Source organism: Hordeum vulgare, chromosome 7H (genome assembly GCF_904849725.1).
Source record: "Hordeum vulgare subsp. vulgare chromosome 7H, MorexV3_pseudomolecules_assembly, whole genome shotgun sequence".
NCBI classification, from domain to species: Eukaryota; Viridiplantae; Streptophyta; class Magnoliopsida; order Poales; family Poaceae; genus Hordeum; species Hordeum vulgare.
In genome coordinates, this window is record NC_058524.1 from 108444949 (window position 1) to 108517037 (window position 72089).

A 72089-nucleotide genomic window follows, 5' to 3' on the forward strand; every position below is an offset into this window, starting at 1 on the left:
CCCAATGCTATGAAGGGCTTGTCAATCCCTTATAGATTTGTTTGCCAAGTGAGAACTGAAAGCAACAAAGTAACAAAGAAAAGTAAAAGCAAAACTGGAAACGATAGGTGTGAATAAACCCGGGGGCCGTAGTGTTCACTAGTGGCTTCTCTCATGAAAGCAAGTAGACGGTGGGTGAACGAATTACTGTCGAGCAATTGATAGAACCGCGCAAAGTCATGACGCTATCTATGGCAATGATTATATCTATAGGCATCATGTCCAAAACAAGTAGACCGATACTTTCTGCATCTACTACTATTACTCCACACGTCGACCGCTATCCAGCATGCATATAGTGTATTAAGTTCATGAGAACAGAGTAACGCCTTAAGCAAGATGATATGATGTAGATGGACAATCTCATATCTACGATAAAAGCCCATCTTGTTACCCTTGATGGCAACAACACGATGTGTGTCTTGCTGCCCTTTCTGTCACTGGGAAAGGTCACCACACGGTATGAACCCAAAACCAAGCACTTCTCCCATTGCAAGAATTATAGATCTAGTTGGCCAAACAAAACCCAAGACTCGGAGAGACATACAAGGATATCAAATCATGCATATAAGAAATCAGCAAAGACTCAAATATATATCATAGATAATCTGATCACAAATCCACAATTCATCGGATCTTGACAAACACACCGCCAAAGAGGATTACATCGGATAGATCTCCATGAAGATCATGGAGAACTTTGTATTGAAGATCCAAGAGAGAGAAGAAGCCATCTAGCTACTAATTACGGACCCGTAGGTCTGAAGTGAACTACTCACGAGTCATTGGAGGGGCGATGATGTTGAGGAAGAAGCCCTCCAACTCCAAAGTCCCCTCCGGCAGGGCACCGGGAAGGGTCTCCAGATGAGATCTCGCGGAAACGGAAGCTTGCGGCGGCGGAAAAGTGTTTTCGTGGACGCCCTGATATTTTCTGGATTTTTAGGGAATTTATAGGCCAAAGACCTAGGGAAGGAGAGCGTCGGGGGGGCCACAAGCTTGGTTGCCGCGGCCTCCCCCCTGACCGCGGCAATAGGGCTTGTGGGCCCCCTGTGGGCCCACTTGCTTGGCTCCCAAGCCTCCCGATCTTCTTCCGTTCTGGAAAAATTCATTTCGTGGATTTTATTCCGTTTGGACTCCGTTCCAAAATCAAATCTGAAAAGAGTCAAAAACGCAGAAAAAACAGGAACTGACACTTGGCACTGAGTTAATAAGTTAGTCCCAAAAAAATATATGAAAGGTAAACAAAACATCCAAAGTTGACAAGATAACAGCGTGAAACCATCAAAAATTATAGATACATTTGAGACGTATCAATCTCCAATGCCACCCATCCTTCTCTCGATCAGTGATGCTACCCCGTCCGACACCGTACGTCTCCTCCCGATGCTGCACGGAGCCACCCGCACACCTCCTCGCCCCAAGGAGCTCCGTTGTAAGTCCAACGCATCTCCCTCCCTCTCTCCCTCCCTCCTTCTCTCTCTCCCTCTCTCTCCCTCTCCCTTTCCCTCTCTCTTTCTCTCCCTCTATCCCTCTCCCTCCCTCTCTCCCCTCCTCCCTCCCTCCCTCCCTCCCCCCCTCTGTGTTGGTAGCCTCCCCCATTTTTCTTAGGGTTAGGATTAGGTAATTAACTGAAGTTTCAATTAGATGAGGATAAACATAATTTCTTGGTTAGGATTTATAAATAGGTAAATAATTTCTTGTGCATGAGGTTGATAGGCTTAAAAAAAATTCCCACATAATAAAGATGAAATGCCTAAATCTTTTAAATCAATTCAAGTGTTTATTGGTTATAATGCTAAGACATTTGTCATGCTAAAAGCTAGAGGCGAAAGATAACAAAAGAAGTTAAAATTCAAACCACTTCTAATGATGAGGTTTGAGGTTCTTAAAACTTTAGATGGTCAGCTATTGAACATTTATTTAATAAAGTTGAAATGTTCAATATGATGATAAGATATGATGAAAACTTTAGGATCTCAACTTTAGCTAGAGGGTGTCTCATAAGGTCGAGCCTCTCGGAAATATGATGATAAGAATACGATGATAAGGTTTTCCCACCTAATAAATATGATGATAAGAACATAGCTAGAATAATAATATGATGTTAAGAATATGATGATAAGAACATATCTAGAAATAATATGATGATAAGAATACGATGATAAGAATACATGTTCCATTACCTTCGATGATAATGATGTTAAACATGTGATATTGTGTAATTCTGAATGTTGGCACTTGCTCCCCAAAATTGTTCAATTTGTTACATCATGTCCTCTACCATCTGGATAGGCTCCTCTAGCCACTTATCGGGGTATTCCAATAATAAAGGTGAAGTGAGCACCAACCAGGTAATTAAGGCTATAAAAACATACATGACACAGCATTCCAAACATCCATATATCTAACCATTTATTATTGATGATTTTGAACCCTTGTCAGGATTACATAGGATGTTCGCCTTCTCCAGCACCCGTTGAGTAGCAACTGTGTGACGTGGAAGTGCTCAATCACGAGTTGATCGCGTCACATCAGAGTACCATCAAGGTCCTCCGGGAGTGGAATGACTCCCGGATAAAGGATATGGATAAGGTTATCGATGACAATGATATTGTGTATACAAAGATAGTCAGTCTAGAAGATCCGAAGGACACGTGAATCGTGAGATAAGTGAGCTCAAAAATGACATATCAGTCCTGAAGGCCGATAGGACTCAAGTGAGGATGGAGAAATCCCATTACATCAGGGAGGAGCAGAACCATAGGAATAAGCTTTGTGAGATGAAGTTAGTCCTTAGGAGGTAGTGTCGAGATATGGTGAAACTTTTAGTTTATGAAGTTGGTAGTGTCGAGAGGAGCAGATACATTGTGAAGTTGGTAGTTTATAACTACTACGTATCTTTTGTGAATTGGTGAAACGTTTAGTTTATGAACAAGGTAGTTCATTAGTACTAACATTTTGGTGAAACTTAGTATATATAAATGTTTATATTGCTACAGATATGGAATAAGTTTCCACTGTTGTGTATTCTTATTAGCTAAATATGACAATGTCGGTCTCCTATTCTATCCAACGTCATAGGTATTCAAAATACTCCTCGCATCGTCTCCAATGGCACCACTAAGTTCTAACAGTGACGCCATATTGGTGACACTGGATGTCCACGCCAGCAAGTCCATTTTTTCCACGTCATAGCTAGGCTTTTCTGCACTAGTGAAAAGAAGATAGAGTGCATGCAATAAATTCTCAAGATGATTCTAGTATTACTACGACATGGCATGAAGATAAACAAAGCATGTAATCAATATGTTTGTAAAGAGGATAAAGGTTAGTTAACTGTAACCAGCAAGTCATAAATAATCATACTGTCCCATAAGAAAATAAAATTCGGGTTTCAGGAGGTAGAACCGTCCCAAAAGAACCGAGGAGAAAAATGTAAAAGAATGCCATTGTTGGGTGTCTTCGCGATGCCATGCAAAGGGCTTCATTCTAAATAAACCAAAGGAAAGGTGCATTCTAGGAGGTAGGACTGTCTTGGGAACCCAAAATAAAATATTATACAAGCTAGTCGGGTGTTTGACGCGACGCCCCGGAAGGTCTTGAAAATAAATGCCATAGTCGGGTGTCTCAAGCTAGGCCTCATAAAAGTGCTTTTAAAGAAAATAAAAAACACATAACATCAAGGTATAATGAGTATTCGGGAGGTACAACCTTCCGAGGAGATACTCATCAACAGATATAAGAAAAAGAGGTTAGACCGTAACATCCTTAGTGATAATAATCAACCATCATAATTCATGATCAATTCATGGTTTAGTTACTTCCTCCAAAGACTCATACTAAGACACACACTTGACCCTTCCCAAACTGTATTCCTTAACCGCGGACACGGTTATTCGAATAGATTTAAAACTCTCCATAGCGTGTTTTTTACCCACAAGTAAATGATTTCTTTAGCCAACCCCAAAATAGTGACTAGTTTCGATTACCGTATTTGGGTTGTAAACACACCTGACCAGCACACACCAGTTTTTGCTTTATTGATGCCAGGAATCACCCAAAGCATCATTCAATAAAACTCTCAGTCGTGGAGGTCATAACCTCGAATAGCATGGGATAATGGTCATATTTAATAAAGTTGGAAAAGGCAGGAGGCGTAAGAGAGGATTTTGTCCTTCGCCTAGTGCATATGCATTTCTTAAGAGCCCTAGGTGTGACCTATGCGGTAATATAGTTTTTACTATCCGGGTGTATTTATAATTATTATGTATGTGTCGATATTATTTAGGGCATATAAATAATTGAGCTACCTTCTAGTGGCATTGAAATAGGGCATGTTAGGCATATGAGTTCAATATGGCATGTTTTCTCACTTGGGTACATAATATCTTCCTTGATGAGCCTAGACTTCCATTTAGTCCCTAGGTGAGGAATTTGGCCATTGCCTGGCGCCTAAGCATGCCTAAGCCCCTCCTAGGCACTACCTTTTCCAATACAGATATTTATAATGCATGCAAAAATGGGTGCTGCCCCTCTTTGGTCCAAACCAGAAACAACCATGCCCCCTGACCCGATGACCGACATTACCCAGGGTCATGGAACCATCATTTTGGCCCCTCTATATGGTGTGTACAAGGAAGGGGTTAACAACTTATTGAACCATACCCTACATGTGAAGGGACATGTGGTAGCATGAATAGAGTCTGGGGGTTACCAATAACAAGATTTGATATATGGTCGACTCATGAGGCTTATGCTTCTTGGAGTGGGTTAGCACAATATATAATTTAGCACTACTAGAGAGGGTCACAACCGGCATGTCCAAACATGACATCATCGATCATTCTCGTCACAACGAGATTCTTGTTTCACGGTCAATTCTACTTGTGACAGATTCTTCCCTGTTCCCGCAAGTTAGCTAAGCAAGCATAGGCATGTAAAACACATGACCAATACACATCTGGATATCTTTCGTGTTTAGTAGAGACCAAACACTAGCTTGTAATCACAGATGCATCATAATCAATGAGAAAATTCATTCAATGCAACATAACATGTTTGAAAAAAATATTATAGCAAGAAATAATCATATCAAGTGTTGAGGATGCTTGCCTTGGGCATGTAGAAAGCTTGGTTCACTCCACAACTTTTAAAAGAATATATCCCAAAAATTGTATCCCAAGTTTTTGCCAAATAATTTTTTGATAAAAATAAAAATTTCAACTATGTTAGGTCTTTTAATAAACCTTATATGTTCACGTTTTCAGAAATTCTTCCCTCCATATAGAAAATTTTGGAAAATATTGTGGCTTTTCAAAGTATTTCTTAATACATTCGTTTATCTTTTAAAATTTCTTAGGAAATATGTTGATAATAAAATTTACCCAAAATAATTCTCTTAATGGTATTTTTAAACTCACAATTGTTTGTGTTGCACTAGAAATATTTCAAATATTTTTTGAAATTTCCACAAAAATTATGTGAGAACCTCTCATGTTTATAGATCACTTTTATAAAAAAACAATCATTTTTTTGAAAAATTTGAGCAATTCATTACTTTTTCAGTTCTGCCCTATCTAGAGCATTGAACTACAACCCCATTCTACCTTGCTTGAAAAAATCTGGAAATTCCATATCATAGTCGTTTTGTATAAAACCTTCAATACATAAGCGCAGTCCCATTTCAGCATGTAAGTTTATCAAATAATTCCTCCAAAGTTTGGATCACAACTGGATTTTAATAAAACTTGCACTTAAAATGTATTTATTTTCCCAAACCAAGCCTATTCTCTCTTCTTGCATGCAATGAAGCATCATCCTGGCAATTCCCATGTTCAAGAAACATTCCTAGATCGCCTTTCCATTTCATCAAACACCGCATGTGCATAGCAGGTTCCGACAATCCTTCTGAACTTACATTCTGCACTGGCTCCTCCTTCTAAAGCAACATGTACATCTCCCCTTATATACAATGGATCACCAACACGCCAATTTCCATATGCAAGAAATTCCTCTAGGTTTCTCTAGCATTTTGTTGATCACCTTCGCCGCATGAGTAGAGTATGAGCCGAATACCCGTTTGGCAGGCGCTCGCACCGCTCTCGCACTTCGCCTCCATTGCCTCCCCTGCTATGCACTCCACATCCTCCTACTTTGAGAGCAAGCACCGCGTCTTGCCGACACTCTGATTTGGCCCCAAGTGCCAGTCAGCGCCGCCCCGCATCGTTGCCCGTCATTGTCATTACGGGTACGGTATCACCCTAGCCAACTGTCAACTCTCCGAGCCAACAAACATGCTTAGAGAATAACTGATGACCACCTACCTCTCCACCGGCCTCAACTACCTCGTCACCGACCATTGTTTCCATCATTGGCAGCCGCCGAATCGGTTGAGACAATCCCCTAACCAACCGCCCCTATGGGGCTATAAAAGCCACCTCAGTCTCTCCCCCATCCTCAGCACCACTCCTCTCGTCTGTGAAAAGCCACCCAAAATAGCCAATTGATTGACTATGGTATTCTTCTTCGACTCTGGCAACCACGACCGCCGCCACCTCTGGGATGATTCCGAGCCAACCGAAGCTCTCTTACCAAATTTCTTGCACCAATGGATCGACAAAACCACCTCACTTCGATTCCGCACTCTAATTCCACATGAAATCCATCATAGGCAAAGTCCCTCTTTTGATCAAGGCCGATTTTCAATGGCATCAGACCAACCAGAGCTCCGAGGCTCTCCGATGACCAAGCCCTACCTAAGGATGGTCGCGAGGAGTCCTTGAGCACGACAGTGTGCTCACTTTCCGAAGGCGTGCCTTCAATCGCCGGCGAGGATCATCGAAAGCCTCATATTCGCTCAGCCTAGCGAGGGAGACCACCAATTTGACTCGAGTCAAACCTCACAAGTGGGTCCCACCTCTCGAGATTTTAATCTTATTCGCTTTTTACGCTTTATACCGATTCTGAATATATCTTCTGTTTTGAGACACGTATTTCATCCGAAACGTTTCCTGTATTAACTGTCAAGGACCCAAAAGTAGTGATTTTTATTACAAAAGGTTCCTGATATTAAAACCTCAACAACTTCTTATTTCTAACTTCAAATGAAATTATTATTTTAAAATTCTTCAATTTTCATCTACTTTATTTTAGTATTTATCTCCAAAATTTCCAAACAACTTTTTGTACCGTTTTAAATTTAAGTGGTACTCGCATGTACGGATGTACCCTGTTTGGTTATTGCTTTGGGGCAAAAACATGTTTATGGCCTGTTCTGTCGATGGTCGCCCCACGATGGTCGCCGCACCGGAGTCGGCAGCCGGAAAGTGGGGACCCGCTTCATCAATTTCTAATCTCTCTTCCTACCGCCGAATTAACAACCGAACGTGCGGCGCGGGAGGGGGGCACGTCCAAATCATCTTGCTGTCGACCAGCACGTGTTCTTCGTGCGAGAGGCCAGAAAGAATCAAAGAAACACCCCACGTCCACACATTTGACGGCAACAGCCCACAGGAAACGTGCGATTGTTATATAAATCAATCCCATCTCACCATTCCACTCCATCAATTTCCTTCCTCCAAGTCTCCAGCCAACACCCGATCAACTAGGCAACTAGCAGAGGCAGAGCCTACAGGGGGTTCAACGGCATACAGCCGATCGAGCGAGCGGCAAGAATGGCGGCGTCACGGAGCGCTCAGAGCAGACGGTTTGCCGCAGCGTGCGGCGTTCTCAGCCGCTGCATCAAGGCGGCGGAGGCGCGGCCGACGGCCACGGTGGTCCTCCCCCTCATGCCCGGAGCGGAAGTGCCCGCGCAAGACGCGCACGCGGCGGGTCCTGCGCCGGCGAACGCGCAGATGACCATCTTCTACGGCGGCCGGGTGCTGGTACTCGACGAGGTCCCGGCTGACAAGGCGACCGAGCTGCTCCGTGTCGCTGCCGCAGCAGGTACCGCGCTAGGGGACGGCGACCTGCCCATGGCGAGGAAGGCCTCGCTGCAGCGGTTCATGGAGAAGCGCAAGGGGAGGCTCGCCGCGCGCGCCGTCCCCTACAGCCGGCCCGACGGCGACGCCTTCTCCTGTAGCCGTCTCACGCTTACGCTCTGATTCGTGTTCATGCGTAAAGGCTCGCCAGGTCTTCATGCTTAGCTGTTTTATTGGGCTCACCAATAAAACTTTATACTGCAAATACATATGACCATTGACATCAGCTACTTGTTACGATCCCACTACACACAGATCACAGGAACTACTCTGACAATGTGTCCAGGAACAGATTTCTCAATCTCCAGCAACAGATTTCTCTAGCAGCGTGCACGTCAGGCTTGGACTGCATTGTCTATGCTGCATAAGTGTCGCTTGGAACAGGTTCTGCATAAGTGTACAAGGAAGGGGTTAACAACTTACAGAACCATACCCGACACGGGAAAGGACATGTGGTAGCATGAATAGTTTGGGGGTTATCGATAACAAGGGACATGAGGCTTATGCTTCGTACAGTGGGTTAGCACAATATATAATTTAGCAGTACTAGACAGGGTCACAACCCGGCATGTCCGAACATGACATCATCGATCATTCTCGTCACAAGGAGATCCTTTTTTCACAGTCACTTTTACTTGTGACAGATTCTTCCCTATTCCCGCAAGTTAGCTAAGCAAACATAGGCATGTATAACACATGACCAATACACATCTGCATATCTTTCGTGTTTTGTAGAGACCAAATATTATTTAGTAATCACACATCCATCATCATCAATGAGCAAATTCATTCAATGCAACATAACATATTTAAAAATATATATATATAGCAAGGAATAATGATATCAAGTGTTGAGGATACTTGCCTTGGGCACGTAGAAAGGTTGGTTCCCTCCCCAACTTTGTAAATAATATATCCCCAAATATTTTATCCCAATTTTTTGCCAAATAAAATTTTGATAAAAATAAAAATTTCTATTATGTTAGGTCTTTTAATAATTTTTGAACCTTATATGTTCACGTTTTCAAAAATGCTTCCCTCCATATAGAAAATTTTGGAATACATTGTGGCTTTTGAAAATATTTCTTAATACATTCATTTATCTTTTAAAATTTAGTAGGAAATATTTTGATAATAAAATTTCCTCAAATAATTCTCTTAATGGTATTTTTAAACTCTGAATTGTTTGTGTTGCACTAGAAATATTTTAAATAATTTTTCTAAATTTCCACAAAAATTATGTGGAAACCTCTGATGTTTACAGATCACTTTTATATAAAAACCAATTATGTTTTTTTCTTGAAAAATTTGAGCAATGCGTCCGGTTTTCAATTCTGCCCTATCTAGAGAATTGAACTACAACCCCATTCTACGTTGCTTGAACAAATCTGGAAATTCCATATCATAGTTCTTTTGTATAAAACCTTCAATACAGAAGCTCGGTCCCATTTGAGCATGCAAGTTTATCAAATAATTCCTCCAAGGTTTGGATTAGAACTGAATTTCAGTGAAACTTGCGCTTGCAACGTATTTATTTTCCCAAACCAGGCCTATTATTCCTTCTTGCATGCAATGAAGCATCATCCTGCCAGTTCCCATATTCAACAAACATTCCTAGAACCATTTCATCAAACACCTCATGTGCATAGTAGGTTCTCGCAATCCTTGTGAACCTACATTCTCCACTCGCTCCTCCTTCTAAGGCAACATGTCCATCGTCCCTTATATACAATCACCAACACGCTAATTTCCATATGCAACAAATTCCCCTAGGTTTCTTTGGCATTTTGTTGATCACCCTGACCACATGAGTAGAGCATCAGCAGAACACCCATTTGGCACGCCCTGGCACCGCTCTCGCACATCGCCTCCATTGCCTCCCCTATTATGTGCTCCAACTCCTCCTACTTCGACAACAAGCACCGCGTCTTGCCGACACTCTCATTTGGCCCCAAGTGTTGGACAACGTTGCCCTGCACCGTTGCCCGTCCCTGTTGTTATGGATACGACACCGCCCTAGCCAACTATCACCTCTCCAAGACGACCAACATGCTTGAAGAATAACTGCTTACCACCTACCTTTCCATCGGCCCTCTACTACCTCCCCTGCTATGCACTCCACCTCCTTATACTTCGAGAGCAAGCACCGCTTCTTGCCGACACTCTGATTTTGCTCCAAGTGTTAGCCAACGCCGCCCTGCACCGTTGCCTGTCGTTGTCATTACGGGTATGATATCTCCCTAGCCAACTGTCACTTCTACGAGCCAACCAACATGCTTGGAGAATAACTGATGACCACCTACCTCTCCACCGGCCTCCACTACCTCGTCACCGACCACTGTTGCCATCAATGGCCGCCGCCAAATCGGTTAAGACAATCCCCTAACAAACCGCCTCTATGGGGCTATAAAAGCCACCCCCAGTCTCTCCCCGATCTTCAGCGCCACTCCTCTCTCCTCTGAAAGCCACCCAGAATAGCCAATTGACTCACTATGGTCTTCTTCTTCGACTCTGGCAGCCAGGGCCGCCGCCGCCACCTCTCGGATGATTCCGAGCCAGGCGAAGCTCTCTTACCCAAATTTCTTGCACCAATGGATCCAGAGAACCACCTCACTTCGACCCCGCACTCTAATTCCACATGAAATCTACCATAAGCAAAGGCCCTCTTTTGATCAAGGTCATATTTCATCGGCATTAGAGCCCCCGGATCTCCCACGCTCTCCGGTGACCAAGCCCTACCTTAGGATGAGCGACACGAATCCTTGAGCACCACAGTGTGCTCACTTTTCGGAGACGTGCCTTTAATCACCAGTGAGGATTGTCGAAAGCCTCGTCTCCACACAGCCCGAGGAGGGAGCCGTCCAGTTTGACTGGAGTCAAACCTGGCAAATGGGTTTCACTTGTCGGGATTTTAATCTTATTCCCTTTTTATGCTTTATACGTCTTCTGTTACGAAACACGTATTTCATCGAAAACGTTTTCTGTATTAACTGTCAAGGACCTAGAAATAGTGATTTTTATTACAAAAAGGTTCCCGATATTTAAACCTCAACAACTTCTTATTTCTGTTAGGAATTAGCTAATACGTTAATTAAGGGATAATCCCTGCTATGTCGGTTGCCTTAATTTGACAACTGCTCCTTGTAAACCGCCTTTGTACCAGGGGTATAAATACCCACATCTTCAATCAATGAGAACACTGTTCCATTATTTTATTTCCTTCTCTCGTTTTTACACTTTACACGTTATCAACACTTGCTTTACCGACAGAGACAAGAGAAAAAGGCCGACAGAGAAGAGGAAAAGGTAAGAACATGGCAAGAGAGAGCCTCCCATCCCTTGATTTTGCCTTCGCTCGCTACATCCAGCGGGAAAGCCGTCGCCGTCGCTTTCCTCGCACTCATCACCAAGCTGCACGACGCCATCATGGACTTGGTGTCACGATTGGCCGTTTTTTCGCCAGGAACCACCGGCAGAACCGCCACCGTGGCTATGCCCGGCGAGGCAACCACCCACTACGTGGGCAAGCACCGACGGTGCACCGGGCTGGATCCTCCGCTCCGACCCCTGATGCAAATGAAGACATACCTGCGATACACCAGGCCGGGCCTTCGGCTCCTGCGGTCGCCGGCGACTACATCGTACCGGCCGCTCCGCCATCCGCCTTGAACATCCCTCCTATGGATTGGCTTCTTGCAGGACCATCAGCGCCGTTCCTCGGAGAAGAAGAGATGTTCCCTTGCGAACTCGCGCCGCCACCTCTACCCCCGTACTGCATGCAACACGAGTTCGGACCGTGCCCAGCGCGTACGGGCGCACCACCGCGGCTTACGTCGCCGACGCCATCAGACGAACTGCCGGAGCACCTCTTCCCCCCAGGATATGGCCCCGTCTCGGATCAACCGTCCTCGACGCCGGCAGCGGCGGAAACAGGCGGTTACCCCGCTGTTCCCGATCTAAACGGTGCCATCAAGATGGAAGAAGAAGGAGAGGGCCAGGGCTCGTCGTCGACGCCGCCTCCACCATCACCCGCGACTCCGCCCCCGCCTCCAGCACCACCCCTCCCTCCCACGCCTCCACCAGAGGCGCGCCGCATCCTGCGGCAGTTCGCCGCGGCCATGGCGCAGAACCGCACTGCAGTCCGGGGCGTGTGGTCGCCGACGGCCCTCGGCCTCACCGGCGCCCCCGGGGCGAGCAGCAGCGGCGGTGGCCGTGTGGCGGCGCGGGGAGCACCCCGCCTCCCTTGAAGAAGCAGGCATGGGGAGAGGAGGCTGGCGTGGTGAGGTGCTAAGCACCAGATCGAGCACAGGATGGGAACGGGAGAAACGACGTTGTGGGGAAACCCTGATGCGTGGCTGCTCTCTCCTCCCTTATCTACTCGTGTGGTGCATGGGCTTACTAAACCAGGCCACGTTTCTTTCCTCTCCAAAAGGCCTACAAACCACGTTTCCTCTCCAAAAAGGCCTACAGGCCAGGAAATTCCACCACGTACACTACCTAAATAAATTAACTATTAGTGTGTTGTGTTTAATCATAGTACTACTATGGTGCAACTACTATATTGCACTGCAGATTGTTCCTTTTATTTGAGTGTGATATCTTATGGTATTAAGAACCTCTGCTCATCATATTCACTCAGTATTGTATTGTACGTTTGAATACTTAGATTGTATATGGTCTAAAATAAAGTCTCAGGCTATGTGTACATATTTTATATGATTGCCTCAACATTTTTCATTTTTTAGAATATGTAGTTCTCAACTACAACATTTTTTTTACAATTCAAATTTTGGGATCACAAGGTAGATGAGGCATCTACTGCACTTTGCAGATTATCCTCATCGCTGAAAGATCTACTTTTTGCCTCCATTCTTTTGGCAAAATGACTATCTTCGAGTGCTCTCCCGAATATGCGAATTGATGTGACTACCTCGAATTTTTGCAAATCACAAGGTAATTGTGTGATCTACTCCATAATTTGCAGATTATTCACTCCTGCTGAGAGGTCTACATCTAGTCTTTTGACAAGATGACTACCTTCAAAGTGTTTTTGAAAAATATAGTATGACACAAGGTAATGGACATATGAACATCTACTAGTCAAAACCACACTATGTTTTCCACTACTGTGAGATCTACACCCCAACGGTGACTATCTTCAAAGTGTCATATACATAAAATGAGGTCTACACATACAAGTTTAAAGCATCAGCTATACTTGAAAATTTTGCTTTCCCAAAGCATTTGTTGTACCTTATATTTTACTCTGATAGTAAAACTAAAATTATGCATGATAATACCATGTAGGAAATGGCTAGCGTCATGCATCGTGAATTTCATGAACTTGAACTAGATGGTAGTAACTATTTACCATTGGCTATGGATGCAAAGATAGCCCTTGAAAGTCGTAAACTCAGTTCCACTATCATCACACCCATTGAAGGCGCCGGAGAAATCCCCACGGCAGCCAAATATAGAGCTTTAAGTTTCTTAAGGCACCATCTCCATCCGGACTTAAAGTCGGAATATTTGATGGAAGAAGATCCACTAGCTTTGTGGAACTCTCTCAAGGAGAGATATGACCAACAAAGAGCAGTTATGTTGCTGGAAGCACAAAGAGAATGGTCCCTCATAAGGTTCCAAGATTTCAAATCTGTGGCAGCATATAACTCTGCAGTTCACAAGGTTAACTCAAAACTAAGGTTTTGCAATCAAGCAATTTACAAAGAAGATCTTATTGAGAAAACCTTGTGCACTTTCCACCCCTCGATGAGAGTACCACAACAGCAGTACCGTCAACGAAAATATAAAAAGTATTCTAAGCTCATATACACTTTACTTCAGGCTGAGAAACATGATGAACTTCTCACGAAGAATCATCAGACACGTCCAACGGGCTCAATGCCACTCCCTGAAGCACATGCTAACACTCTGTTTACTAAAAAGTATGGGGGGCAACAAAAAGAATTTCAAGAAATTCAATGGAAAGTGGAAAAGGAACAACAAGCAGAAAATCTTTGGTCAATCTAAAGGTAAATGTCACTTCAAGAAAAAAGACCGAAACACCAACTCCGAGATTTGTCAAAGGTGTGGATGTACTAACCATCGTACTAGAAAATGCCGAACTCCCAAGCATCTAGCGGATTTATACATCAAATCCACTCGGAAAGGCAAACAAGTTCATGGAAAAGCCGAAGCTCAATTAAACGCCTTACAACAAGAAGAAAACCTTGAAGCTAGCACTTCTCAAAGCGCTCCTAAGGAAACAAGGCAGAAGGATGAAGATCTTCTTGATGTTGACAACATGATGGTGGAATACACCCATGACGCATATGGAGATCTTATAAAATCTCCACGTCACTCATTTGATGTTATCAGCTATTTCCAAACTCTAACTAAGAGAAAAGGGAATATCATGACCATTGCCGGTCGCGATGCGTCGATTATTGGTTCAGGACGAGCCACACTCGTTCTACCTATGGGTACTACAATTATAACTGAGGATGCACTATTGTATCCTGAATCTACACGCACTCTTCTAAGTTTCAAAGTCCTCAGATCAAATAACTTCCATTTGGAAACAATATCTGAAAATAATTCTGAACATTTGCTTTTAACAAAGAGTAATGGGTGTGAGAAACAAATTCTTGAGAAATTCCCCTCACTTTCATCTGGATTATATTACAGTTATATAAAGCCCGTATCACATGTTGCGTACAAAATAATTTTTCAAGACCTTGATAAATTCAAGACTTGGCATGATCGCCTAGGTCATCCTGGCATAGGGATGATGAGAAAAATTATTGACAATTCTATTGGTCACAGCCTTCCAACTAAAAAATTCCCAAAATCATCAGATTTTGTATGCACCGCATGTGCAACTGGAAAATTAATTATAAAACCATATTATCTTAAATTTAAAAATGAGTCATTAAATTTTCTTGAACACATTCAAGGAGATATATGTGGTCCAATTCAACCACTATCAGGAGCCTTTAGGTATTTCATGGTACTCATAGATGCATCTACTAGATGGTCACATGTGTGTCTATTGTCCACACGAAATCATGCTTTTGCCAAGATAATTGCTCAAAATATCAAATTAAGAGCAAATCATCCTGAAAATAGGATAAAAACAATTCGAATGGATAATGCCGCTGAATTTTCTTTACATGCACTCAATGACTATTGCATGGCTATGGTCATTCATTTAGAACATTATGTGCCTTATGTTCATACTCAAAATGGTTTGGCTGAATCTCTCCTCAAAAGAGTAAAATTAATTGCTCGACCACTATTACAGAATTGTAAATAACAGCATCTTGTTGGGCACATGCGGTATTACACGCCGCAGATCTGATACAAATCAGACCAACTACATATCATACAACCTCCCCGGTGCAACTAGTACGTGGCACTCAGCCAAGTATTTCCCATCTGGGAAAATTGGATTGCGCAGTATACGTACCGATATGACCATCGCAGCGTACATACATGGGCCCCCACACAAAACTAGGAATCTATGTGCGTTATAATTCTCCGTCAATAATAAAATATCTTGAACCTCTTACAGGGGACCTGTTTACTGCCCGTTACGTTGATTCTATTTTTGATGAGGACCATTTCCCGACATTAGGGGGAGAATCAAACCAAAAAGAATGCCAGGAAATAGATTGGAATGTAACAGGCATTCAGTCCTTAGATCCACGTACTAAAGAATCTAAAACTGAAGTTTAGAGGATCATAGGTTTGCAACATATTACAAATAATCCGCTAGATGCATTTACTGACCATAAAGGTGTCACTAAATCACATATTGCCGCTGTTAATGCACCCGAACGAGTGGAGGTATCAACTAAAACCACTCAAACCCCAAATGAGAGTAAGAGGGGGAGAAATCTGGTTAGTCGGAATATAGCTTCTCAAAAGCCTCCGCGGAAACAGAGGAAATCAAATCCTCTACCAGTAAATGCAATTCAACCTCAGGTTGAAGGACACCATCCATATGCTCAACATCTTGAACCTAGCATAAATGCGCATAAAAACATAATAGCCCGGACATCGAAACACCATGATTCTATTATTGTGGGAAATCACATAGAGTCTGAAGGTATAAAAGAAATTTCCATAAACTATACAGAATCAGGAGAATCATATAATAGAGAGACTACAATTGTCGACATATATTTCGCCTCTGAAATTGCTGAAACCCTTCAACTGGATCCAGAACCAAAGACCGTCAGGGAGTGGCTCAAGCGCCCTGATTGGCCTAAATGGACGGAAGCAATTGAGGCAGAACTGCGCTCGCTCAACAAAAGAGAGGTATTTTCCTCAGTAATACCTACTCCTCACGATGTCTTCCCTGTTGGAGCAAAATGGGTTTTTGTTCGAAAAAGGAATGAAAACAATGAGGTGGTGAGATACAAAGCGAGGCTTGTAGCACAAGGGTTCACGCAGAGACCCGGCATCGATTACGGTGATACATACTCTCCTGTTATGAGTGGAATAACGTTTCGATACTTAATATCTTTGGCAGTACAAATGAATTTATCTATGCAGTTGATGGATGTAGTGACAACATACTTATATGGGTCACTTAAATCAGACATATATATGAAGGTCCCTGAAGGACTTAAAATGCCGAATCCAAAAGCAAATCGCAACGCATATTGTGTAAAATTTCAAAAGTCACTATATGGCTTAAAACAGTCAGGTAGAATGTGGTATAACCTACTCAGTGAGTTCCTTATTCAAAAAGGCTACTCAAATAATGAAGATTGCCCTTGTGTATTTATAAAGAAATCCTCAAATGGATTTTGCATCATCTCAGTGTACGTTGATGACCTCAATATCATTGGGAGTACACCTGATATAGAAGAAGCACACAATCATCTAATGGCGGAATTTGAGATGAAAGATTTGGGAAAGTCCAAATTCTGGTTAGGCTTACAGCTTGAGCATCTTCCCTCAGGAATTTTAGTATACCAACCTGCTTATATTCAAAAGGTTTTGGAAAAATTTAATATGGATAAATCATATCCAACCAAAACACCCATGGTTGTAAGATCCCTTGGTATGAATAAAGATCCTTTTAGACCTCGGGATGATGACGAACAGATATTAGGACCCGAGTTCCGGTATCTTAGTGCCATTGGTGCGCTAATGTACCTTGCAAATTGCACCAGGCCTGATATTGCATTTGCGGTAAATTTACTAGCTAGAGATAGCGCTGCTCCAACAAAACGTCATTGTACGGGAGTAAAGAATATCCTTAGATATTTACATGGCACAAGAGATCTTGGCTTATTCTATCAGAAAAACCAAGATATGACTATGGTAGGATATACTGACGCTGGCTATCTATCTGATCCTCACAATGCAAGGTCACAAACAGGTTTCGTATTCTTATATGGTGGAACTGCTTTTTCATGGAAGTCAACAAACCAGACTCTCGTAGCAACTTCCACTAATCATTCTGAAATTATTGCATTATTTGAAGCATCTAAAGAATGTGTATGGCTTCGTAGGATGATTAACCATATTCAAACTTCATGTGGTGTTGGTTCATTAGGATCACCAACTATTATATATGAAGATAATGCAGCCTGCATTGCTCAAATGCAAATGGGTTATGTGAAAAGTAATATCACAAAACACATTTCTCCTAAGTTATTCTCTCCTCATGCATTACAAAAGGATGGAGAAATTGATATTTTGCAAACCAAATCATGTGACAATCTAGCAGATTCGTTCACAAAGTCTTTACCAAATTCAACATTCTAGAAATATATTCATGGAATTGGTATGAGACGTTTTCGAGATTTGCAAATTTCAGGGGGAGAAACTCCTAGAATCATAATCTATTAATTATCAGCAGATAATAATTATTGTACTCTTTTCCTTGATGTGTTTTGCATCAGTTTTCTCATAAAAAGGTTTTTAATGAGGCAATATATTATCAAAAATCATATGCCATACTTTCTATTTTTCCTATTGGGTTTTTATAGAAAGTATTTAAGACATATTAATTGTTCTCTAAACTCACAACTGATTTTTCTCCTTCTTCAAAGGTTTTCTCGATTGAGTTATCAAGAGACATTAATCATTATATGTTGCACTATTTTCTCCTTATTGTTTTCCCACCGGGTTTAAAGGAGTTTTAGCAACATATCTACACAATTCTTCTCATATTTTTCCCACAGGGTTTTTGGAGGAGACTTTAAAGATTACACAAGATTTCTCGAGATGAAGATGATGAACATTCTCAAAGGGAAAAACATACAAGGAGTATTATTTATCAAGATGATGTACATTTACAAAGACAAGCATTGATTAGGGGGAGTGTTAGGAATTAATTAAATACGTTAGTTAAGGAATAATCCCTGCTATGTCGGTTGCCTTAATTTAACAACTGCTCCTTGTAAACCGCATTTGTATGAGGGGTATAAATACCCACATCTTCAATCAATGAGAACACTGTTCCATCATTTTATTTCCTTCTCTCGTTTTTACACTTTACACGTTATCAACACTTGCTTTACCGACAGAGACAAGAGAAAAAGGCCGACAGAGAAGAGGAAAAGGTAAGAACATGGCAGGAGAGAGCCTCCCATCCCTTGCTTTTCCCTTCGCTCGCTACATCCAGCGGGAAAGCCGTTGCCGTCGCTTTCCTCGCACTCATCACCAGGCTGCACGACGCCATCATGGACTTGGTGTCACGATTGGCCGTTTTTTCGCCAGGAACCAACGGCAGAAACGCCGCCGTGGCTATGCCCGGCGAGGCAACCACCCACTACATGGGCAAGCACCGACGGTGCACCGGGCTGGATCCTCCGCTCCGACCCCTGATGCAAATGAAGACATACCTGCAATACATCAGGTCGGGCCTTCGGCTCCGGCGGTCGCCGGCGACTACATCGTACCGGCCACTTCGCCATCCGCCTTGAACATCCCTCCTATGGATTGGCTTCTTGCAGGACCATCAGCGCCGTTCCTCGGAGAAGAAGAGATGTTCCCTTGCGAACTCGCGCCGCCACCTCTACCCCCGTACTGCATGCAACATGAGTTCGGACCGTGCCCAGCGCGTACGGGCCCACCACCGAGGCTTACGTCGCCGATGCCATTAGACGAACTGTCCGAGCACCTCTTCCCCCCAGGATATGGCCCCGTCTCGGATCTGCCGTCAACGACGCCGGCAGCAGCGAAAACACGCGGTTACCCCGCTGTTCCCGATCTAAACGCTGCCATCAAGATGGAAGAAGAAGGAGAGAGCCAGGGCTCGTTGTCGACGCCGCCTCCACCATCACCGGCGACTCCGCCCCCGCCTCCAGCACCACCCCTCCCTCCCACGCCTCCACCAGAGGCGCGCCGCATCCTGCGGCAGTTCGCCGTGGCCATGGCGCAGAACCGCGCTGCAGTCCGGGGCGTGTGGTCGCCGACGGCCCTCGGCCTCACCGGCGCCCCCGGGGCGAGCAGCAGCGGCGGTGGCCGTGTGGCGGCGCGGGGAGCACCCCGCCTCCCTTGAAGAAGCAGGCATGGGGAGAGGAGGGCTGGCGTGGTGAGGTGCTAAGCACCAGATCGAGCACAGAATGGGAACGGGAGAAGCGACGCTGTGGAGAAACCCTGATGCGTGGCTGCTCTCTCCTCCCTTATCTACTCGTGTGGTGCATGGGCTTACCAAACCAGGCCATGTTTCTTTCCTCTCCAAAAGGCCTACAAGCCGCGTTTCCTCGCCAAAAAGGCCTAGAGGCCAGGAAATTTCACCACGTACACTACCTAAATAAATTGACTATTAGTGTGTTGTGTTTAATCATAGTACTACTATGCTGTAACTACTATATTGCACTGCAGATTGTTCCGTCTATTTGAGTGTGATATCTTATTGTATTAAGAACCTCTGTTTATCATATTCACTCAGTATTGTATTGTATGTTTGAATACTTAGATTGTATATCGTTTAAAATAAAATCTCAGACTATGTGTACATATTCTATATGATTGCCTCAGCATTTTTTATTTTTTTTAGAATATGTAGTTCTCAACTACAACATTTTTTAATCTATATGATTGCCTCGAGCACATCAATTTCAAACTATGTGTACATATTCTATATGATTGCCCCATCAATTTCTAATCTCTCTTCCTACCGCCGAATTAACAACCGAACGTGCGCCGCGGGAGGGGAGCACGTCGAAATCATCTTGCTGTCGACCAGCACGTGTTCTTCGTGCGAGAGACGGCCAGAAAGAATCAAAGAAACACCCCACGTCCACACATTTGACGGCAACAGCCCACAGGAAACTTGCGATTCTTATATAAATCAGACCCATCTCACCATTCCACTCCATCAATTTCCTTCCTCCAAGTCTCCAGCCAACACGCGATCAACTAGGCAACTAGCAGAGGCAGAGACTACAGGGGGTTCGACGGCATACAGTCGATGGATCGAGCGGCAAGAATGGCGGCGTCAGGGAGCTCTCAGAGCCGACGGTTTGCCGCAGCGTGCGGCGTTCTCAGCCGCTGCATCAAGGCGGCCGAGGCGCGGCCGACGGCCACGGTGGTCCTCCCCCTCATGCCCGGAGCGGAAGTGCCCGCGCAAGACGCGCACGCAGCGGGTCCTGCGCCGGCGAACGCGCAGATGACCATCTTCTACGGCGGAAAGGTGCTGGTGCTCGACGAGGTGCCAGCCGACAGGGCGGCCGAGCTGCTCCGTGTCGCTGCTGCCTCAGGCACAGCGCGAGGGAGCTGCGAGGCGGCGGATGGCGACCTTCCCATGGCGAGGAAGGCCTCGCTGCAGCGGTTCATGGAGAAGCGCAAGGGGAGGCTCGCCGCGCGCGCCGTCCCCTACAGCCGGCCCGACGGCGACGCCTTCTCCTGTAGCCGTCTCACGCTTACGCTCTGATTCGTGTTCATGCGTAGAGGCTCACCAGGTGTTCATGCTTAGCTGTTTTATTGGGGCTCACCAATAAAACTTTATACTGCAAATACATATGACGATTGACATCAACTACTATGTACTTGTTACGATCCCACATTCCCACTACACACAGATCACAGGAACTACTCTGATAATGTGTCCAGGAACAGATTTCTCAATCTCCAGCAACAGATTTCTCTAGCAGGGTGCACGTCAGGCTTGGGCTGCATGGTCTCTTCTTCAGCAGTATCGCTTGGAATACGTTCAATTTCGTTAGAGCATCTCTTCGATGCCCCCGAGGATGAAATAGCATCATGTAGGGCGGTCGGTGAAAAAAAATCGATGCTTGGGTTCGGGTTCTCAGCCAGCCCCAAGGTCGTTCTAGACGTCGTTTTTTTTAAACCAAACTCAATCGAAATTCGATCGAGATTCACGCGTTTTCTTTGATATTTGCATAAACTTAACTAAAAACATAATTTAAAACAGAAATTAGAAACTACTTCTACTACGGCGACTTCAACCTTTTACATGCGGAGAAGCCTGTAGAAATTGATGTAGTCGCCGTCGTCGTCGTCCTTCTTGATGCACCCCTGCGCTGGGTGGCCGTGGGAGACGGGGTTGAAGGGCCCGAGCGCCTCCTCGTCGCTGTCATCGAGGGTGACCGCCCTCCTCGCGGCCACGGTGTCGAGCGACGATCTCCTCGAGGGCCTGGCGCTGGCGGTCCATCTTCTCCCGAACGTAGTTGTCCCGTGCCCATTTGAGCACGTTCTCCTCGTCAGCGGCCATGTCTTGGTGCTCCTTCTTCACGCGGAGGAGCATCGGCTCGGTCTTCGGCTTGACGAGACGGGAGAATGAGGTCTCGTTGATGACGAGGGCGTCGCTGCGCATGCGTCGCCCGAGCGGCATCTCCCGCAACTCTGGCTTGATGGATAGGAGCACCGGCGACCCGGAGGAGCGGAAGCAAACGAGGAGGAGGACGCCGTCTCCATGCACCTCGGCTTCCATGAACTATCCCGACGGCCGGAGAAGGAGGGCTGCGACGAGTACTCCAACCGCGGCGACTTGCCGTCCTTGATGTGCTCGAGGACAACGTCCAGCGTGCGGCCGTGACGCCCAACCATAGGCGTCGCCCATCGGAGTTGAAGAGGCCGCACGGTTCAACGCCGTCGGTGGCTTCGAGCTATTCGGCGTGGCGGTGTTCGAAGTACGTCGTCCACAGCGTGTTGCTGTTGGGGGCGTACCTCGGCTGGTTCTGCGAGCTCTTCGGCAACGATGATCGGATGTGCGCGATCTTCGCGGCCGGTCAGCTCCAGATGGCAGCGGTGGCACCGGGACAACGCCGGCCCTCAGCCTCGACTAGCCCGGCATCCGCGGAGGGGGCGGTACGTGCGTCGGTGCGCCTTCGCTGCGCCACCTGTGAGGAATTAATGAAAGGCTGACCGGTGCCAGCCTTCGCATTGATTCCCCACGGAAAAAAGAGGCGATGAGGAAGACGACCACGCCTAGTCGCTGACTCAGCAGGTCCATAAGGAGTTCGCGCCAAAAACTTTTCTCCCGGCACCCCGGGGTCCACCAGCGCGTCGGGTTCGGTGTGGGTCCGGTGGAGAAAAAATTGTACTAACCAGCGAGAAACATACTTTTGGGGACGCGTCTGGGTTGTTTTTTCACGCCAGCGATAAAAAAGGGCCTTGGGGCGCGGGTGGAAATGTTCTTAGACACCCCTTTCGCGAGTCACCGTTTTTCCTCAATACAGACACGAGAAGCGGCCGCTCATATACACGCGCATACACTCATCCTATAAACATACACACACACTCTACCTCTATAAGCATCTTCGAGAGACTGAGTCGGCATATCATCTTGCGATTTATGAAGTGACCGCAGGCGCCTCGTCGTCGAAGTTCGAACGTCTCCTTCCATTAAAAGCATATCGCCGACAATCCTGAAATAAATTCAAAAAAAATGCAAGCATCAGAATTTGAACCGTGATGGATTGGGAATATCACTGTTCCTCTAACAATCCAACACAGTTTGGTTTGCGTATTATGGTTGTTATACTACTGCATTGAAGTATAAAGCTTTTATGAAAAAGGCATGTGAAAAAATCAAGTTTTTTTCTTCTAAAAACCTTAGATCCTTCATTCAAATGCTTCTAAGCAGAGATTTTTGGGATGAGATACGTAGAATCAAGGAAACATTTTTTATATTTGCATAATCTATCAATACATAAAAAACTTGACATATACAAAAACGGTGTGACGCGATTGATGGAAGGAAATTAAACTACAACATCTCACGGTGCAAATTTGCATCTTCACCTATAGAAAGTGTAAATCGAGATGTAACGCCCAACTGAGCGCCAACCCCAGCTAGCACCAGGAAAGTTCAAAACCTCCGAGCCCCTTTCCGTCATTGCCTTCATCGTTCGATTCCGGTCATCAAGGGCGACGCTCCGCCGCCCCAGCCAGCTACGGCGCCGCCCCAACCCATTCCAGTTCTCTGTCGGCCATCCTCGCCACTCTTGCGAGTCCTGTCACCTCTGCCCACCACCAAGATGCCCGCATGTGCCACTTGCCTTCGTCGTCCGGTTCCTGCCATCACCAACGACGCCCCGCCCCCCTAGCCAGCTGTGGCGCCACCCCAACCCACTCTAGTCCTCCATCGGCCATCTTCGCCGCTCCGGCGATCTTCGGGACCTACGCCCGCCGCCATGATGCTTGCCTCAATCGCTTCCACCTCCGGCCATGGTGTCTAGCCGCACGGGCTCCTCTCCTCCTCCTCCTGTCGCGGGGCTCATCGACGCATGGTCCAATCCAAGCACCGCACCACCTCGAGCCATCGGCCTCTCTTGTCCCCTCAGCTTCTCTCTCTCTCTCGCTCACTCAAACCTCTCTTTGCCACCTGAAACCATCACCACCCATGGAGCAGCCGACCACTAGATCCGCGTCGTGCTGCTGGTGCTCGTGGTCCATCCCGATTACTGCTGCTGCCGCTTGTGGGCGCTTGATGAATTGTTGTAGATACATATTCAGTTTGTGAGCAATTTTATCACTTGCTAGTTTTACATCACAAATTTAAATCATCTATTAAAAATAGAGTTTTACATCACAAAACTCCCTCCGTTATAAATAGAAGTTTTTTAGAGGTTTTACTAGAAGACTATATACGGATATATATATACATAATTTAAAATGTAGATTTACATAATTTTCTTCGTATGTAGCCTCTAGTAAAATCACTAAAAAGACTTATATTAGAAACAGAGGGAGTATACATCATCTGTTGGAGTTAGTTCTTTTTCGAAGGTGTAAAGAAAATACTTTTTAAAGTTGTAAATTTTGCATCTCCTTTTTTTACATATTTAAATTTGCATTTTTTTTATTGAAGATGCTCTAAGCGATGCACATTGAGTAAGTGGAGATGTTTTTATCAACCAAAAAAACATGTGAATAAAGAATGTGTGCGTTTATAAAAATAAATGCGCGTATGTATATATATACCTCAGAAAAGCAAAATAAAAAGGGGAGTAATCTGCGCTGGCGCGCCGGCCCAATCTTTCGGCCGGCCACGCGCGGGCCGCACGATCCACCAACCCCGCGCATCCGCACCGTTGGATCTGCATGCAACATTTTTTTCCCCTATGAAGCAAAATTTCAATGCGATGCAACAATTTTTTTAACGGTTGCAACAAAAAACAAAATGTGTAGCAAAAAAAATATCTACGTGATCGTAGCAAAAAAAAAAGTTGATGGTACGTGATAGCAAAAGTCAAACGCCGGTTGTAACAAATAATTACGTGACGTGTATGCAACTTTTTTAGTGAACGGTTGCAGCAAAACATGATGTCGGTTGTAGCAAAAATTAACACGGTTGTAACAAAAGTAAAAAACATCGATTGTAATGAAAAATCGGACGAACTGAAGTTGCAACCAAATGTATATGCAACTTTTATACGGGGACAAAATATAATAAAAAATGTTTGCAGCAAAAATGACGCTGATTGTAACAAATTTAGACGAAAAATGTTGCATCCGTTGACTAGCGAAGCGCGCGGGTGGGCAAAATGTTGTATGGACCCGTGCGCTGGTGACGACCGGCGCCGCCGGTGGCCGGCGGCGGCGCGGCGCTGTATGGAAACGATTCTCAAATAAAAAAGGGCCTAAAATAACTCGAACGGGGTCCTCTTGTATCGATGATCGCCGCACCGGGGTCGGCAGCGAGAAAAGGATTCGGTAATCAGTTTGCCGCCGAATTAACATCTGAAAGTGCGGCAAGAGGAAGGTAGCAGCCAGCACGTTGAAATTATCCTGCTGTCGACCAGCACGTGTTCTTCGTGCACCCATTTGATAGAAAAACAGCACGCGTACACCCATTTGACAGCAACAGCCAACAGCCCACAGGACAGGCGCGATTCCTATAAATCAAAACCCATCTCACCACCACCTAATACATCAATTTCCTTCAATCAACACCAGATCAAGCAGAGGCATTGCGAGCTCGCGAGGCTTCGAGACCGTACAGCGGTGACCGATCGATCGATAGAGCGGCAAGGAATGGCGGCGACAGGGAGCGCTCAGAGCCGACGGTTCGCCGCAGCGTGCGGCGTTCTCAGCCGCTGCATCAAGTCGGCGGAGGCGCGGCCGGCGGCCACGGTGGTCCTCCCCCTCATGCCCGGAGCGGAAGTGCCCGCGCAAGACGCGCACGCGGCGGGTCCTGCGCCGGCGAACGCGCAGATGACCATCTTCTACGGCGGAAAGGTGCTGGTGCTCGACGAGGTGCCAGCCGACAGGGCGGCCGAGCTGCTCCGTGTCGCTGCTGCCTCAGGCAGAGCGCGAGGAAGCTGCGAGGCGGCGGATGGCGACCTTCCCATGGCGAGGAAGGCGTCGCTCCAGCGGTTCATGGAGAAGCGCAAGGGGAGGCTCGCCGCGCGCGCCGTCCCCTACAGCCGGCCCGACGGCGATGCGTCCTGTTACCGTCTCACACTTACGCTCTGATTCGTGTTCATGTGTACTCTAGAGTAGCTTGGGACCTTAGTAATTTACGGTCGATGTGTGTCTTTGCTCTGAATTAGTGATCAAATTGTTGCTCTTAATTACGATCGGAAATTCCTGCTGTTCTTGTTTTGACAAACTGATCATAGCGAATTGTCGAGGTGTCAAATCATACTCCCTCCCTTCCTAAACAACAGGGGACTACATACCCTAAAATATGTCTATATACAACAGTATGTAGTTTTCTATTAAAATATCTAAAAAGACTTATATTTAGGAACGGAGGAAGTACAACTCTGAGGGGAACGTCGCCGGAAATCTGTTCGAGGGCGCTTGTGAGTGAGCATGTGCGCTACCTGCAGTTCTTAAGGCGGCGGCGCTCTCCGCATCCATCCACCCCACAATCCACCCCTGCTGCTATCTCGCCGTGGTCGTCGCCAACTGTATGTAATGTGCGTCGGCGCTTGTTTGGTGTGTGACGTCGCGAGTCGTCGTCAGCCTTGTGATGTGCTCCCGCCATGACACGCGCCTCAGTTCCCCTCTTCCTGTTCCTTGCGGCCTTCCACAGTGGCAGCAAGGCCACGCCGCCATGCACTACAGGAAAATCATGTTTTACCGTGTGGCAAGCTATAAATCGTGTTATTTTTTTCGGTACTTGGCTTATCTGAATCTAAGCCGTGTACACAAGGAAAAACACCCGGTAACAACAATGCACTCGGCTTATGTTATCCTATAAGCCGAGTGCCCACAAAAAGCTCACAGCTTATAGGTGCCACATGGTATATATCAAGAAAGCATTCGGTTTATAGCGCGCCACCCGGTAAAGGACCTGCCACGTGTCTACAACAGCGGTGCCTGACGGAGCCGTCACGTCTTGAGCTATAAGTCGTGTGCTTGACAAGTACACACGGCTTACACACACTATAAGCCGTGTGCTTGGCAAGTAGACACGGCTTACACACACTATAAGCCGTGTGTTCCGCAAAAGCACTCGGTTTACATTTTATAGATTTTCATATTCAAAAAAGTTCTAAAGTGATTTCTCTTGCATTTATCTTTAATACTTGAATGTTATTTATTTATTCATTTTACCACAGGAATGTCTCTCATGTCGACTATAGACCGTGTGGGCCCTACGGTCTGGTGCATCATCGAAAACCGTGCGAGGGAGGGTAGAAAGATCACCGAAAACCCTAGAAATGCAATAAATGTCTCAAATATTGTAGGCGGGTTAGAAAAATGTGGGGGCCTCAAACATGTCATTCGGTGGCCTCCTTTGAGAGCACGAGGAGTTTCGATGCCAACGGAGCAACATGACAAACACTTCCTTCACAAACGTGACACATTCCCTCTCGATACCAAGAGACTACCTCGAAGTTGGTGCAGTTTACAAGTGGCCTTAGGCAAGGCCCACCCGGAACGTGCCCAAACTTTTACAACATCCTACAGGGGCCATGTGATGACGTCGTGCCTGATCCTGATGATTTCTGGCATTGTACCATTTTCCGAGGCTTCAAACGGTTGGATGAGGCATGTCGCCGAGGTGATTTCGTACCCGCGATGTCTGGGGCTGCCCCTCCCACGCCTGCACAAGGCATACACATGTCACAAATACATCACATGGGATTTTCCATGCTGCTTCTGGGCATGATTTCATGTGTCTCCTTGCAGATCTACAATTTCTGATGTTGAAACCCTAGAAGTGCAATAAATGTCTCAAATATTGTAGGCGGGTCAAAATAATGCGGGGGCCTGACACATGTAATTCAATGGACTCACCTAAGAGCACGGAAAGTTTCGAGGCCAACCGAGCAGCACGACCAACATTTCCTTCACAAACCCGGCACTTCCCTCTCGATACCGAGAGACTACCTGAAAGATTGTGCGTTTTACAAGCGACCTGAGGTGAGGCCTATTCGAAATGCCCCCAAACTTTTACCACACCCTATAGGTGCCATGTGATGATGCCATGCCAAATCCCCTGGATTTCCGGTATCATACGATTTTCCGTTGATTTAAACGGTTGGACGAGTCATGCATGCCGCCGAAGTAATTGCGCTTCCTCATGGCTGGAACTGCCCCTTCCTTTTCTGCACAAGGGAGACACATGTCGCTAATACATCACTAGGACAATCTACGATCAAACCTCTCTCGAGTTTGGTCAAATTGAAGACGTAGATCGTGCTGACCCTACGGATGGGTGAATACCAAAAACACACAGACAATGAAATTAAAATATAATAAAAGAACAAGTATAATAAAAATACAAAAAAATAAAACAGACACAATTTGAAAAGTAAAGTGATGAACTTTCTGTGTAGAATTTTAAAATAAAAATAAAGAAGGGTAAGCCATGTAATCACCTATGGCACTCGGCTTACTCTATAACACCCGGCTTACTGTGTGCGTGGGTCTTACCAAAAAAGAAAGCGCGTAGATGAAAACGGACCGTCAAAATCCAAATTTGACGCGCGGAGATGAAAATTGACCGCGAAATGCCCCCTTTTCTCAAATCCCCCAAAACAGAGCGCGTCATGTGCGCCGTGTGCTCCTCCTCGAGCCGTCTGCACCTCCGTGCCGCCCTCCTCCGCGTTGCCCCACCGTCGCCCTCACCATGAGCTTGCCCACGCCGCCCTGCTCCCCGGCCGCCCCCGCTCCTCCGTGACGCCCTGCTCCCAGCGTTGCCGCCTTCTCCTCTGCGCCACCCTGCTCCCAGCGCTGCCGCCTGTTACTCTACGCCTCCCTGCGCCCTGTGTCGCCGCCTGCTCCTCCGCGTCGCCGCCTGCTCCTCCGTGCCGCACCCCCCATCGTCGTCGCCGCCCCCCCCCCCCCCCGTACGCTACCCCAAGCTGGCCCTCCCATCGGCTCCGTCGCCACTCCCATCAGCGCCACCACCCCTCCCCGTCCGCTAGCCCGAGCCGACCCTGTCAAGCACTGGCTACCTCTGATGAACTAGAACAAGCACGACAAGGCGATCGGTGGGAATTCAGAGGAAAACAGGGGAATTTAGAGCTCTCATATAACGAAAATGGGGAAAGTAGCTCGCCTCCGGCGGCTAGGGTTCAACCCTGATTACAATAAGCATAAAGTCGCACCAAGAGGGGATTACATGGCTTTATAGCCAAAGGGGAAAGAGGGACGCGCCGGCCAGCGTCGAGAGGGATGCGCGACCATCGTTCCAGGGGCTTTGACGGAATAACACAGTGACTTCTTCTGCAAGCAACTGTTGGATGCGCATCGACTAGCTGAGGAGGCTTCTGACAGTATCCACAGTGTAGAGGCGATAACTGAACTTAACTGAACTTACTCTGCAGCCTGACAATACCCCCCCCCAATGAGACATAGCTTGTCCTCAAGCTTGGAAGGCAGGAAAAACTTTTTTATAAAGGCTGCATCTTCCCATGTAGCTTCTTCAATCGTCATATTTGCCCACCTTCTCTAGCACTCTAAAAGGACCATAATATTTTGAATGCAACTTGAGATGCTTATGGAGGCTGAGTGAAGTATGTCTGTAAGGTTGCAACTTTAGGTACACCATGTCCCCAACCAAGAATTCTCTCTCGTGTCTCTTTTGATCAGCATAGAGCTTCATTCTGGATTATGCCTTACTAAGATTATGCTTGATTACTTCCATAGCCAATTCCCTGTTCTGCATCAGGTTCTCACTATCTTCCCAAATAGAATCTGGCAAGGCTGATTCAGCTACCAATGGTGGAGGAAAACCATATAGAGCTTGGAATGGTGTCATCTTCAATGATGGGTGGAGGATGTATTGTACCACCACTCTGCCAGGGCTAACCACCCATGGCATTTCCTAGGTTGCTGAAAACATATACATCTCAAGTAATTTTCCAAGCACTGATTCACTCTCTCTGTTTGCCCATCAGTCTGTGGGTGGTAGCTGGTGCTCATATGCAGTTTAACTTTCATGGACTTGAACAGTTGTTGCCACAAGTGACTGGTAAAGATCCTATCCCTGTCTGTTACAATCACCACATGCATGCCATGTAACCTGAACACATTGTCAGAAAAGGCTCTAGCTACAGACTGGACTGATATGGGATATTTCATGGCTATAAAGTGTGCATATTTAGTAAACCTGTCCACCACCACTAGGATAAGATCTTTGTTGTCTGAAACGGGTAGCCCCTCTACAAAATCCATGCTGATGTGTGCCCAAGCAAAATCAGGAACATGCAGGGGTTCTAGCAATCCTGGATATGGGGTATGCTCTGCTTTGTTGATTTGGCACACTGGATAATTTTTCACAAAAACAATGATGTCCTGTTTCAACCCAGACCAGTGAAATACCGGCTTAACTCTCTGGTAAGTGGCTCTTTCTCCAGAATGTCCTCCAAGCTTTGAATTGTGAAACACTTTCATAATTTCTTGTCTGATTTCAGTGTTTCTTCCAACCACAATCTTGCTCTTGTATCTGAGTATACCATTTCTGAATGTATATGCACTGTTACCATCTTTATCAGCTAGAGATGCAACAATGATCTCTTTAATCTTGCCATCATTCTCATAGCTTTTAACCACTTCCTTGACCCATGTAGGTGTAGTAGCTGTCGCTACCAGAGCTGAAATCCTATGCTTTACCCTGGATAATGCATCAGCATCTTTGTTTTCTTTCCCTTTTCTGTATTCCACTGTAAAGTTGTACCCTAGTAGCTTCAGCAACAGTTTATGCTGGATTCCTTCAGTGATTTTCTGTTCCTGGATGTAGTTGAGACTTTCTTGATCTGTCCTGATGATCAGTGCAGTAGCAGCAAAATAGTGCTTCCATTTCTTAACTGCTTCTATGATTGCAAGTGCTTCTTTGTCATAAGTGGACATAGCTGCTGCTTTAGGACCAATTGCCTTACTGAAAATGCGAGAGGTCTTCCATCCTGCATCAATACAGCTCCTAAGCCATATCCACTAGCATCAGTCTCCAAGACAAATGGCTTAGTGAAATCAGGTAAGGCCAGTACAGGAGTGTGAGTAAGCTTCTGTTTGAGTGTCTCAAATGCCCTGGTTTGGTCTTCCTGCCAGTCAAATGCATCCTTCTTCAAACAGTCAAATAAGGGTGTGCAGATAATTCCATACCACTCAATAAACCTCCTGTAATACCCACTTAAGCCTAAGAAACTTCTTAGCTCAGTTATGTTAGCAGGTACTGGCCACTCTTGAACAGCTTTGATCTTGCATGGATCTGTGGATACACCGTCCTCATTGATGATGTGGCCCAGGTACTCCACTTCCTTTTGACCAAATGAGCATTTCTCCAGTTTAGCATATAATTTGTTCTCGTGCAGAATGTCAAATACTTGCTTCAAATGCTGCTTGTGTTCCTCCCATGAGATACTAAACACCGGGATGTCATCAAAGAACACCACAACAAATTTCAGCAACCCAAACAACAAGTTCATTAATGCTTGGAATGATGGTGGGCCATTTGTTAGTCCAAAGGACATCACCAAGTACTCAAACAGTCCCATGTGAGTGGAGAATGCAGTTTTAGCTATGTCTTCCTCAGCCATCCTGATTTGATGGTAGCCATTCCTTAAATCAATTTTGGAGAAATATTTTGCTCCTTTTAACTGATCCAACAGATCCTCAATCATAGGAATTGGATACTTGTTTTTGACTGTAATAGCATTAAGTTTCCTATAATCAGTGCAAAGTCTCCATGAACCATCTTTCTTTTTCACAAGCAAAACTGGAGAAGAGAAGGGGCTTGTGCTGGGTCTTATTAATCCCTTTTTCAGTAAGTCCAGTATAATCTTCTCTAGTATTTCCTTTTGGTGATGTGGCACCCTGTATGGTCTCTGGTTTACTATCTTTGCTCCCTCCATCAGTGGTATCTTATGATCACAAGGTCTGCTAGGAGGTAGTCCACTTGGTTCCTGAAACAGTTGTTCATATTGCTGCAGCAGTGGTTGCAAGTCATCAGGTACCACAGTAGCTGCTAACTCATACCCTTCTCCACACAAAGGAAATAGGAAGAAACCAGACACTGCTTGATCCATGAGCTTGCTGGAACTATCATGGCTTTCAGTTAATCTTTCCAAGGGAACAGTTTCATCTACAAAAGTTATGACTTGCCCATGTGTGTCTGAAATTTTTAATTCCATCTTCGCAAAGTCCATTTGCACTAGGCTGTATTTCTTTAGCTAGTCCACTCCTAGGATCATGTCATATCCTGTTAATTTGAGAATTCTGAAGCTGTCACAGAAGCTTTTCCCTTGAATTTCATAAGGGCAGTTTTTTTTACAGTGAATTCATTCCACAACACTTCAGCACTTGCCACTACCACCTTTACCTTGGAGTTAGCAACTGGTGCTACAGGCATACTGGCTGCCATGTTAGGTGATACAAATGTAGCAGTGCTTCCACTGTCAACTAGGGCAGTTGCTAGTTTCTCTCCAATCTTAACTGACAAGATGAAAGTGTTTTTGGCAGAGCTCAGACCATGGGCAGCATGCATAGAAACTTGTAATACATTTTCTGGTAGTAAGTCTTGTGCTTCCAAGTCAGGATCCTCAAAATCAGTGACATATATTACATCTGAGTTACTCTCCTCTTGAGATAGTAAAGCTTGTATCTGTGCTTTCTGGCTCATTTTGCACACCTATCTGTGTCCTGGAACCCAAGGTTCCCTGCACTTATAGCAGACCTGATTCTGCTTTGCCTGCTGAATTACTGTGCTCTTTGGTATATGCACTGTCTCACCCTGACCACTTGAAGTATCAAAGTTTATCTATCTTTTTGCTTGATGGAAATAGGGTTTTGTTTGCACCACTACAACAGGTTGTTGAGCCTTTTCCATTCTCCTTGCATACCACACAACAGTCTGTAGATCTTTTGGTTTGAAACACTCCACATGGCTCTTTATGTAAGGGTTTAAACCAGCAACAAAACTTGTCACATAATAATCATTAGGAATTCCAGGATTTTCCCTTCTCATAATGTTCATCAACTGCTCAAACTTCTCAACATAATCAGCTATAGTTGTCACTTGGTGGATAGCAAGAAAAGATGTAACAATGTCACACACAGGATTGCACTGAAAATCTCTCAGACAATAAAGAACAAAACTTATGCCAAGCTATGTTTCCTGGTGCAAAGCCAGTGCCTCTCCACCACTGCACATCAGCTCCTTTCAAATAAGATATGGCTAGCTCAGTCCTATGCTCAATAGGTGTCCTAGCAACAGCAAAATACTGCTCCAAGTTCTGTATCCAGGATTCAGGATCTTCTCCTTCAAATTCCACCATGTTCAACTTGGCAGGTTTAACAGTTAAAGGGGTTCTTCTATTGTCCACTGGTGTACTTACTCTCCTCCTATACTGATTGTCATACCCCTCTATCTCCTGCAGATCTTCACCTTGGACCATATTGCAAGCCAGAGCAGTTTGTCCCATCCCCTCTGCTTTGTTATTTCCAAAGTTTGGGTGCCTATAAGGCTGCTTCAGAGTTCCGTCTAGGTTTAGCTCTCTGCCATCTTGATCTCTTAACACTATTGTACCAACTGCTCCCAAGGTAGGCTTTTCAGGAATGGTAACAGAAGGTGGAGTGTTTGCCACCAGCTGCTTTGGACGCCCTGGTGCTGCTTGAGGTGATCTCACAGGGTGGGTTTTGTGCACACCATCACCTTGTACTGAAGCATGATCAGCTTCTTCTCCTTTTCCTGGATCTGGGTCCAGCAGTAGTTTCCTAAAATTGTCCTGTATCTTATCAAAGTTCTTTTGCATAGTAACAAAGTTCTTGTTGACTGTAGCCTGGAACTGCTGAAATTCTCTATGATCCTCATCACTTTCCTGCCGCAAGGATTTTAAATCCAATTCCAAAGATTCCAACTGCAAGTCGGCTGTTGTTGCAGACTCTGCTCCTGCCATGCTTGCTATGTCTGCGAATTCTTAGGGAGGGAAAAGGGCGGGATTTTACCTTCTAGGTCGCTTCTCTGATCGATCAGATCCTCACACCTGGGGTTTTACTATTTCAGCAGGATGCTCCAGCAACCAGGGAAGGTCCAATTGCATCAAGATCTTGCTACCACGGCCGCCCCCATGAACTCCTCGTGGATCTGCGTCTCTCTTCTTCTCTTGCTGCCCGAAACCAAGGAAAGACTGGGCCTATGATACCAATTGTCAAGCACTGGCTACCTCTGATGAACTAGAACAAGCACGACAAGGCGATCGGTGGGAATTCAGAGGAAAACAAGGGAATTCAGAGCTCTCATATAATGAAAATGGGGAAAGTAGCTCGCCTCCGGCGGCTAGGGTTCAACCCTGATTACAATAAGCATAAAGTCGCACGAAGAGGGGATTACATGGCTTTATAGCCAAAGGGGAAAGAGGGACACACCGGCCAGCGACGAGAGGGACGCGCGGCCATCGTTCCAGGGGCTTTGTCGGAATAACACAGTGACTTCTTCCGCAAGCAACCGTTGGATGCGCATCGAGTGGCTGAGGAGGCTTCCGACAGTATCCACAGTGTAGAGGCGATAACTGAACTAAACTGAACTTACTCTGCAGCCTGACAGACCCCTAACTGCTCCGCCGCGCCACCTTCCATCCACCGGGAGGTACCCTCTCTCTCTCTCTCTCTCTCTCTCTAAATCTGACCATATTCTTCCTTATTCACCAGGTCCGGCTGCTCCGGCGTCAAGGTGCTCCTCGTCTGCAACTTCGTTATATCCGAGGGGGATGTGGATTTGGTCTAGTTTGCAATATGTTCGTCTAGTTCTGAACTTTTGATATCTATCCTGCTTCACTAGAAATTCCCCGCTTCTGCTGCTGCACACATAGGTTTGCCATGTACATCTACACCCTGAACAAATGTTTGCCATGTACATCTGCACCCTGCACAAATGTTTGCCATGTACATATGCACCCTGCACAAGTGAATAGATGTTTAATTACGAGTAGTTTTAGTCAAGTTGGATTCTGCTGGTGGTGGTGGCAACTACTAATTCGTTCTCACTTTACCATGGTCTCAACTCTTAACAAGCACACAAGGTTCTACCGTTGCATGAAAGATGTTGTCAGTACCATGATCATTCATTTCTGCAACTTTGGTATTGGTTCCACCCTTGTTTTATTTCATTACATGCAAAAAAATATAAAGCTTATTGGACGAGAACCATGGTAATTAGAACAAGGTTTGTCCATTATGATTTTATTATAATCTATTGACGATTCATATTGTTCGTGCAGTGCCCAAATGGCCACACAATTTGCTCCAGTTGTAAGCATAGGGTAGACAACCATTGCCCCACTTGCTGACAGGAACTAGGAAATGTCAGGTGCTTGGCCCTCGAGAAGGTTGCGGAATCGATCCAGCTTCCATGCAAATACCAAAGCCTGGGCTGCACCTAGATCCATCCTTACCAGAACAAACTTAAGTATAAGGAGCTGTGCAGGTTCATGCCATGCAGTTGTCCATACGCAGGTTCAGAGTGCCTGATCGCAGGCGACGTTCCGATGCTCTTGTCTCATCTCATTATTGACAACTTTCTTCTGTTTCTAGTGAATGTCTCAATGCAAACTGTTTTATTTTCTTTTTTTATTGTTAGGACACATGAAAATCAACCACAATAAAGGGAGTAAGATTAGGCGTGCAGCCTAATTATTTTATCTTCTAACCTGAGCTTAAATTACTTGTCTTATAAACTGTAATTCCGATAGACGTTGTCAAACAAGATTGATGTTATAGTTGCTTGTAGCATCTCTTTTTTCACATGTCTATTATTATGCCCATATGTAAAATATGTTCTATTTGAATTCACTTGCAAATAATCTAACCATAGAAGCGGTTTCAGTAATTATATCATCACTGCCTTGTTGTGAGATTTGCACAAAAATACTTGATGGCCAATATTTCATCACAAAACACTGAATCAGAATGTGAAGTGATTTTATAGTTTTCTAGGGTTCTATTCACTAAAGGACTATCTATCTACATTGGCCTTTCTATAAACTATTAAGACCTTTTTCTAGAGCCAGGGCTCCCCTTCCAAGGGTCGTGTTGATTGTTTTCTTTGGAATGCATGTTTTGTATATAGTGGTCATTAAGCTCATCAAAATATGTCATCTGTCAGCATTATTGATGTATGGCAACACCGATATGGATTTTTTATAATAGCAATTATATATTGTGATGTTCCATACATTTTTTGCTGGTTGAACATGATCCTTGGTTCTATATAAAAGTAGAACTATTAATTGCAAGTTTAATGCTGCAACATTGATAACACTTCCTTTATGCTTGCCGTCTCACACCTTGCTCACTTGTTCTTGCAGCTTCGATGAAGCCATGATGCTTACCTTGCTGGAGGGCATCAAACCCGACCATGGCACCACATTCTTAGTCTTGAGGTAACTGCACTGCAACCGCAACTACGCTGTCTTCTCCAGATTAAATAAGTCGAGTATGTTGTAATTGATAACGTCCTGTTATCTTACGTTGTTCGCGTGTGCTCAATGAACCATCTAAGATTGAATCATGTTATGCATTCAAAAACATCTAGAACCATTCTCGTTATTTTGGTATTCATGCAACAACTGTTATTTCTTGTTTATAGCAGTGTTTCGTGATGAAGTAACTCTTGTCCTTGTCTATCAGCTTGAAGTGTCCTCAGTCAGGAGAAGGCTCCAATAACTTTATGGTTGGTGGATCTACACCTACCCAAGCAAGCCCAGTGACACGCAATGCGGCTCAAGATGCTTCAACCTGCACGCCACAATGATCACTCGAGGTAGTTGTCTATGCTTGTGCATTATTCATGCTTGTGTCTTGTCGTTGGTTTTGCCTCTCAATTCATAACTTGTGCATTGCTGATAGTAGAGCCCAAAGTGTTGATCCTTGTATTATTCATACTTCTTAGCTTCAATTTGAAACTTATATGTTGATTCTTGTTGACTCTTGTGCCTTATCGATCATTTGCAATTTAACTTTGGAAACTCATGCGTGTGGTAATGAACTTACAGGTTGCGCGTGTGTGGCGTGTTATAAAGGATGGAAGCATATGTCGCTAGACAGGGATACATGCATGTTATATGGGCGCACAGGGCCGAGAGGATTACACAAAAGACGTTGCAGGAGGTTGGGATCAATCTCATCTATCTATCTACAGGATAGTTACAACGAGAGAGAGAGAGATTGATCCTACCGGCCTAACCATGCAAAAGAAACATACGCACGCCTAAAAATTGTGATACACACGGTTTATACATACACTGTGTATATACGTAGAGAATACAATATCTAACACAGCCCCCACCCTCAATCACAACTATCTAAGTTGAGATTGCGGCGAAAAACATCCAACTGCTTAGCTGTCAAAGGCTTTGTGAACCCGTTTGTCACTTGATCACCTGTAGGGATGGACCTGATATTCAAGAACTTGTTTGCCACCCGTTCGCGAATAAAATGATGGTCAATCTCAATATGTTTTTTTCGAGCAGGAAAGATAGGATTAGCAGATAAATAAGTAGCACCAACATTATCACACCAAAGAGAAGCTGATCGTGGATGAGTAACACCCAATTCTGTAAGAAGATTCTGAACCCAAATAATATCAGCAGTTGCATTGGCAAGGGCTCTGTATTCAGCTTCTATACTAGACCGAGACACATTTTGTTGCTTCCGAGCAGTCCAAGACACCAAGTTGCTACCAACAAAAACTGCAAAGCCACCTATGGACCTGCGATCATCAGGACAACCTGTCCAATCTGCATCGGAGAAGGCACTGACGAACATGGAATCGGACTTACAAATTTTGAGACCATGAGTCACAGTCCCTTCTAAATAACGAAGAATGCACTTGACCAATGTCCAATGTATAGTAGTCATACTTTGTTGACTGAGAAAGAAATATCAGGCTTAGTAAGGGTCAAATATTGTAGCACACGGACAATGCTTCGATGCTTGGTAGAGTCCTCTCCTCCAACCAGAGACAATTTTTCTGATGTAGGAAGTGGTGTGTTTACTGGCTTGCAACCTTTCATGCCCACACGCTTAATTAAATCAAGAAGATACTCGCGTTGTGATAAAACAAGGCCATTTCGAGCATGTGTTACCTCAATACCTAGGAAGTAGTGCAAGTCGCCTAAATCCTTGAGTGCAAAGTCCACATGAAGATCTGTCAGAAGGGCTTCAATTGCCTTGGGTGAGGAACTTGTAACAATGATATCATCAACATAGATTAGCATAAAAATGAGAGTCCCATCATGAGAGTAACAGAACAATGAGGTATCTTCCTTGGAGGGACTAAAACCAAGAGACTGGAGTTTTGAAGACAAACGAGGGTACCACACACGATGGGCTTGTTTTAATCCATACAGTGACATATCCAGTTTGCAAATAAGGTGTGGTGAGTGCAAATCTTCATACCCAGGAGGTTGTTTCATAAATACGTCCTCTTCCAGAACATGATGTAAGAACGCGTTCTTTACATCCAATTGTGTGATACACCAATTGCGAGAGGCAGCTATAGAAAGAATTAATTGAATAGTGGCAGCCTTGACCACAAGACTAAATGTATCCTCATAATCAACACCATAATGTTGTTTAAATCCTTTGGCAACAAGGTGTGCCTTATACCGGTCAACGGTGCCATCAGATTTTGTTTTTACCTTATATACCCACTTGCAGTCAATAACATTTTAGCCTTGACGTTGCGGAACCAAGTGCCAAGTTTTGTTGTCTAAGAGGGAACCAAACTCTTCGTTCATAGCACCTTTCCACTTGGGATGAGCAAGTGCCTCCTTTAAATTTTCTGGTTCACCTGTAGCACAAAAGGAACCCCAATGTATAGAACCATCTTTATACACTTTGGGCTGAAAAATACCACTTTGGGAGCGAGTGTGAGCTCTTGTGGGACGAGGAGCAGCCGGAGGTGGAAGAATCCGTTGTTGGATCCGCTGCACCGCAGATGATCCCAAAGAAGCCTCACCGATAGAGGAATTTTCCTCAGGTGCATGCAGCGAACCAGAAGGCGCCAACTGGCCTTCCAGTGCGTAGTCAGCGGAAAACGGGGCGGCGTCGTGGGAGGCAGCAGTATCCCGACCAGAAGTCAGCCAGGGACCCACAGGGGGACTCAACACCTCCGAGGAGGCACCGACGCCCGTGGTCACCAGTGAGGGAGAGGCACGCCCGGGACCCACGGAGGGACCTGCCACGTCTGAGGAGGCGCCTGTGCCCGCGACCACTAGCGAGGGAGCGGCGCGTCCCGGGAACCGACCCGTGGTGTCAGCCGAGCAGGGGGTCCGCATTGCCGAGCGCGTCCACCCCGTGATGGATCCATCTGACCCACACGCTGCACGGGAACGAGGCGCGGGACTCGGCCCGCCCGGATTTGTTGCGGAAGCAGATCCCTTGTCACTTCTTGCCCGCATAAAATCATAATTCTCTGTGCTGTTTTTTTTCTGTGTCCCGCACACTATCAGCAGAGGGGTCATTAATAATATGGGAAATCGACATGTGATCAATGCGAACTTCTTCACGAGAATCAAGGCTTGAAGGATTAACAAGAGTGGGTGGAAGGAGAACTAGCTCCGCACGAAGTTGGGCGCCGACATTTGGATGTAGGGCGGCAAAAGGAAATATATGTTCATCAAAGATAACATCACATGAAACATAAACCCATCCTGTGGAAACATCAGAACATTTATATCCTTTATGAAGAGCACTATAGCCTAGGAGACACATTGTTTTGAGAGATACTCAAGTTTGTGCTTGTTATTAAAGGGTCGCAAATTGGGCCAAACGGCACACCCAAAAATGCGAAGAAACAAGTAACTAGGCTTAGTTCCAAAAAGGCGTTCCAAGGGAGTTTGGTTGTGTATGACACGGCTAGGAACACGATTGATAAGATACACAGCGGTGAGAAACGCCTCATCTCAGAATTTGAGGGGTATAGAGGCATGAGCCAAAAGAGAAAGACCAACTTCCACTATGTGGCGATGCTTGCATTCAGCAGAACCATTATGTTGATGTGCATGGGGGCATGAGACATGGTGGGTGATGCCAAGGCGCTGATTTAATTTTTTTTATTCACCACCCCAATCGGTTTGCATGGCAATGATTTTACGATCAAATAGACGTTCAACAAGTGCTTGAAAGAGATGGAATTTCTGAAACACATCGGATTTAGTTTTGAGAAGGTAAATCCAACTAAACTTGCTGAAATCATCTATAAAACTAACATAGTATTTTTGCCTACCAACAAAAATAGGCTCGGGGCCCCATACATCAGAAAAAACTAGCTCTAAAGGATCTTGAAAAACACTAGTTGAACGAGGATATGGTAATTGATGGCTTTTAGCCATCTGACAAGCATCACAAACTTGATGATGGTCAGTTTATTCGACACAGGAAGGCTACTATTACGAAAGATTTGCTCCACCACTCGAAGCGATGGATGACATAGGCGCCTATGCCACCTAGAGGTAGGTGGCTTGATAACTCCAAGGATGTGTCGTCCACGAGCAGTCGGTTGACCAGCAACGGGGTACAACCCATCTTTACTCGCGCCTTGAAGAATTGTTCCCCCGTGGCCTGATCGTTAACAGAAAAGAACTCCGGGTAAACAACAAGATATGCATCATTATCTTTAGTGAGTTGGTGACCAGAAAGAAGACTTTTGGCGGTATTTGGAACGTGAAGAATATTATTCAACTTGAGAGTTTTATGTGGAGTGGGGACAAGTGCATGACCAACATATTGAATTTCCATACCTTGACCACTAGCAGTGTGGATTTGTTCCGGTCCGGTGTAGCGATCACGAACCGCAAGTTTCTCGAACTCGTCGGTCACGTGATCCGTAGCTCCAGTGTCAAGGTACCAGTTGGTGCCGACACCGTAGGACGTAGTGACTGTGTTGGCAGATTTCCAGCCGCCACCACTGCCACGCCCACCATCGCCACCACCTTGGCGCTTGGGAGGAGGGTTGAAGTTTTTGTTGAAGCGCTTGAAACAACGCCATGCCGCATGACCTTCCTCCTTGCACATTTGGCATGTCACATCACTGCCTTCTCCAGAGGATATCAAGCGACCATAGTTGTTGTTGTCGGAGGGGTTGTTGTTGGAGAAACGGGAACCACCATCTCTACTGAAGCCCCCACCAGAGGAGCGGCCAGAGTTGGTGCGGGGGGTACCTCTCTCCTCCCCTCAGCTTCTCTCTCTCTCTCGCTCACTCAGACCTCTCTTTGCCACCTGAAACCACCACCGCCCATGGAGCAGCCGACCGGTAGATCCGCGTTGTGTTGCTGCTGCTCGTGGTCCATCCCGATTGCTGTCGCTGCCGCTTGTGGGCGCTTGATGAATTGTTGTAGATACATATTCAGTTTGTGAGCAATTTTATCACTTACTAGGTTTACATCACAAATATACATCATCTATTAAAAATAGAGTTTTACATCACAAATACTCCCTCCGTTCATAAGTAGAAGTCTTTTTAAAGGTTTTACTAAAAGACTATATACGGATATATATATACATACTTTAAAATGTAGATTCATTTATTTTGCTTCGTATGTAGCCTTTAGTGAAATCTTTAAAAAGACTTATATTAGAATCGAAGGGAGTATACATCATCTGTTGATGTTGGTCCTTTTTTTAAGGTGTAAAAAAACACTTTTTAAATATGTAAATTTTGCATCTCCTTCTTTTACATATTTATATTCGCATTTTTTTTATTGAAGATGCTCTAAGCGATGAACATTAAGTAAAAAGAGATGTTTTTATCGACCTAAAAGCATGTGGATAAAGAATGTGTGCATTCATAAAAATAAATGCATGTGTCTACATATATACCTCAGAAAAGCAAAATAAAAGAGGGCCTAAAATAACTCGAACGGGGTCCTCTTGTATCGATGATCGCCGCACCGGAGTCGGCAGCGAGAAAAGGATCCGGTCCATCACTTTGCCGCCGAATTAACAACTGAACGTGCGGCAAGAGGAAGGTAGCAGCCAGCACGTTGAAATTCTTGTGCTGTCGACCAGCACGTGTTCTTCGTGCACCCATTTTACAGAAAAACAGCCCGCGTCCAGCCACTTGACAGCAACAGCCAACAGCCCACATGACACGCGCGATTCCTATAAATCAAAACCCATCTCACCACCTCCTAACACATCAATCTCCTTCAATCAACACCAGATCAAGCAGAGGCATTGCGAGCTCGCGAGGTCTAAAGAGCGTACAGCGGTGACCGATCGATCGATAGAGCGGCAAGGAATGGCGGCGACAGGGAGCGCTCAGAGCCGACGGTTCGCCGCAGCCTGCGGCGTTCTCAGCCGCTGCATCAAGTCGGCGGAGGCGCGGCCGGTCGCTACGGTGGTCCTCCCCCTCATGCCCGGAGCAGAAATGCCCGCGCAAGACGCGCACGCGGCGGGTCCTGCGCCGGTGAACGCGCAGATAACCATCTTCTACGCCGGGAAGGTGCTGGTGCTCGACGAGGTGCCGGCCGACAGGGCGGCCGAGCTGCTCCGTGTCGCTGCTGCCTCAGGCACAGCGCGAGGGAGCTGCGAGGCGGCGGATGGCGACTTGCCCATGGCGAGGAAGGCGTCGCTGCAGCGGTTCATGGAGAAGCGGAAGGGGAGGCTCGCCGCGCGCGCCGTCCCCTACAGCCGGCCCGAATGCGACGCCTTCTCCTGTAGCCGTCTCACGCTTACGCTCTGATTCGTGTTCATGTGTACTCTAGAGTAGCTTGGGACCTTAGTAATTTACGGTCGATGTGTGCCTTTGCTCAGAATTGATGATCAAATTGTTGCCCTTAATTACGATCGAAAATTCCTGCTGTTCTTGTTTTAACATACTGATCATGGCGAATTGGCGAGGTGTCAAATCATACATCTCTGGGGTCGACATCGCCGGGAATCTCTCCGAGGGCGCGTTGTCACCAAACGTTTGGGCTACCCGCAGTTCTTAATTGATACGACGTAATACGGTAATTTTTAAAAACAATAAAAGATTTAATTATGCAGCGGCGCCGCCTGTTGATGCTTTCATGCGGCGGCTCGCATGCACATGCATCTAAATACACATAAAGATTCTCTTTAATGTTTAAAAATTAAAAAGTTTTATCTTTAAAACCGTTAATCAAATCGATGATCTGTTTTCAATGTTGGCTTTGTCACGAGAAGATCTTCGAAACTAGATTACACCTCGACATGTTTCGATAAACTTTTCTTTCTTTCCGTAATTGCCACATTGTTCCACTCACTTGCTATATTATTAACCACTTACTTGCCCAATAAAAATAACTTAATTACCATCTTTTTTGATGTCGTTTCGTGTAAAGATTATCGATGCTTATAAATGCAGCCCCCCAAATGTTTTGATGTGGTTGTCATTTTTATTCTATTAAGTTGTCATGTGGTCTCATAAAGCTTGTAGGTGCATATAAAATCACAGTTGCCACATATATGTTTTGTGCTTGTCATTTTAATCCTACCTCGTTATCATATTGTCTCATACAACTTATCAGTCATTGTAAAACAAAATAGTTGTCACGGTGTTTGCTGTATTTATCTGTTGAATTCTAGCCTCGATTGTTATGTTGTGCCGTACTAAAAGGACATTTGATTGTTCTGAAACGTAGTTGTGGTAGTATTTTGTTGTGTCGATCAGTTAAATTCTACTCAAATCTCATATATGCTTGTCAGTTGTTATAAACATTATAGTTGTCGTATTATTTTGCAACACTTGCCACTTAAATTATAGCTAGCGGTCAGTTATTTTATAACATTCATGCACCCCACCACCTCATTACCACGAGCATTCTATGTAGTGAAGAAAAGTAAACCAAACATGCATACTATATGCTTTATCATATAAAAAGGTAGATCATGCATACATGCATGCTACAAGCTTGTGCGTAGTACTCAGCATGCATGCATTTCTACGTTCAGCTTTGTTATGAATTTCCTACATGCAGTTTGGTAGGCCGGTTGTGCCGATGAGCCACGTAAGAAAAGAAAAATCGTTTGTGATTGGACCGATGAGGCAGCGTGATCGAGCGCACACGCTTCGCAGCTACCGCCGCATAGGAGGACCACCGTGCGTACGCTGCCCATTAGATATTGCCAAGAGTAATATGGCGATACGACAAGCATATATATAAATAATAATAATATGGCAATGTAATAAAAATTAACGTAATAAAATATATAAGATGAGATCAAAATACAGCCCCACTAGTTATCTAATTGCGTCCATACTTTCTTGTTTTTCATTTTAAAAATCTTACTATCATCAATGGGGTAACACGACCAATCGACCATCGACTGCCCCAATCTAATTTGGACTTAAATACCTATTAACATGACAACATAAAATCAACAAATCTTTACAAGTTAAAAACTTGAGATTGCCAAATGAAAAACATATATAAAAAGCAACTTTAGATTGCATGAGTGGGCCAAATCAGCAAGCAATACACATCACTAATGCTCAAATGGTGATAGAGAAAGTTAAAAGATGCCATGATTTATATTTGTATCTTCTTCCCTAGCAATAGGAGGCAGCAACAACATCAGCAAGTAATTTTACGCCATAAAAATCAACAACCAGCAAGCCAATAACATCGACAAGCAATTTTATTCAACAAGCATCATTCTTAGCAAACACTTTTATCCAACTACTACATCAATACAGTACACGTCCACTACCTATATGAACAGATCAATGATACATCAAGACATGAGCAATACTTAATGGCGATACTTTGAGGATACCGGTATCACCAGTTTTTTAATTGAAAAAGGCGATACTTCGGGGATAACTATATTGAAGACGTATCTGGCGTATCGGAGTATCGAGGAAGTACTGAACGGCGATACAGAGATTTTTGAAGTATCGGTGTTTTGTAGTTCTTAAGGCGGCGACGCTCTCCGCGTCCATCCACCCCACGATCCACCCGTGCTGCTATCTCGCCGTGGTCGTCGCGAGTAGTATGTAATGTGCGTCGGCGCGTGCTTGGTGTGTGACGTCGCCAATCGTCGTCAGCCTTGTGCTGTGCTCCCGCCATGACACGCGCCTCAGTTCCCCTCTTCCTGTTCCTTGCGGCCTTCCGCAGTGGCAGCAAGGCCACACCGCCATGCTACGCGTGTGTGCGTGGTGCACATGTGCCATGTGATGTGTGTGCGTGGTCAAAGTGGCATCCATGCAATGTTTTTTTATTGTTTTATAGTAATGTTATATTATTAATTTTAAATATTTAAATATAAATTTTATTTATTTTTTAGATCTAACCTATTAACTTAATGTTCAGTGCTAGTTTTTATTTTTTTTTACTTGTTTTTAGTTTCGTAAAAAATAATACTGAACAAAGTCCAAACACGATGAAAATTTATAGTGATTTCTTCTTGACAAAGAGGAACCATAGAATCTTTGGGAGGATGCCCAACGAGATAAGAGAGGGCGAGAAGCTCACACGACGCACCCCCAATGGGACGCCATCTGAGCTTGTGGGCCTCTTGTAGGTCATCATGACCTAATCCCAACGTTATAAATTCTCAAATATTTGAGAACTATCAGAGCGGGAATCGAAAAAATTATCGCTATTGCAAGCCTTTGTTCTTCCGTAATCTCATCCGAAGGCCTAATCGATACTCTGTCGAAGGGGGATCGGTCATCAAGGTCGTCTTCATCAAGGATCGATCATCGAGGTCGTCTTCATAAATCTTGGTGCCTCCATGATGATGTGCGAGTAGTTCCCACATGACCTATTGGTCCATAGCAGTAGATCTCTCTTCCTCACCCTCTCTCTCTCTCCCTCCATCTCCCTCCCTCCTTCTCCCTCTCTCCCTCTCTCTCCCTCCCTCTCTCTCTCCCTCTCTCTGTCTCCCTCTCTCTCTCCTCTCTCTCTCCTCCCTCCCTCCATCCCTCTCTCTCCCCCTCCCACCCTTCCTCCTTCCCTCTCTCTCTCTCTCTCTCACTCTTTCTCCCTCCCTCTCCCTCTCTCTCTCATGCGCACACATTTGATCTTCAATACAATTATTTCTTCGGGGACCTATTTGATGTAATCTTTATAGTGTGTTTGTTGAGATCCAATGAATTGTCAGTTTATGATCAGATTATTCGTTGAAAGTAATTGAGTCTTTTCGAAGACTTATTATGTGTAATTTTATAGCTATGTATTTAATTGTGACCTATGAGTTTACTTTGGCCAAGTTGATAAGTAGATCTTCAGTGAATGTGGTGCATAGTAGTAGATTCAGTCTTGCAATGTTATCACTCTTTGACAGGAGGAGTATCGAAGCACTTATTTGTGTTGTTACTATTAACGATAAAACGAAGGGCGTCGGCGTCAAAACCGGCTGATCTCGAGTAAGGGGTCCGAACTGTGGATCTTGGGTCGATGGGTAACAAGGGACGAAGGAGACGGTGTTTACCCAGGTTCGGGCCCTCTCGATAGAGGTAAAACCCTACGTCCCGCTCTTGTTGTATTAATGAAGTAGTATGAATTACAATGTTGATCTACCTCGTGGTTGGGTGTTGTGGTCTAGGACCCCAAACGTAATAAGCTTGATGTATGCTACGAACTATGGCCCCCTGGTTTATATAGACACCAGGGATGCTAGGGTTACACAAGGTCGATTACATCAAGAAAGGAATATGCTGATTACTACGTCGCCTTGGGTTGCACGCCATGTCTTTGGAGGAGTCCTTCTTGATTTTATTATCACCAATGATGATCGAACGGCCCGGGAGTCCGGCCCATGAGAACGGATAACAGTTCGAGGACCCCTTAGTCCCTCCCTCCCTCTCACACACACTCTCTCTCTCCGTCCCTCCCTCTCCCCCTTTCTCTCTCATGCGCATGCATTTGATCTTCAATACAATTATTTCTTTGGGGACCTATTCGATGTAATATTTATAGTGTGTTTGTTGAGATCCAATGAATTGTCCGTTTATGATCAGATTATTCGTTGAAAGTAATTGAGTCTTTCCTCAGATTTATTATGTGTAATTTTATAGCTATGTATTTAGTTCTGATCTATGAGTTAATCTAGCCAAGTCGATAAGTAGATCTTCAATGAATGTGGTGCATAGTATTAGGTTCAGTCTTCAAGTGTTCTCACTCTATGAGAGGAGGAGTATCGAATCACTTATTTGTGTTGTTACTATTAAAGATAAAACGCGGTTGTCGGTGTCAAAACCGGCTGATCTGGAGTAAGGGGTCCGTACTGTGGATCTTGGGTCGATGGGTAACAAGGTACGAAAGAGATGGTGTTTACCCAGGTTCGGGCCCTCTCGATAGAGGTAAAACCCTACGTCCCACTCTTGTTGTATTAATGAAGTAGTATGAATTACAATGTTGATCTACCTCGTGGTTGGTTGTTGTGGTCTAAACCCTAATCGCCATAAGCTTGATGTATGCTACGAACTATGCCCCCCTGGTTTATATAGATACTAGGGATGCTAGGGTTACACAAAGTCGGTTACATCAAGAAAGGAATATGCCGATTACTATGTTGCCTCGGGCTGCACGCTAAGTATTCGGAGGAGTGCATCTTGATTTTATTATCACCAATGATGATCAAACGGCCCAGGAGTCTGGCCCATGAGAACAGATAAGCAGCCCAAGGACCCCTTAGTACCGGACTCTCTCTCTCCCTCTCTCCCTCCCTCTCTCACTCGCTCTCTCTCTCACACTCTTTCTCTCCCTCCGTCTCCTTCTCTCTCTCCCATGCACACGTATTTGATCTTCAATACAATTATTTCTTCGGGGAAATACTCGACGTAATCTTTATAGTGTGTTTGTAGAGATCCAATGTATTGTCGATTTATGATCATATTATTCATTGAAAGTAATTGAGTCTTTTCTGAGATTTACTATGTGAAATTTTATAGCTATGTATTTAATTCTGATCTATGAGTTTACTTTGGCCAAGTTGATAAGTAGATCTTCAATGAAAGTGGTGAATAGTATTAGGTTCAGTCTTGAAGTGTTCTCACTCTGTGACAGGAGGAGTATCAAAGCAATTATTTGTCTTGTTACTATTAAAGATAAAACGATGGGTGTCGGCGTCAAAACCGGCTGATCTCGAGTAAGGGGTCCGAACTGTGGATCCTGGGTCGATGGGTAACAAGGGACTAAGGAGACGGTGTTTACCCAGGTTCGGGCCCTCTTGATAGAGGTAAAACCCTACGTCATGCTCTTGTTGTATTAATGAAGTAGTATGAGTTACAATGTTGACCTACCTCGTGGTTGGCTGTTGTGGTCTAAAACCCTAATCGTAATAAGCATGATGCATGCTACAAACTATGCCCCCCTGGTTTATATAGACACCAATGATGCTAGGGTTACACAAAGTCGGTTAGATCAAGAAAGGAATATGTCGATTACTATGTTGCCTTGGACTGCACGCCTAGTCTTCGGAGGAGTCCATCTTGATTTTATTATCACCAATGATGATCGAACGGCCCGGGAGTCCGGCCCATGAGAATGGATAAGCAGCCCGAGGACCCCTTAGTCCCTCCCTCCCTCTCTATCTATCACTCTCTCTCTCTCCCACTCTCTCTCCCTCCCTCTCCCTCTCTCTCTCTCTCACGTGCACGTATTTGATCTTCAATACAATTATTTCTTCGGGGACCTATTCGATGTAATCTTTATAGTGTGTTTGTTGAGATCCAATGAATTGTCGGTTTATGATCAGATTATTTGTTGAGAGTAAGTGAGACTTTTCTAAGATTTATTATGTGTAATTTTATAGATGTATTTAATTATGATCTATGAGTTTACTTTGGCCAAGTTGATACGTACATCTTCAGTGAAAGTGGTGCACACTAGTAGGTTCAGTCTTGTAGTGTTTTTACTCTGTGACGGGAGGTGTATCGAAGCACTTATTTGTGTTGTTATGAGGGATCGATAGAAGATGTGTCTAGAGGGGTGGTGAATAGACTACTTGTCAATATGAAATTCTTAGCCTAACCCAATTTCAAGGAAGGTAGAAATTCAGCAGTTCTATGAAGTCTTGTACACCCTACACATGCTAGTCAACAAATATGGTAGCTTAAAAGTAAAGACTTTACAGAGTAGAGTTTAGGAGATCAAACGCAAAGAGGTTGACACAACGATTTTTGGCATGGTTCCGATAGGTGGCGCTATCGGACGTCCATGTTAGTGGATACTTCAACTCACAGAGGGTAACGACTGCGAGAGTCTTGTCTATCCCACAAGGGGTCCACGAAGAAGCAACCTTTTCTATTCCACCATGGCTTCCGCTAACGAAGGACTAGCCTTACTCACGGTAGATCTTCACGAAGTAGGTGATCTCCTTGCCCTTACAAACATCTTGGTTCAACTCCACAACACGAAGTAGGACGCTCTCAAGCGACACCTAACCAATCTAAGAGGCACCACCCTCCAAAAGGTAATATATATGGTAGATCAATGAAGTCCTTGCTCTTTTGCTTCTAAAGATAATCTCCTCAACACAGAATCACTCTCTTATAGAATATGCATGGGTACGAGAGATTGATTTGGTGGAAAGCTGTTTGGGGAGGCTAGAGATCAAGTTTCAAATGGTTGGATTGGAATATCTTCGTATCAATACATGAGTAGGTGGTTTTCTCTCAGAAAATGAATCTGAGAATGAAGTGTGTGTTCGGAGTGCTTCTCCCACGAGTGAGAGGTGGATGAAGGGGTATATATATGCAGCACACAAAATCCAACTGTTACATCTAAAGTGGCAAACTCGGTGACACCGAAGTTACAAACTCAGTGGTATCGATTAGCACAAAAGGCAGAATTTTTGAATCTCGGTGGGACCGATATACACAACTCGGTGGCACCGAAAAGGTGGCTAACAGTCAGATGGCCAAACTCGGTGGCACCGATACTCAAACTCGGAAATTCCAATTTTGTGTACCGAGGCAACAGAATGTTGGTCACACTGAACTCGGTAGGACCGATATGGATTCGGTTGCACCGATTTGGTGGGAATGGCTAGGGTTTCTGTCTGAGGTCAAACTCGGTGGGTCTGAAGTGTGAAAGTTGGTGACACCGAATTTCAGTATGTGGAATTGGATAGAATGGTTATGTGGGAAAAGGACTCTGTATTTCCGTGGCTAACTTTGAGCACTTTGAGCAATCGGTTCATTTTCTACCTCACCCCCTTTTAACAGTATTGGCTTTCCTATGGACTCAAAAGTGATTTCTCAGAAATATAAAATAAAGAGTCTTCTAGCTTGAAGCTTGAGCCAATCTTATTCCTTTCTTACATTAAGGGGCATCTCCACATAAACCTTTAGCCAAAGCTCTCCATGGACTATTCTTGAAATATCTAGGTAAATCTGTTAGTCCAAGAGACTATGTATTTTGTCATGAATTATCAAAACCACCAAGGGAGCATATGTGCTTTCAATCTCCCCCTTTTTGGTAATTGATGACAACATACAGTCAAAGCTCCAAATAAAGATAAGCATTAGAATATGACATCTTTGAAGGAAACATGACTGGTACATGCCCCCCCTAAGTGTGTGCAATTCCTTTAAAGGATAGTTGCTTTGGAATGGGTGGACACACACAAGGTAGAAGGACCAGACAAGTCATGGACATCCTGGATATATGCATCAAACATAAGTGAATGAAGAGTTTCCATGTTCAAGACTCCCTCTTGCAAACAATATGTGCAAGAAACAAGTGGTCATCATGAAGAAGGATATGATGTATATACTTACCTTGAGGATCTTGAGAGTCTTAACATAGGAGTACACACGGGAAAACAAATGTTAGATAACACAATTGTACTCTATTGTAAAGATGTAAAGAGATTCAAAAGTACCAAGATATTGAAGACATATTGAATATAATATTTGATGAACGAATATGTCTCCAAGAGAAATAATACTTTCTCCCCTAAGGCCTCGTTTGGTTAAGGGGGATTGGGGAGGTTTTGAGAGGAAAATCCCCGAGGGGCCCAGAAACCCCACAGATCCTCGGTCGCCCATTTGGTAGGAGGGGTTTGCTTAGCCCAATCCCCTCCGTTCCCCTTCAATCCCTTCCTATCCATGTGTTTCAAAACCCTCCTCGAAGGACTAGTGGAAGCAAAACCCCAGGGATTTGAGAGGATTGGGTGGAACAAAGGGATTCACCCAATCCCCTAAAATCCCTCCCTCTCAAAACCTCCCCAATCCCCCTTAACCAAATGAGGCCTAAGGATGAATATGTGATAATTTCCTCTCCCAATTAATCATATCATTAAAGATATTAGGAGTAGGTGGGGTAAGATAACTTCAAACCAATAAAACAATTGTATCTCTCTCCCCCTTAATATGTAAGGTTTGATACATCTCCCTTCAGGTAGACCTTCCTTTAGGAACAAATATCTCCCCGGTTGATATTTCTCCCCCTTTAGTGTAAGCTTATTGGTGATATTGTTAGAAATATGCCCTAGAGGCAATAATAAAATAGTTATTATTATATTTCCTGTTTCAAGATAATCATTTATTATCCATGCTATAATTGTATTGAATGGAAACTAAATGCATGTGTGGATATATAGACAAAACAATGTCCCTAGCGAGCCTCTACTTGACTAGCCTGTTGGTCAAGGATGGTTAAGGTTTCCTAGCCATAGACAAGTGTTATCACTTGATGACAGGATCACATCATTAGGAGAATGATGTGATGGACAAGACCCAAACTATAAACAGAGCATGTGATCGTGTCATTTTGTTGGTATTGTTTTCTCCATGTCAAGTATACATTCCTATGACCATGAGATCATGTAACTCACTGACACCGGAGGAATGACTTATGTGTATGAAACATCGCAACATTACTGGATGACTATAAAGGTACTCTACATGCATCTCCGAAGGTGTCCTTTGAGTTAGCATGGATCAAGACTGGGATTTGTCACTCCGTATGACGGAGAGGTATTTCGGGGCCCACTCGGTAATACAGCATCACAAACAAGCCCTGCAAGCAATGTGACTAAAGAGCTAGCCACGGGATCTTGTATTACGGAACGAGTAAAGAGACTTGCCGGTAACGAGATTGAAATAGGTATGGAGATACCGACGATTGAATCTCGGGCAAGTAACATACCGAAGGACAAAGGGAATGATATACGGGATTGTGTGAATCCTTGACATAGAGGTTCAACCGATAAGATCTTCGTAGAATATGTAGGATCCAATATGGACGCCCAGCTCCCGCTATTGGATATTGACCGGAGAGTGTCTCAGTCTTGTCTACATAGTTCTCGAACCCGCAGGGTCTGCACACTTCAGGTTCGGTGACATTTTCGGTATAGTTGAACTATTGATATTGGTAACCGAATGTTGTTCGGAGTCCCGGATGAGATCCCGTACGTCACGAGTGTCTCCGGAATGGTCCGGAAACTATGATTGACATATATTGTTGCATTTGGCTTCCGGAAAGATTTCAGGCATTACCGGTAAAGTACCAGGATTGACGAATGGGTTCCGGGGTTATACCAGGAGGGGCCACCCACCTGGGAGAGGACCTAATAGGCCCATGGGTGGCGCACCAGCCTTTAGTGGGCTGGTGAGGCCAGCCCAATAAGCCTATTTCGTCCAAGGAAAAAATAAAGAGGAAAAAAAGGAAAGAGGTGGACAAGATAGGAAGGAGTCCTCCACCAAACCTAACTGGAGGATGACTCCTCCCTCCTTGCTTCGGACGAAGTCTAGGAGGCAAGGCACCCTCCCCTTGGTTCCTCCTGTATATAGTGGAGGTTTGAGAGGGTTTTTGCACCTCAAGCCTTTGTGCAGACCTCTCTCCCTCCACTACTTTGTGACACTTCGTAGCTAGATCGGTACGACACGGTGAAGCCCTGCCGGAGTAGCTCCACCATCATCACCGCCACGCCATTGTGCTGCTAGAGAATTCAGCTACCTCTTCGTCTCTCTTGCTGGATCAAGAAGGCGGAGATCGTCATCGAGTTGTACGTGTGTTGAACACGGAGGTGTCGAACGTACGGTGCTAGATCGGGAGGGATCATGGGACGGTGGCGATTTGGATCACGAAGACGTTCCACTACATCAATCGTATTTCTTAATGTTTCCCGCTTAGCGATCTACAAGTGTATGTGGATCTGATCTCCCTCTCATAGATGATCATCACCATGATAGGTCTTTGTGTGCGTAGTAAATATTTTGTTTCCCATGCGATGTTCCCCAATAGATATTTCTCCCCTATAAATAGGTTCATTGGATGGAAGCTTTGATATTTCTCCCCCTTTGGCATAAATTTCCAAAAAGGTCAGAGGGTTAGGGCTCATTGAGAGAAAGGGATCCTGGATACTTCTCTCTTTTATAAGGGTTCCTTGAATTTGTCTTTTCTCCCCCTTAGATAGTCTGTAGGGATCATCTAATATTCTCCCCCTATGATATGGATAAGAGTTCCTTCAATTATCTCCACCTATGTTAGGGATCCTAGATGATTCTCCCTCTTATATTGTATGGGATCACTGAGGTTTTTCTCTCCGAAGAGAAGTTTTCTCCCCCTAGACAAAATGAAGCTAAAACGGATTTTGTCTCACAAAGTTTTCAGCAAGATGTTAGGAGGCAATGGAATATGGGATCATTCATAGTCTTCCCCCACTTAAGGAAAAAATCCAAAAGAACATATCAGAAAAGCTAAAACAATTATAATATCGGAGTCACCGAGGCAAAGTGGTTCGGTAGAACCGAATATGAGAATCAAGCCTCTCGGAGAAATCGGTTGGACCTAGTTTCCCAGATCGGTGAGAACGAGTTGCAATGATAAGCAACTCCCTAACTGAAAATAGGCAGATAAGAAACAAAGAATTGTTTCAAGATACTAATTGCAAAAGATAACAAGAGTAAAAGAGAAACATAAGGTAGCAACAAATAATAATATATATTTTTGATTTTTTTGAACTATATACACACAAATAGGTGAGAGTTGAATGGTTCCAAAAGTATGTGAAATGTCAAATATGAACCATACAATAATTTCCGTCTAGATGTGGGGCGATGACTAGGTCACCTATATTAGAGTATTTGACTTGAGGAGTCAAGCAAGGATGCTTGATCATAGGTCATACTCATCATTAAGCGTGAAATGGGGTTACCATTTTTTGATTAAGCATTTCAATGTCTTCATATCACTTAAGTTGCTTTACCTCATGAATTGGTGTAGAGCTGTCATCAAGGATATGAGTACATACCTTTGAATGATGTTGATGGCGTGGCATGTAGGTGAACTTGTTGTGGATGCTCAATGGTGATGAAGATCATCTTGAGTTGGGAGCAATCCATGTCGTTTGGGTTCACTTTTCACCTGCAATGGTTAGTCAAGCAAGGAAGAACATAATATATCCAAATGACAAGAGTGAAATTCAATATCATAGAATTGTCATGGATATGATTTTGTTGTCTTCTTCCTCCATCTCCGAAGAAAAGATTTTTGATACTTGGCCATGTCAAGATTGCTTTCAATGTGAGTTGATTGCGATCTTGTGGATCGTATTTCTTCCAAGTACGTACAAAAGGTTAGATGCAATACAAGGGAGAATAGTTTCCAAGATATAGGATAGTCATATCAATGGCATCGTGGAATGGGAAATCAAGCTCATGCTCCCTGCATGCATCCGATTGAGTCTAGATTAGGTTTGAAGCATAAATGATGTTCAACTCACTCCTCAATTTACAGAACACTTTCTCATCAAGTGGTTTGCTACATATATTAGCTAATTTTTTGTCAATACGAACATGCTTGAGATCTGTATCTCCTTTACCAACATGATCACGAATGAAATGATGTCGCACTTGGATGTGTTTTGTTCTAGAATGTTGCACATGATTATAGGAAATCTTAATAGCACTTTCATTGTCGCATAACAATGTAACTTTTCTAACATGAATGCCATAATCCTTAAGCATTTGAGTCATCCAAAGTAACTCGGCACAACATGATCCAGCGGCAATGTATTCAGCTTCGGTAGTAGATAAGGATACCGAGTTTTATTTCTTGGATGACCAAGACACAAGAGATCTCCCAAGAAATTGACATGTACCCAAGGTAGATTTTTTTTCAACCTTGTCTCCGGCATAGTCTGAGTCGGAATAGCCAACAAGATTGAAAGAAGATCCCTTGGGATACTATATGCTAGAGTTTGGTGTATGTATAAGGTATCTCACTATCCATTTTACAGCCAATAGATGGCACTCTTTTGGTTCTGCTTGGTATCGGGCACACATGCAAACGCTCAACATGATGTCAGGATGGGAGGCACATAGATATAACAATGAACCAATCATTGATCAATAAACCTTTTGATCAACTGGTTTGTTCTCCTTAGTGACGTCAAGATGTCCACAAGTAGGAACGGGGGTTCTCATACCTTTGCATTCTTGCATGTTGAACTTTCTGATTAAGTCCTTGGTGTACTTGGTTTGAGAGATAAATGTTCCTTCTCTTGATTGTTTGATTTGCAATCCATGGAAGAACTTCAGTTCACTCATCATGGACATCTCATACTTCTCTGACATCAACTTTCCAAACTTTTCACTAAAATGTGGGTTAGTAGAACCAAAGATAATATCATCCACATATATTTGGCAAACAAATAGTTCACCATCAACTCTTTTAGTGAATAAGGTTGCGTCAATTTTACCAATCTCAAACCCCTTTTCAATGAGAAACTTCGTTAGGCATTTGAACCAAGCTTTTGGGGCTTGTTTAAGACCATATAAAGCTTTACAAAGTTTGTAAATATGATCAGGTTTCTCAGGGTTCACAAATCCAGGAGGTTTAACATAAACTTCGTCCTCATTTTCTCCATTGAGAAAGGCACTTCTGATATCCATTTGGTAAAGAGTTATATCATGGTGATTGGCATAAGCTAGAAGAATGCAAATGGCTTCAAGTCTAGCAACGGGAGCATATGTCTCACCGTAGTCCATACCTTCGACTTGCATGTATCCTTGGGCTATGAGATGTGCCTTGTTGTGTACAAGTTTTCCGTATTCATTTTGCTTGTTCCGAAACACCCATCTTGTACCAATGATATTCTGGTCGCCTTCGGGCTTTTCCACAAGTGTCCATACTTGCTTCCTCTCAAAGTTGTGCAGCTCTTCGTGCATGGCATTCACCCAATCCGGATCTTGAAGGGCTTCTTCAACCTTCAAAGTTTCAATGCTAGAGATGAAAGAATAATGCTGACAAAAGTTAGCTAAACTATATTTAGAGCGAATGATTCTCCCGATTTTTATGTCATTGTAGATTTGATTCAACGGATGATCTCTGTCCACACTTTCTCTAAATCTCGACAGCTTCTTCTTGTTGGATGGTGGAGCTTCATCATCATCATCATCATCATCATGATCTTGCACGTTGTTGTTGACGTTGTCATCTCCTTGAGGTGGTGGCGAGGAAGGTTGAGGTGGATCATCACAATGTACTTCCTCTTCTTCATCATGTCGTGTACCTCTTGTGGATGCTTCCATATCGTTTTGTGGTTCACCTTGACGCGAAGTAGGATCTTCCACATGAATTGATGAAGTGCTTTCCTACACCTCTATGGGACGAATCTTGCCAATGGACAAGTCTTTGATAGCTTCCGAAGGTTCCTTATCTCCTACATCATTTGGCAATTGTTTGACTTGCGAACCGTTAGTATCATCAAACTTCACATCTACTGTCTCTTCAACTTTTCAAGTGAAGTTGTTGTAGACATGGTAAGTGTGTGAGTTGGATCCGTAACCAGGTAGGAAAAGTTCATAAGATTTAGGTGCAAATTTAGAGAAACGATGCTTATCAAGAATATAGTACTTAGAGCTGAATACATGAAAGTATCCAACTTGGGGTTTGTTACCATTGAGTAGCTCATATGCCGTTGTACAAAGAAGCTTGTGCAGGTAGAGTCAGTTTATGGCATGGCAACCTGTTTCCACGGCCTCTGCAAAAAATGTCTTGGATACTAGTATTCTTCAAGCATCATTCTCACCATTTCTATGAGAGTCCGGTTCTTCCTCTCAACAACTCCATTTTGATGAGGTGTGTACGTCGCCGAGAACTCATGAGAGATACCTTCTTCTTCAAGAAAAGTATCCACATTTGTGTTCTTGAACTCCGTTTCGTTGTCGCTATGAACCTTCTTGATCTTCACTTCAAACTGATATTGAGCTTTCCGAGCAAAGTTCTTGAAGATCTTTTGTAATTGCGACTTATCATCATGAAAGAACACCCACGTAAATCTGGAAAAATCATCAATGATTAAACCATAAGGATTTCTGCCGAGACTCTTGTAAGCATTGGGACCAAAGAGATCCGTGTGAAGCAGCTCGAGTGGTCTTCTCGTAGTCATGATCGATGTTCTTCACTGGATGACTTGCTTTCCTACTTGACAAACACTACAAAGTCTATCTTTGTCAAAGATAACATCTTTAACACTAAGAATGTGATCACCTTTTATAAGTTTCTCAATATTACGCATACCAACATGTCCTAGCCTTCTATGGCATAACCAACCTTTAGAAGATTTTGCAATAAGACATGTACGAGGTTTGGATATCTTAGAGAAATCAACAATGTATAGATCACCATACGGAAACGAGTAAAGACAATGTTGTGGTTGTCGCTATGAAACACTCGGGAGTCATCTTTCGTAAATAGTACATTGAAACCAAAGTTTCCTAGTCTAGATACAGAAAGAAGATTGTAGCCAAGGGATTCAAGAAGCATGACATTTTGAAGGGAACTATCATGAGATACGACTGATAACCCACAAGTATAGGGGATCGCAACAGTTTTCGAGGGTAGAGTATTCAACCCAAATTTATTGATTCGACTCAAGGGGAAGCCAAAGAATATTCTCAAGTATTAGAAGTTGAGTTGTTAATTCAACCACACCTGAAAGATTTAGTATCTGCAGCAAAGTATCAGTAGCAAGGTAATATGATAGCAGCAGTAGCAACAGTAACCAGTAGCAGCAAAGTGATAGCAGTAGCGGCAAAGTAATAGTAGTAGCAACAGAGTAGCAGTAGCAGCAGTGACAACAGTAGCGGCAAAGTAACGTAGCAAGGACGAGTAGGAAAAACTCGTAGGCATTAGATCAGTGATGGATGATTATGCGGGATTTAGTTCATCATGCAACGGTCATAACACGGAGAGATATGTAACTAGCTCTAGTTCGTCAATGTAATGTAGGCATGTATTCCGTATATCGTCATACGTGCTTAGGGAAAAGAACTTGCATGACATCTATTGTCCATCCCTCCCGTGGCAGCGGGGTCCTAATGGAAACTACGGGATATTAAGGTTCTCCTTTTAATAAAGAACCGGACCAACGCATTAACACTTGGTGAATACATGAACTCCTCATACTATGGTCATCTCCGGGAGTGGTTTCGGCTATTGTCACTCCGGGGTTGCCGGGTCATAACACATAGTAGGTGACTACAACTTGCAAGATAGGATCAAGAACACACATATATTGGCGAGAACATAATAGGTTCAGATCTGAAATAATGGCACTCGGGCCCTAGTGACAAGCATTAAGCATGGCAAAGTAGTAGCAACATCAATCTCAGAACATAGTGGATACTAGGGAACAATCCTCGTCAAAACTAACTCGATTACATGATAGATCTCATCCAACCCATCACCGTCTAGCAAGCCTATGATGAGATTACTCACAAATGGTGAAGAGCATCATGGAATTGGCGATGAAGGAAGGTTGGTGATGACGATGGCGACGATCTCCCATCTCCGGAGCCAAGAACGGACTCCAGATCTGCTCTCTAGAGGAAGAACAGGAGGTGGCAGCGCCTCCGTATCGTAAAACGCGATGAACTCTTCTCCTCGATTTTTTCCGGATGAAAGGGACTATATAGACCTGAGATTGGAATTGGTGGAGCAACATGGGCCCCACAAGCCTGCCAGGCGCGGCTAGGGGGGCGCCTGGTGGGCTTGTGGGCTCCATGCTCCACTTCCTTCGTTGATTCTTGCGCCAGTATTTTTTATATATTCCACAAAAATTCTTCGTAAATTTTCAGGTCATTCCGAGAACTTTTATTTCTGCGCAAAAACAACACCATGGCAATTCTGCTGAAAACAGCGTTAGTCCGGGTTAGTTCCATTCAAATCATGCAAATTAGAGTCCAAAACAAGGGAAAAGAGTTTGGAAAAGTAGATACGATGGAGACGTATCAACTACCCCAAGCTTAAAGCCTTGCTTGTCCTCAAGCAATTCAGTTGACAAACTGAAAGAGGCAAAAGAAAAACTTTTACGAACTCTGTTTGATATTGTTGTTGCAACTATGTCTAACTCATAACCAGAATTTCAACAAGATCACAAGCAAACCACATAAGCAAATGACATCTAGGTCTCACGGTAAACTCATATCAATGGCATAATCAACTAGCAAGCGATAATAATAAGTTTCAAACGTCAGCACTTCAATCAAAACAATCATGAAGCAGTACGAACAGATGGTATCTCGCTAGCTCTTTCTTAGACCGCAAAACATAAATGGAGAGCACCTTCAAAGACCAAGGGCTGATTAAACATTGTAATTCATGGCAAAGAAGATCCAGTCACAGGCATACTCAGTCACAGTTCAAAGACCAAGGGCTGATTAAACATTGTAATTCATGGCAAAGAAGATCCAGTCACAGGCATACTCAGTCACAGTTAAAAGAAAATCATAAAAATGACAGAGGTGCTCTCTAATTGGTGCTTTTATAAGAAGAGGATGACTCAAGAGGAACATAAATAGATAGGCCCTTCGCAGAGGGAAGCATTGATTTGCAGAGGTGCTAGAGCTCAAGCTTTTAAAACAGAGATAATAATTTTGGGTGGCATGCTTTCATTGTCAACGCAATGACCAAGAGTTATCATCATCTTCCACACTACACATGCTATAGGCGGTTCCCAAACAAAAAAGTAAAGTTTTGACTCCCCCACCAGCGATCAATCACACTCCACAACTAGCCGAATCCTCGGGGTGCCATCCATACCAACATCAATCCAGGGGAGTTTTGTTTGCAATTATCTTTTCGATTTGAGCATGGAACTGGGCATTCCAATTACCGGCCCCTTTCTCGTGAATGATAGTGAATAAACACATATCGAGGATAACACGCCTAGCATGGAAGATACTGATAGCCCCCTATCATCACATGAACGGTTCGGGCATGCAAAACAAATTATTTCTTGAAGATTTAGAGAGTGGCAATTGCAAATTTACTTGGAACGGCAGGTAGATACTGCATATAGGTAGGTATGGTGGAATGATGACCCACAAGTATAGGGATCAATCATAGTCCTTTCGATAGGTAAGAATGTCAAACCCAACGAGGAGCAGAAGGCTCTGATAAACGGTTTTCAGCAAGGTAATAACTGCAAGCACTGAAAGTAGCGGTAACAAGTGATGGTGTAGTGAGGTGAAACGTAGCAAGCGAAAAGTAACAAGTAACAAGTGGTAGCAATGGTGCAGCAAGTGGCCCAATCCCTTTTGTAGCAAGGGACAAGCCTGAACAAAGTCTTATAGGAGGAAAAACGCTCCCGAGGACACACGGGAATTTCTGTCATGCTAGTTTCATCATGTTCATATGATTCGCGTTCGTTACTTTGATAGTTTGATATGTGGGTGGACCGGCGCTTGGGTACTGCCCTTACTTGGACAAGCATCCCACTTATGATTAACCCCTCTCGCAAGTATCCGCAACCACGAAATAAGAATTAAGACAACGTCTAACCATAGCATTAAACTAGTGGATCCAAATCAGCCCCTTACGAAGCAACACATAGACTCGGGTTTAAGCTTCTGTCACTCCAGCAACCCATCATCTCCTTACTACTCCCCAATGCCTTCCTCTAGGCCCAAATATGGTAAAGTGTTATGTAGTCGACGTTGACATAACACCACTAGAGGAAAAGACAACATACAGCATATCAAAATACCGAGCGAATACAAAATTCACATGACTATTATTAACATGACTTATCCCATGTCCTCAGGAACAAAAGTAACTACTCACAAAGCATAATCATAATCATGATCAGAGGTGTAATGAATAGCATCAAGGATCTGAACATAAACTCTTCCACCAAGTAATCCAACTAGCATCAACTACAAAGATTAATCAACACTACTAGCAACCTTACAAGTACCAATCGGAGTCGCGAGACGGAGATTGGTTACAAGATATGAACTAGGGATTGGAGAGGAGATGGTGCTGATGAAGATGTTGATCAAGATGCCTCCCCACCAACGAGAGGAGTGTTGGTGATGATGATGGCGACGATTTCCCCCTCCGAGAGGGAAGTTTCCCCGGCAGGATCGTCCTGCCGGAGCTCTAGATTGGATCTGCTCAAGTTCCGCCTTGTGGCGGCGGCGAAACCATGAAAAAGCTCCCGATTGATTTTTTCTGGAACGAAACCCTTCATATAGCAAAAGAGGGGGGCCAGTGGGCCGTCAGGGAGCCCACAAGCTTGATAGCCGCCACCAGGGGGTGGCGGCTACCAGGCTTGTGGCGCCCTGTTAGCTCCCCTCCGGTACTTCTTTCGCCTAGTATTTTTTATATAATCCCAAAACATTCCATGTAAGTTTTCAGGGCATTTGGAGTTGTGCAGAATAGTGGAATAAGATTTTCTCCTTTTCAAGTCCATAATTCCAGCTGCCTGAATTCTCCCTCTTCAAATAAACCTTGCAAAATAAGAGAGAAAAGGCATAAATATGGTACCGCAAAGTAATATAACAACCCATAAAGCAATAAATATCAACATGAAGGCATGATGCAAAATGGACGTATCAACTCCCCCAAGCTTAGACCTCGCTTGTCCTGAAGCGAAGACCAAGTTCCATCAACATGTCCACATGTTGAGGGACGAAGGTGTCGATGAAACATAATACGGACATGAGGGCATCATGATCACACACAGAATAACAGTACATCATAAAGATTCTTATGGGAAAGTAGCAATTCCTTCACAAAGCAAGTATGAAGCAAAAACCTTACCGATAAGTAACCAACAACAGTCCAAAGTCATTGAAGCAATTGCAATTTATCATAACCTCAGAAAGAGTCAAATAAGAGCTTGTAAGGCAAACCCACATACTAAATCATCTCTTTTGTTTTCCACAATTGTTGCAACTCACGTGGTACTCATGGTTTCGAAGTTTCAGCTGGACACTAAGGAAGATAGGGGCTTATAGTTTTGCCTCCTAACTATTTACCTCAAGGGTAAAGTCAACAATAATAAATCATAAGTACTCAACTCCAAGTTGATATATGAGTATAGATCTTTCCCAAGCATGTGACGGTAGCCAAGACAAAGGCAAAAATAGGGAATTCGTGAAGATCACCATGACTCTTACAAGGGCAAAAAGTAAAGGTACAAGATAAGCCCTTCGCAGAGGGAAGCAGAGGTTGTCATGCACTTTTGAGGTTTGAATGCGTGTCCTCTAAGTGCGGAGGAACGTCACTTTATATTGCCTCCTGTGATAAAGAACTTTATTATGCAGTCTGTCGCTTTTATGTCTTCCTCATCACAGGTTCGTACAAAGCTTATTTTCCACACACTAATAGATCATGCATATTAGAGAGGAATTTTTATTGCTTGCACCGATGACAACTTATTTTCCACACACTAATAGATCATACATCTTATTCAATCCATAGGTAGGTATGGTGGACTATCATGGAAAAACTGGGTTGAAGGTTTATGGATGCACAAGTAGTATCTCTACTTGGTGCGGGAGTTTTGGCTAATAAGAGGTGGAAGCAATCGTCACATGCTAAGGGATCTCTAATCATATAACATTGTTTGGAATCAAGCAAACACAATTCATTATGTTGTCTTCTTTGTCCAACATCTACCCCTAAGCATGTAATAGTTTGGTTAGTGCTCACAATTGTAAAAAGTGTCTAAGATGATATATTTATATCTGAACCTCTCTTTCTTATTACTTCTTATTAATTGCAACAATGACTGAGGTCTATGTTCATTTATTCTCAACAAGTTTCAATCATCATACGTGTCATATGTGAAGTTATCACTTTCCATAAGATCGTCTCATGATCTTTCATGCTATCGTTCTTTTCATACTTTTGATCATGACATAAAGAAAAGCCCTTGACTAAGATACTCTTTATTATATAGCTCGTAAGCTCGAATACATCAAGGGAGACACAAGGCAAAGACTCAAACTAAACACTAAATACTTATTCCTCTAAGAGAAGAAATAAAAACTGAAAAGGAAAGAACTAAAACAAAGGTAAAAGCAAAAGATATAAAGGTGATACGATACCAGGGAAACTCCCCCAAGCTTGGTAGAATCCAAGGGGATTGCCCATACCAATGCTTAGTTTTCTTCCTTTGGTGGTGATGGTGGTGGAGTTGTTGCCTTTGATTCGAGGAGAGCTATCAATCTTTGATTTATACCTTTGAGATATGTGACATGGTTTTCCAGCAAAATAACTTCACGAGAAAGGGAAATATTGCGAGCACGAGTTGTTTCGAAAAACCTTAAGAGTTCAATCAATGATGGAGACAGCAGGTGGAGGAAGGGTTGGAGAAAATCTACTCCTTCAACGTCTTCAATGTTGAACATAGGTTGAACTTCCTCCCTAGATTGGGTTTTCTCCTTAGCTTGGTCCCTGGCTTCCATGACTTCTACACTTTTCAGATCAGCATCTACTTCTTCATGAACTTGGTGAAGATTATTCTCCCCAACAGATTCCTGAGACATCTTTGCTCTAAATCTGCGGCAGACAACAAGCTCGAAATGAAAACAGAGGAAAACTGCGCGATATGGAGATCAAAACCTTCGGGCGAATATATATTGATTTTTTCTGGACCAGAAGGAGTGCTCCGCACGAAAACGGAGTCCGGGAGGCACACGAGGTGCCCACAAGCCCTCTAGCCGCCACTAGGGGGGTAGCTGGCGGCTTCCAAGCTTGTGGCCGCCTCGTGCACTCTTCGGACTGCTTTTTATTTTTCTAATTTTCCAAAAATTCCAAAACGGAGGAAATTTCCTAATGGAAAAGCATCGGAGTCCAATTTCTTATCAAAACAGATACCTCTTCGTTTTGAGGGTCTGAAACAGGCTGATAAACATCCCTTAGGCCTTGTTTGGTACTAGTGTTTTTGAAGAGATTGGTGGGGATAATCCCCCAAGGGATTGGGTGAAACCTCAACCTTCACCCAATCCCTTCAAATCCCCATTTATCCCCAATACATTATGTAGGGGTAGTGTATTGGGTATTGAAAAAATGCACTATAATTTGGGGATTTGAGGGGAAATGTGGGGATGAAACATGTCAAATACACTAGAACCAAATGGTGTTATGGGATGTGTGGGGATTGAGGGGTTTGACCGGGATAATCCCCACAAATTCCCTAAAATACACTAGTACCAAACAAGGCCTTATGTACTCCTCTTTAGTTATGACATTGATGATATTGGTCTCAACATTTATGGGAGTACCGGAGATATAATGCTTGATTCTTTGCCCATTTACCACTCTAGGCAAATTTCCTTCCGTGTTATTGATTTTGATGGCACCGGAATGATATACTTCCTCGATAACGTAAGGACCTTCCCATTTAGAGAGAAGCTTGCATGTGAAGAATCTGAAACGAGAATTGTATAGCAGGACATAATCACCTACATTGAACTCTCCTTTCTGTATTCGTTTGTCGTGCCATCTCTTAACCATTTCCTTGAACAACTTGGCATTCTCATATGCCTGGGCCCTCCATTCATCTAATGAGCTGATATCAAACAACCGCTTCTCACCGAGAAGTTTGAAATCGAAGTTGAGCTCTTTGATTGCCCAATAAGCTTTGTGTTCCAGCTCAAGAGGTAAATGGCAGGCCTATAAGCCCATGGGATTCTTATAGGCAGTCCTATAAGCCCATAGTCATTGTCAAGTTTACTAGACCAATTCTTTCGAGATCTATTGACCGTCTTTTGTAGGATCAATTTGATCTCCCTATTACTCAACTCCACTTGACCACTAGACTGAGGATGATAAGGAGATGCAACTCTATGGTTGACATCATACTTAGCGAGCATCTTGCGGAAAACACCATGAATGAAGTGTGAACCGCCATCAGTCATTGTGTGGTGATCAGCACTTTTAGTGGGGATAACTTCTACCCAGTTAGTGACGTAATCCACAACAACTAAGATGTGAGTGTACCCATTGGAACTCGGGAAGGGTCCCAAATAATCAAAGCCCCAGACATCAAATGGTTCAATGACAAGTGAATAGTTCATAGGCATTTCCTGACGCTTACTTATGTTCCCCATTCTTTGGCATTCGTCACAAGACAAGACAAACTTACGGGCATCCTTGAAGAGAGTGGGCCAATAGAAACCTGATTGCAATACCTTATGGGCAGTTCTATATCTAGCGTGGTGTCCTCTCTAGGCTTCGGAATGACACTTCTGCAAGATCTGTCCCTATTCATGTTAATGCACACAACGTCTAATAACACCATCTACTCCTTCCTTGTGAAGGTGAGGATCATCCCAAAAGTACTGTCTCAAATCAAAGAAGAATTTCTTCTTTTGTAGATAGGTGAAACTGGGTGGTTTGTATTTGGCTACGATATAATTTGCGTAATCGGCATACCACGATGCACTATGTGAAGTGCGGATGACATTTAGTTGCTCATCAGGAAAGCTGTCATCAATAGGTTGTGGGTCATCAAGGACATTCTCTAGCCTAGACAAGTTATCTGCTACAGGGTTATCAGCACCCTTTCGATCAACGACGTGCATATCAAATTCCTGTAGCAGGAGAACCCATCTGATCAGCCTAGGCTTAGCGTCCTTCTTGTCCATAAGGTACTTAATAGCAGCATGATCACAGTGAATAGTGACTTTGGAATCAACTATATAGGATCTGAACTTTTCACATGCAAACACAACTGCTAAAAACTCCTTTTCCGTAGTGGCATAGTTTCTTTGGGCGCTGTCTAGAGTTTTACTAGCGTAGTGAATAACATTCAACTTCTTGTCGACTCTTTGTCCTAGAACAACACCAATAGCATAATCACTAGCGTCGCACATGATTTCAAAGGGCAAGTTCCAGTCAGGTGGTTGAACAATAGGTGCGGTTATCAAAGCCTTCTTAAGTATTTCGAAATCTTCCTCACAATCCTCATCAAAATCAAAAGGTACATCCTTCTGCAAGAGGTTGGTAAGAGGCCTAGAAATCTTAGAGAAGTCTTTAATGAACCTTCTATAGAAACCAGCATGACCTAGGAAACTTCGTATACCTCTGATATCTATGGGGCAAGGCATTTTCTCAATTGCATCAACCTTAGCCTTATCAACTTCAATGCCTCTTTCAGAAATTTTGTGTCCTAAGACGATACCCTCATTAACCATAAAGTGGCACTTCTCCCAATTCAAGACGAGGTTGGTATCTTTGCATCTCTGTAAGACTTGATCAAGGTTGCTGAGGCAATCATCAAAAGAAGACCCGTAAACGGAGAAGTCATCCATGAAAACCTCGACAATCTTTTCACAAAAGTCAGAGAATATAGCCATCATACATCTTTGAAAGGTGGCAGGTGCATTGCATAAGCCAAAAGGCATACGTCTATAAGCAAAGGTACCGAAGGGGCAGGTGAAAGTGGTTTTCTCCTGATCAGATTGTGCAACAGGTATTTGCAAGAAACCTAAATAACCGTCTAGAAAGCAAAAGTGTGTGTGTTTTGATAGCCTTTCTAGCATTTGGTCGATAAACGGCAAAGGATAATGGTCTTTCCTGGTTGCCTTGTTCAGTTTCCGGAAGTCTATCACCATCCTATAGCCAGTAATAATCCCTTCTTAGGTACGCAATGTACTGGATTTACCCAATCACTATGAGCAACAGGATAAATGATTCCTGCTTCCAGAAGCTTTAATATTTCTTTTCTAACAACCTCTTTCATCTTAGGATTTAATCTCCTTTGATCATCAACAATTGGTTTAGAATTAGGATCGGTTTTAATCTTGTGTTGACATAGAGTGGGACTAATACCCTTAAGACCATCAAGATTATATCCAATAGTAGCACGGTGCTTCCTCAGAGTTTTTAGTAACTTCTTCTCTTCGTGCTCTGAGAGGAGAGCATCAATAATAACATGATATATCTCCTTCTCATCAAGATAGGCATACTTAAGAGTATCAGGCAACTGTTTAAGCTCGAACACAGGATCACCCTTTGGTGGGGGAGGATCCCCAAGCAGTTCAACAGGCAGATTATTCTTGAGAATAGGATATTGTTCTAAGATAATTTTATCTATCTCATCTCTTTCTTCCATATGCATATCATTTTCATGCTCAAGCAGATATTGCTCTAAAGGATCCGTAGGAGGTACAGCAATAGAGGCAAGAGCAATGATTTCATCCCTACCAGACGACTCTTTTTCATGGGGTTGTCTTCCAAACTTGGAGAAGTTAAATTCATGGGACACACCCTCGAAACTAAAAGTGATAGTCTGCTTAATGCAATCAATGTGAGCATTGACAGTGTTGAGAAAGGGTCTACCAAATATGATGGGGCAAAAGCTATCTTGTGCAGTACTAGGGACGAGGAAATCAGTAGGATACTTCGTCTTACCACACAGGACTTCTACGTCTCTCACAATTCCCACAGGGCAGATAGTGTCTCTATTAGCTAGCGTAATAGTGACATCAATGGGTTCTAACTCAGCAGGTGCAATCTCATCTTTGATTTCATCATATAGGGAACGGGGTATTGCACTAACACTAGCTCCCATATCACATAAGCCATGGTAACAATGATCTCCTATCTTGACAGAAACAACGGGCAGGCCAACTACAGGTCTGTATTTGTCTTTCGCGTGAGGTTTAGCAATTCTAGCGGAGTCCTCACAGAATTTGATAACTAAGAGATAGCGGAGTCTTCGGCTAAGAGATCTTTGATAATTGCAACACTAGGTTCAACTCTAATCTCCTCAGGGGGTGCAAGTGGTCTAATGTAACCCCTACGTATCACAGTTGGAGCTTTAGAATAATCCTTTATCCTAGCAGGGTATGGTGGTTTCTCAGTGTAGGCACAAGGAACAACACGATCACTAAAAGCAATGACTTTCTCCTCAACTAGATTGGTTTTGACTATGTTGCTTTCTACAGGAGGATGATACTTAAACCACTTCTCTTTGGGAAGATCAACATGAGCAGCAAAAGATTCACATAGAGAAGCTACTATCTGAGAGTCAAGTCCATACTTAGCGCTAAAATCTCTAGAAGTGTTTGTCTCAACAAAAGATTTAACGCAATCAAACTGTAAATTCATACCTGACTCCTTACCTTCCTCCAGCTCCCAATCTTCAGAGTTACGTTTGATTCTTTCCAATAAATTCCACTTGTGGTCATATCCTTCTTCATAAAAGAACCGGTACAAGAAGTGTCAAGCATGGTACGATCTTCATGAGAAAGCCGAGCATAAAAGTTTTGAGTGATAATTTCTCTCGAGAGCTCATGATTAGGGCATGAATATAGCATTTATTTAAGCCTCCCCCAAGCTTGAGCTATGCTTTCCCTGTCACGACGCCAAAAGTTATAAATAAAGTTCCGATCACGATGTACTAAATGCATAGGATAAAACTTTTGATGAAATTCCAATTTCAACCGATTGTAGTCCCATGATCCAGTATCATCACATAGCCTATACCATGCCAATGCCTTATCCTTCAAAGATAAAGGAAAGACTTTCTTATTTACCTCATCCTCGGGCAAACCTGCAAGCTTAAATAAACCACAAACTTCATCTACATAGACCAGATGCAAGTCTGGATGTGAAGATTCATCTCCTGTAAAAGGATTAGCTAGCATTTTCTCAAGCATACCCGAAGGAATTTCATAAAAGATATTTTGAGTAGGTACCTCAGGTTGAGGAACAACTCCTCGTGCTTCCGTTCGCGGTGAAGATACCCCGAACAAACTCCTCAAAGGAACAGTTTCCATAGTGACAAGTGACAATAAATTTCAGCACAGTATATGAATGTTTCCTTACCAATTTCCACTTACCAAAGGCAATTCACTCCCCGGCAACGGTGCCAGAAAAGAGTGTTGATGACCCACAAGTATAGGGGATCAATCATAGTCCTTTCGATAAGTAAGAATGTCGAACCCAACGAGGAGCAGAAGGCTCTGATAAATGGTTTTCAGCAAGGTAATAACTGCAAGCACTGAAAGTAGCGGTAACAAGTGATGGTGTAGTGAGGTGAAACGTAGCAAGCGAAAAGTAACAAGTAACAAGTAGTAGCAATGGTGCAGCAAGTGGCACAATCCCTTTTGTAGCATGGGACAAGCCTGAACAAAGTCTTATAGGAGGAAAACGCTCCCGAGGACACACGGGAATTTCTGTCATGCTAGTTTCATCCTGTTCATATGATTCGCGTTCGTTACATTGATAGTTTGATATGTGGGTGGACCGGCGCTTGGGTACTGCCCTTACTTGGAAAAGCATCCCACTTATGATTAACCCCTCTCGCAAGCATCCGCAACTACAAAAGAAGAATTAAGACAACGTCTAACCATAGCATTAATCTAGTGGATCCAAATGAGCCCCTTACGAAGCAACACATAGACTGGGGTTTAAGCTTCTGTCACTCCAGCAACCCATCATCTACTTACTACTACCCAATGCCTTCCTCTAGGCCCAAATATGGTGAAGTGTTATGTAGTCGACGTTCACATAACACCACTAGAGGAAAAGACAACATACATCATATCAAAATACCGAACGAATACCAAATTCACATGACTATTATTAACATGACTTATCCCATGTCGTCAGGAACAAAAGTAACTACTCACAAAGCATAATCATAATCATGATTAGAGGTGTAATGAATAGCATCAAGGATCTGAACATAAACTCTTCCACCAAGTAATCCAACTAGCCTCAACTACAAAGATTAATCAAGACTACTAGCAACCTTACAAGTACCAATCGGAGTCGCGAGACGGAGATTGGTTACAAGATATGAACTAGGGATTGGAGAGGAGATGGTGCTGATGAAGATGTTGATCAAGATGCCTCCCCACCAACGAGAGGAGTGTTGGTGATGATGATGGCGACGATTTCCCCCTCCGAGAGGGAAGTTTCCCCGGCAGGATCGTCCTGCCGGAGCTCTAGATTGGATCTGCTCAAGTTCCGCCTTGTGGCGGCGGCGAAACCATGAAAAAGCTCCCGATTGATTTTTTCTGGAACGAAACCCTTCATATAGCAAAAGAGGGGGGCCAATGGGCCGTCAGGGAGCCCACAAGCTTGATAGCCGCCACCAGGGGGTGGCGGCTACCAGGCTTGTGGCGCCCTGTTAGCTCCCCTCCGGTACTTCTTTCGCCTAGTATTTTTTATATAATCCCAAAACATTCCACGTAAGTTTTCAGGGCATTTGGAGTTGTGCAGAATAGTGGAATAAGATTTTCTCCTTTTCAAGTCCATAATTCCAGCTGCCCGAATTCTCCCTCTTCAAATAAACCTTGCAAAATAAGAGAGAAAAGGCATAAATATGGTACCGCAAAGTAATATAACAGCCCATAAAGCAATAAATATCAACATGAAAGCATGATGCAAAGTGGACGTATCATGGACTCATATGGACCAACTTTGGGTTTATGGAAGTGGATGCACAAGAAGTATTCCCGCTTAGTACAAGTGAAGGCTAGCAAAATACTAGGAAGCAACCAACTAGAGAGCGACAACAGTCATCAAAATGCATTGAGATTAACCAACATTGAGTGCAAGCATGAGTAGGACATAAATCACCATGAACATGAATATCATAGAGGCTATGTTGATTTTGTTTCAACTACATGCGTGAACATGTGCCAAGTCAAGCCACTTGAATCATTCAAAGGAGGATACCATCCTATCATACTACATCATAGTCATCTCAAGATTCATGTTGGCATCCAAGACAAACCATCATAAGCTCCTAGCTAATTAAGCATGGCATCAGAAACTATGATCTCTAAGTTGTCATTGCAAACATGTTTCTCTCACAACAAAGCTGAATCAGGAACGATGAGCTAGTCATATTTACAAAAACAAAATAGATCGAGTTCATACCAGCTTTTCCAGGCTCAGTCACTTCATCATATATCGTCATTATTGCCTTTCACTTGCACGACCGAATGATGTGAACAATAATAAGAGTGCTCGTGCATTGGACTACGTTGGAATCTGCAGGCAAACACAAAGGAGAAGACAAAGTAATATGGCTCTTTAACACATAAACAGATATGCATGCGAGAGCCACTAAACATTGTAACCATGGTCTTCTACCTTGACCCAAAAAAAAGAAAACTATTTACACGGGAAAGCTCCCAACAAGCAAAAGAAGAAAATAAAATATTTTTGGGTTTTCACAAACTAGACAAACACACGAAAAGAAAACGAGAAAAAGAAATAAACTAGCATGGTTGATATAGTGGCAAAGTGTGAACACCGACTAACAAAGTGAAATCATAAGCAAGAATATAAAGTCGGTGAGAAACACGTACTCCCCCAAGCTTAGCCTTTTGGCCTAAGTTGGTCTACTCCCAAGGATGGTCCGGGCGATACACAAAATCATAATGGGGGTTATACGGGAGCGCTGCAGCCACTGCCTGAATAGCTGCCTCATGGAGATGAGCAGCCTTTGCCTCCCTCTCGTACTCCTCTGCCTCTCCTCTGGTTATGTAATATCTCCGTTTTACCTGAAAGTCAAAGAGGGCAGGAGCAGGAAGGGTAATATGGAAAACATGCTGCCGGTTAAATATTAAAGGTATAGGAGGGATTCATCATCCCTCTCAAGGAACTGGTAGCGTGTCAAAGTAACGCGGTCAAGGAAAGCTGTATGGAGTGGGGGATCTCCTTCGCGGATGGGTACTCCAAGAAAATTTGCTATGCGAGTGGCATAGATCCCACCAAAGAAATCCCCTTCATTAGCATTATTATTCAGCCTCCTTGTTATTATAGCTCCCATGTTGAAACTTCTATCACCCGTTACTGCGCTTTTAAAAATACTAAGGTCGGGTGCGCAGAGGTGACAATGCTCAATCTTGCCGTTAATGCATCTAGCTATGAAGAGGGCAAAGTAATGCAAGGCAGGAAAATGAATGCTCCCCATGGTAGCTTAGGTAATATCTCTAGTTTCTCCGGCAGTTATACCCGAGAAAAAATCTCTAACCGAAGATTTAGGAGGATC

At 43.9% G+C, this 72089-nt stretch overlaps 4 protein-coding genes across 4 annotated transcripts; all 4 read left to right on the plus strand.

Moving 5' to 3' along the window:
- Positions 1 to 7606: 7606 nt before the first annotated feature.
- On the plus strand, positions 7607 to 8263 carry LOC123410700 (protein TIFY 11e-like). The gene has a single exon (XM_045103638.1). It carries the CDS (start codon positions 7713 to 7715, stop codon positions 8139 to 8141), a length of 429 nt encoding a protein of 142 aa, XP_044959573.1. The 5' UTR covers positions 7607 to 7712; the 3' UTR covers positions 8142 to 8263.
- A 12055-nt stretch (positions 8264 to 20318) lies between these two features.
- Positions 20319 to 21119, plus strand: LOC123411892 (protein TIFY 11e-like). The gene has a single exon (XM_045104850.1). It carries the CDS (start codon positions 20458 to 20460, stop codon positions 20917 to 20919), a length of 462 nt encoding a protein of 153 aa, XP_044960785.1. The 5' UTR covers positions 20319 to 20457; the 3' UTR covers positions 20920 to 21119.
- Positions 21120 to 25373: 4254 nt separating this feature from the next.
- LOC123411673 (protein TIFY 11e-like) lies at positions 25374 to 26029 on the plus strand. The gene has a single exon (XM_045104634.1). The coding sequence runs from the start codon at positions 25488 to 25490 to the stop codon at positions 25926 to 25928; it is 441 nt and encodes a 146-aa protein (XP_044960569.1). The 5' UTR covers positions 25374 to 25487; the 3' UTR covers positions 25929 to 26029.
- A 16028-nt stretch (positions 26030 to 42057) lies between these two features.
- On the plus strand, positions 42058 to 42695 carry LOC123411570 (protein TIFY 11e-like). The gene has a single exon (XM_045104537.1). The coding sequence runs from the start codon at positions 42151 to 42153 to the stop codon at positions 42592 to 42594; it is 444 nt and encodes a 147-aa protein (XP_044960472.1). The 5' UTR covers positions 42058 to 42150; the 3' UTR covers positions 42595 to 42695.
- Positions 42696 to 72089: the final 29394 nt, after the last annotated feature.

What these genes read in the sequence shown, in the direction of transcription:
- LOC123411570 (XM_045104537.1), top strand. Translation starts at nt 42,151, where the DNA reads ATGGCGGCGACAGGGAGCGCTCAGAGCCGACGGTTCGCCGCAGCCTGC.
- LOC123411892 (XM_045104850.1), top strand. Translation starts at nt 20,458, where the DNA reads ATGGATCGAGCGGCAAGAATGGCGGCGTCAGGGAGCTCTCAGAGCCGA.
- LOC123410700 (XM_045103638.1), top strand. Translation starts at nt 7,713, where the DNA reads ATGGCGGCGTCACGGAGCGCTCAGAGCAGACGGTTTGCCGCAGCGTGC.
- LOC123411673 (XM_045104634.1), top strand. Translation starts at nt 25,488, where the DNA reads ATGGCGGCGACAGGGAGCGCTCAGAGCCGACGGTTCGCCGCAGCGTGC.